At 44.9% G+C, this 71,862-nt stretch overlaps 1 protein-coding gene across 1 annotated transcript; it reads right to left on the reverse strand.

The window, feature by feature from the left end:
• Positions 1 to 679: 679 nt before the first annotated feature.
• On the reverse strand, positions 680 to 59,087 carry FAM20C (FAM20C golgi associated secretory pathway kinase). Its single transcript, XM_071444035.1, has 10 exons — positions 56,810 to 59,087; positions 54,934 to 55,109; positions 46,010 to 46,088; positions 13,817 to 13,909; positions 11,980 to 12,095; positions 4,907 to 5,087; positions 4,305 to 4,414; positions 2,759 to 2,840; positions 2,602 to 2,661; positions 680 to 1,859 (listed from the first exon to the last, which is right to left on the reverse strand). The coding sequence occupies exons 1-10, from the start codon at positions 57,331 to 57,333 to the stop codon at positions 1,607 to 1,609; spliced, it is 1,674 nt and encodes a 557-aa protein (XP_071300136.1). The 5' UTR covers positions 57,334 to 59,087; the 3' UTR covers positions 680 to 1,606.
• Between the last annotated feature and the right edge of the window lie 12,775 nt (positions 59,088 to 71,862).

Consider the following 71,862-nt stretch of genomic DNA (forward strand, 5'->3'; position numbering starts at 1 on the left):
GCTTTTAAAGTATATGGTTATGAATCCCTGGGAAAAAAGACATCAAATGAAATAAATGGCAGCTTTGAATTAAAGTTGTGATGAACACTGTCACAATAAATTCTCTCCTCACCCAGAGGAGTGATGAGGGATTCCTGCTGTACCACACCATGTTTTCACAAGTCAAATACAGCCACGTGTTCAATTTATAGCTTGCTTTTGGGCTGAGAGTCTCCACAAATCCTAAATGAATGCAGCTGAGCATGATTCAAGGCTATTTGGATAAGAATACCATGTTTCCAGTTAATTTAGGCTGGGATTTTCTATGTTGTGCAAAGGCTTTTGCAGCCCAAGTCAGAGGCACTGGTTTCTAAATCCTCTGGGCAGTGTGTCAAGGCATAATCTTTGAGAGGTGTTGCTCCATAACTTGTTTCCACAGCCATAATTGCAAGAGGAAGGGATGCTGAAATGACAGTCAAAACAATGTTTTCATAGGAAAGATTAACCCTTTTCAATACCCCAGCCCTTACTGGCATTGCAGTGTGCCTGAATCACCAATTAATCCCCAATTCTCTGCTCCAGCCCCATTTGCTATTCTACAACAGGGGATGACAATTTAAACAACCACTTCTGGGACACTTGGCTGGTGCACAGAGCTTTGCTCTGAACAAGATGAATGAATCCATTTAGACAAGATGGCTACACATTTTGCATATCTTTATTGCACTTTTACCACGTTGCAAACAATTCCACAAAAATGCTGCAAAAGTAAGCCTAGAGCTGCTGAAAGCAGCTTTTTACCCATATATGTATATATTTACACAAAACTATCAAAAGCAAAATTGAAAAGTAGCAGCTCAGCTATGATAGTCTAGAAAGATAAGAGCTGCCACCTCCTTATGGACAAATAGTACAACTTGTCATTTTACATCACTTTGTAAAACCAACATTCAAGTATTCCTGTCAAAGCACAATTAGTGAAATTCCCTTCTGGTAACCCCTGTATTTATTATCATTATTATCATTATTATTATTATTTTTTTGCCTTTAAAAGTTCATAATGCCTTAACCCTTTAAATGCTGAGTAGCTGGGGGGAAAATAAGCATTCAATTTAAATAAGATACAGTGGATTAGAGCACTTAAAGGGTTAACACAAAATACTAAGTGGACTGTCACCACAAATAAAGTGTGAGTCACAAAACTATGCTGTCCCTCTTAGTTAAATTTGGAAGGTAGGTCTGGGGTTTCATAGATATACCATATATAAATACAAAATATTAAGTAAAGGCCTCCTTTCTATACAAAAAGGACAGGAGGTGTTTTGCTATCAGATTGCTGTCTGTCCATGATCGAGTATTTTCTGAATCTTTTCATAATCTCTCTTCAGGAACTAATGAAAAGCATCACATTAGACTTATTTTTCTTAATGAACTAATCCTTTGCTGAGTCTACACTTTACCTACTTTGGGAACAATTATATCTCATTTCTGAATTCACTGAATTCACAGAGTAGCATACACAGTCTTTTGCAAGACTTTTATTTTTTTGTTGTTGTTGTTCTTTTGTTTCTTTTCCTTCTTTGAATCTTCTTGACTCGGCTGGTAAAAACGTAGTCTTGCCATTTCACTACCTCTCAGTGGGGACAGTGTTAAGATCAGTGTTAAAGTCATTTTCCACCACGTTGTCATAGCCATCCTTCTCTATGCAGTCACTGACAGCCTTGAGCACAATCCGCAGCCGCCTGTCCATCGCCTCCAAGTGAGGCTGGTAGAGGATTGGAGCTATTTTGTCTTTTAGCAAAGATTCTTTCATCAGGAGACTGAGCTTGTACTCCTCCTTGGCTAGCAGCTGTAATCGCAGATAGGTAGATTTCCTGATTCTAAGAAAAGGAGAGGAAAAAAATGCAAATCAGTTATTTCCATCACTGTTGATCTTGACAGCGCTAAAAGGCTCATGGCCAGAATTACAATTATAGTGTAAGAGCCTTATTCTGTGATCTGAAACGAGGAGAGCCAGGCACTGCCACAGTCCTAGCGAGCAGCTGGCATTGTCACCTGTCTGTCACTGATCCCTGGGGGCCCTCAGAGGTGCAGAGGCTTTGGAGCACAGATCCAAGGGGCAGAGCAGGCAGCCCTCGCATCCCTCACCTGGAAAGGCACCAAGGGGAGCTGGTGCAGCATTCCCAGGGCCATGTCCACCTTGGCAATGACACGTGTGGCACCTGTGGCACTGAGCAGGGATGTGGGACAGCAGCAGAGGCTCCTCAGGCTCACCCTGCAGGGCTGAAACTCTAAATGTCACCCTCTGAAAACCCTGGCCATGGGCACCAAGGAAAGCTGTTGAGAAGCACGTGAACAAGCTGGGATTTTGTGACTTGACTTCCACGGGATCTGTATTTGGTCCCAAAGCTACTCTCCCAATGTCTCACAGCTGTGTTCCTGCAAGGCCCTGATCCCACAGAGCATTGAATGTGGCAGTGCCAGTGCTCAGGGCTAGCTGGGCAGGATCACTCCATCTCCTCCTCTCCACAGTGTGCAATGAAAGATTCACGTGAACGTTTTCAGTCCTGCTAGTGGAAACAATGGCACAAACCAGGAAACACCTCCAGAGGGAAAACATACCTGCAGCACTGGTTTAAAGGCACCAAAATGGAAAGTTCATCATGGGAATATTTTCCAAACCTATTTAAAGATAAGAGCAAGAATGTAACAAAAGCTGTTTTAAAGACTGACTTTTTTTTTTCCCTTTAACCCCAGAAGGATTATTAAAGGTATTTACCCTCTTCCATTATCTAAGTGGATAATAAAAGTTTCATTTCCAAACTTCTCAAAGGTTTCATAGTGATGTCGATCCATGTTACCTATGGGACAAAGAGAAGAAAAAGACCATTTTCACTCTGGCTTGAGCCTGCAGGTCAGGGCAATGCAAAAGCCCAGTGCTCCCCAAAAACAGAGCATAGAAAGCATCAAACCTGCAGAGCTCATTTGCTCCTCCTGTAGACACCCAAAGTGTGTGATATTGGAAGGGTTGACAAACCCCTGGCAGCTTTTCAAGTTCTCTGTGGCTTTTACACTTAAACTCTAAAAGGCCCTTCAGGAGGCAAAGCCAACCTTCCCCCCTCCAGCAGCCCCTTCTGGGGTGCACCAAGGACCCCCCTCTCCAGCAAAGAGCATCTCAGCTGCCTGGGGAGCCTGGTGACCTGTAGGGCAGCCGTGTTTCCTGCTGGCAAGAAGCCCTGCTGCTGCAGCCTGGGCTCAGCAGGGTGAGTGAAGCTGGCATGGTACATTTCACATGTGCAAGGGTAGGAGAAAATGCCCTGCTTTGAGCAGGGGTGTTAATCCTGATCACTTTGTTAATACTGCATTCAGCTTCCTGGACCCCAACCAAACACCCTGGTTTTCCTCTGGTAAGAAGTTTGCCCCAGTTGCTGGCTGCCTGGGAAGCCAGAACAGCTTCATGTTTGTAAAATATGGATCAGGATGGTGCTGATCTGCACAGCTGCACAGCTCCCCCTGCGTGAGCTGCTTTCTAAGGCCAATGTGCAGAGCACTGCTGCCAAGCTATGAGTTTTATCTCCCTGGAAGGGGTCTTGAGCTACTTATAGATGCCACATATGGCTCCTGAGCAGTCACCTGGCCTCTCCTGCTGCAGCCTATTGCAGGAAGCTCAGTGGGGGCAATGGCACAGGATGTGCCCATGCTGGCATGTGCCCAAGGATCAAGGATGTAGGCTGGCAACTTAGAGGTGTATTTGCTGCAGCAGGAAAGTTTTCATATGAGAATGAGAATTAGGCTTGGAATGGATCACTAGTACCTGGCTGTAAATAATTATTTAATTGAGATCAGGTTACATAAACAGAAAAATTCCTGATACAATCCACAGCTGCCTTTGTGACAAAGCAATGCCTCTTCCCCCCCAGCCCTGACATTTTATAGAGAAGCAGCAGAGAACACTCCTGCAGGATGAAAACAAAGCACCATAATGAGCAGTCCTTGCATGTGCATTCAGGAGCCATATATTGCAGGGGCAAAGCACTCACTAAAGCAAACGGTGAAGCCCTTCACTGTTGTGAAGGAGACTGGCCTGACCTGCATTCATCACCACTCTGCATTTCTGAACATCTTTGTTCCTTTAATCTGCACTGATGGGAATACATAACCATGTAAATCTGCATTTTCCCATAATCATCTAGAAAAGCACATACAGTAAATGCAGCTTCAGCCATGCTTTAGCAAACTGCTGAGCTATGCAGAGCAGTGCAGAAAGAAATGGTTCTTATTCTAATTAAATGTTGCATTTAATTTTTGAAAGAGATGAAACATACCCATTAGGAAATCAAAAACTGTCATATCCATTATATCCAGAATTCTGGTCCCACTGTCATATGGGGGTGTTTGTTTAACCTCTTCACAATAATCCGGATCAACTTCCCATCTGAAAAAGGCAATATTTTGATATTTTATGAGACATACAAAGCTTACTGAAAATGACCAAAAAAAAGTTATTTTGCAAAGATCTACTTTTATCATGTTTGATTAAAGGCAGGGTCAGGTAGGGGCAGCAAATTCCAGCAATGCAGGCAAGCAAAGAAGATTGTAACTGATGAAAAAGGAAGAAAATCACAAGACTGAAAGCTATGCGCTTCAGGATTTAGGAGACTAGCTGCACCACCAGTGACATGGTGCAAACAGCTCAGGGCTGCTGAGAGCAGTGCATCTTTATTCCTCTGACAGGGCTTGGACAGGTCCCATTGCATCCTGCCCATGCCACTGGGGGTACCTGTCCCCTGAGGGAATTGTGCCACTGAATTTGGGCTCAGCACCACAAACTGCAGCTCCTGGCACGTGCAGTGCCCTGTCCCTTCCCAGGGGGCAGGGACTGGGTTATTTCCCTCCACCCTGTGCAGCCCTGCTCCCCACTACTCACTCTGCTTTCTTGCGCTTGTGGTAGGAACGCCTCCAAGGGTTTCTCCAGGTTTTCCTTTTTGCTAAGGACAAGTCAGGCAGGAAAGCAGCCAGGGACCCTTCGATCTGGTCTGGTTTCCCACACAGGGCATGCTCTGTTGAGCAGTAGTAGGAGCACTCCCCATAGAAGCAGATGTTGTTGGCTGGGAAAGAAAGGAAAAGAGCTTTAAAGCCTACCCTTAAATTAGTATTGAGAATTCATAAAAGCACTGGTGTATGTAGGAGCAAAAATAAATCCAAACTCCTGTTACCACACAGTTTTCCTCCACTGAAAACACTAGAAAGACATTATTTCAGTGGCTGGGATCATGCCCTGTGCAAAGCTCTGTATTTCCAGCCTATTTATATTCCCCAAACCTTTTTTTTTTTTTTTAGATCCTGTCCTTTCTCCTTTCATTTTCCCAGCCTGATACATTCCTTGGGAGCTATTTGCTACCCCAGGCTGGAACCCCAAATCCCACAGCTGAACAAGTGGCATGTGCCCAAGATTAAGTCACTTCTCAAAATCTTGGCTTGTTTCTTTAATACCAGAGAACATTTCATTCATTTCCTCGCTGGTATGAGAAGAACTGGCAGTTTTTGCAAGGAGAATTATTTACCATCCAGAGTCCTGTGGGGGTGTGCAAGGAAGGTGGAAATAGCACGGACGTAACGCTGTCAACACACATCTCAAACACTAATTCCTTCCTCCACACCTCACATTACTCCAACAACCACAGAAAAAGAATCTGCAGCAGGTTTTGGACAGTGTGTTACCTTAAAGCCTCCCCAAAACTGCCACCACATATTTCTGTACCAACAGGAACACCCACATCTTTACAAGAACATCCTGCCCACAGGAATTCACTGAAGGTGAGAGAGAGCAGCTCATCCCCAAAGCCCACCAACACCAGACTGTGAACAGGAATAGGAGCACACTGCTGCTCTTGCCAGTGTGCTACAACTCTTGTGACATTGCTTTATGCACATAAAATGTCATTAGAGGAAGACTGTGCCTTTTCCTCATGGTAATGCATGAAGCTGAGAAGTCACATTGCTTCCTAATTCCCCACAAGGCCTCTAAATTCAAATATTGTTTCTGAGCTCCTCTCCCTCTGGGCAGGCTCAGTGCAAACGAGGCAGGAAGGGCTGGGTGTAGCAGGAGGTGATTTTTCTGCCTGCCACAGGAAGGGAAGTGTGGGTTTGCATGGCAGTGATGCCCTGCAGCACACAGCCCTGCCCGTCACTGTGACATCCCAGCCCAAACCCACATCCAGCAGTGCCCACAGGAGAGGGGGCACTGCCAGGGGGAGATGGTCAGCCAGGAGGACAGGGACAGCTCTGGGGATGACAGGAGGGAGGGAGGGAGGAACACAGCAAGGAGCTGTGTTTGAGGAAGGAGAGGTAGGGGAACATGGAACAGCGAAAAGGTCTCGTGATGCTTTTGATTAATCAGCTGCATTATCTGGGGCTGGCTGTTAAACCATGGAATTATACCAAATAACCACACTACAAGGCTGATGTGTTGCTACTTGACAATCTGTCCCAGCTTCCCACTGATGTCCCAGCTTTCTCTGTTGATGGCCACCTGATTTGTCCATGAAATTGTGATTACTTTACTCTAAGACAGCCTTTTTGCATCAGCCTGCTGTGGCTGACTCACAAGGGCCACCTATCCATCCATGCTCAGTAACAACTTACCCAAACTGTGCATTTATATTTACAGGGCTGGATCATAGCAGTTAAATATATCCTGGCTAAGTCCACAAATATTTACTCTGTGCCCAAAAAGCTTGTTGACAATTACTCAAGGAAAAGTACTTCAGGGAAGAGAAAAGGAAGAACAGAAATTACAAAAGGAAGAGATCACTCAAACATGTCTGCATTTCTGAGTTTGCAATTTAAGTGTTTTACCAAGCAGAATCTCCTCTCTTAAAAATTGTGCTTCTGCTGATTTGAAGCTGCAGTGGGGCTGGGGCTTTAATTCAGCTGTGTCAGCATCACCCCCTCATCTGTGGAGGGAGGGAAACATGCAGATTTATCTTGACTGCCAGAGATAACTTATCTTCCAGCGTTTCTATGACCTGACTTCCACCTGGCAGCAGGAAGCCAGTGCTCATTTATCTCCTCCAGGATCAGTTTTGTAAAGAGCAAAAGTCCCAGCAAACACTCCCCATGCCATCACAGCCTCTGCTGCTCACTATGTAAATCTGACCTTTCAAGAAAAAGGAGTTGTATTAAACACAGCGTTTTGCTCAGTGGGAAGATAAATACTCTGTTTAACAGTTTGCTTCTGTATTCAGCTTGGGGAACAATGAAACCCTGCTCTGTATTGTCATGAAAGCCACTGGGGCTAATCAGTAATCACACTGGTGTGCAGGTAAGTCTTGAGGAGAGCTGGGGAAGTGCTGCTGTTGGCTGCTGCAGGGCTGTGCAGTGAGCACTTGTGCTGCCTGCCACTCATCCCACTCGTTCCTGCCAGCATCTTCCAGCTATTGATCCTCCATGGAGCCCCATTGCCTGCTCCAGCATCCAGTGCCCTGAGCAATGGCAAGATGTGTCCTGCCATTGAGACAGTGAGCTTGCAGGAAAACCACAAGTGTATTTCTCACCGACAAGTTACATTCAATGGCAAATCTTTTTCTGCCAGCAGTTATTGGGCTCAGACCTGTGGTACTTCTCCCTGCAGCTCCTGTTCACTTTCTGGGGATAGTGGAGGTGAAAGGATGCTGGATCTCAAGCTAAAGAAATTAACTGCCTTGATTGATACAGAAAAGACATTTCATTATGTCTGCCCTAGTCCTTACATACTAGCAGTAAGATAAAGCAGCCTGAATTATCTGGGGAAACATTCCTTTTTAAGGTTTCTTAAAAATGTAAGGAAAAAAAAAAAGAGGCACCAAATATAGAAAACCACAGATCTCATTTAAGACTTCAAGGTGCTGTAGCAAGACTCTTTGAAAGCTAAGTAGGTGACCCACATTCTGCACAGCAGGCTGAGGGTGAAATTCCAGCTAGAGACACAAGCCCAGCTCTTCATGGCAATCCCACGCTGAGAGCAGGGTTTGGCTTTCCGAAGCAAAAATCAGCGAGAAAGGGGAGATGAGCTCCCTACTGGGGCACAGCCCTTCTCCTCTCACTGAAATTGCCCAAACCATATGTTCCTCTCTCCAGATAAAGGTGTTTCTTGCACAAGTACACCTGCAAAAGGAGCAACAGCCAGGAATTTGTGCTCCTGCAGGGTGGGCAGGAATGGCAACAACAGCAGTGCTGGCAAACCAGACAGGGAGGGATGTTTATACATGCTGGAATGTCCAAGTGCTGAGCATTTCCAACATGCAAAACACTTCTTCACTACAAACCAAAATTGTTTCCCCAAAGCACCAGAAAGACAAGAGAACTCCATGTTGCAGTGTCTGATTTTCATTATCTGAGGAGGAATGGATGTGATTCGTAATGAAATGCAGGCAAAAATCATGGTCTGGTGATCGAAACTCCAACTAATTACAACAATTAAGAACTAGAGTGTCTGTGTACTCATCTGCAAATTCTCTGTGCATCCTCCTGATAGCTGAACAATAATTCTTCTCAGGAAGAAAAGGAACAAGGGGGGATACCTTGAAGCAAATTGCTTGGCAGAGCAATTCTTTTATTCAGCTTTGCACGACTGTTAATAGAGGACATTTAGCAAGCATGTGCAATTGGAGTACTGGAAAGAATCCTGAATATTTACTACAGCAATGCATGAAAAGATCTTTCATTTACCTGCTCAAAATAATAGGTAATTCAGAACTGCTATTGTATGCTGAGAGGGAAAAAAAATCCATAATCCCTAGGAATTGGTTAATATGAACAAAAACATAGTGCTTACTAGCTGTGTAACATTGATTTCTTTAAGCTGCTGCCTCAATTACTTCCAAAATGAAGGCTGACATCATTAATATGTCTCTTTTTTCCTAGCAAATTACCATTCATTTGTAAAAGTAGCAGGGCTACTGCAGTCTGCCTTGCTGCAAAGGATGTAAAATTAATTTAAATAATTACTGACCTAATTCCATTTCTCATGTTTAAGTCCAAACTGCCTGAAAGTGCACTTTTCTGCAATCTGCTTTCTCTCTGAGTGCAGCCTAATGCATCCCCCGACCTGCCTGCTCCCAGCCATTGTCACTTTTACATGGGGGCAGGGATGCTGCAGTGCTTTGAGGCTGCCTGTGGCTCCCTGGCCCTGATTTCCACACCTGATGGGACAAGGGAGGTGGCCCAGGAGTGGAAATGCAGTGGGGTTTCTTCCAACACATCCCCACAAGGGTCTGGGAGATAACAAGGGGCTCCTGGTGGGATCCTTGGGGTGCCCTGAGCAGGGCCAGGAGCTGGACTCGATGAGCCTGATGGGCCCCTCCAACTCTGTATTCCATGGTCCTGTGACTGATTAATATTATCAATAATCACCCTCTGAGGGTGCAAACCATGGGCTCCCAGCTCAAGGGGAACATCTTCCTATAAAATCAATTTCACTTAGTGCTTGTTTAATTTTGAGAGCCGTGTATGTGTGCACAGAGAGGGATATTCTGCCAGCAGGCACCAAGTGTCCCCATGGCCATTAATTGTCACTGAGCACGGCTGGGGATGGAGGTGCAGTGACAGAGCCCCCTGAAAGGGAGGCCCAGAGGTTCCTGTACAGGCCCTAGTGCTGGTGCACAGCCTGGTTTGTGCATGTACCCAGAGGTCTCACCTCAATTTCTCACCTTTGGAGGCAGCTCTCCCTCAAAACCAACAGCCTCAGCTGCCCTTCATCTGCCAGAGGGTGAGTCAGCCTCTGAGCCTTCCTCAGGCTCCCTGTTCCCTCTTCATCCTCACCCTCCAGACCATGAGTCTCACTCCAGTCTCACCTCTTCTCTTCCTTCCCTGCCCTCAATCTGCTGCCTGAGCTGCCTGCTGGGCTTGTGGAAGCTGTTTCTAAAAGCTTAATTTAGGATCTTTGTTATTTTTTCATTAAGAATTAATTAATGCCTTGCCTTTTAAGGTCAGTATGAAATACAAGACAGAGGTTGGGCATATGTTAATGAGAATCTGACTAATTAAGCTGGGGACTTGTAGGGAAGAACTCTGACAAGTAACCAACATGATTTAACCAAAGTATATTGATTCAGGAAATGTAAAATGGAAAGAAAAATTAATTGCTTGAGCATTTTATTCTCCAGAAAAGCCTGATTCATAGTTAATCAAATATTTTAATTGAATTTATCTGAGACCTCTAAATAAATTTGAATAAAGGATTATGCTTGGATGTCTGGAATTTCATAATGGCAAGATAAAGATCTTCATCAGAACTGGCAGCCTTAACTCTGTATTGCCCTGCTCTGGCTGCTGTAAGCTGCTCTGTACTTGAGAACAGTTTTGTAATTCTCAGAAATAATTCAAGTTCATCCCTAAGTCTTGAAATATAACCTAGGAACGCTAAAAATCAAGCAAACTTATTAATCCACATCTTACTTGCCAAAATAGGAATAAAATGGCTTATGTTTAAAGTGAGCTATAGCACCTTGTGCACAGTCAAAATATTTTTTTTTGCCATTTTTTGTATGTATTTACCTACAAAAATCAAGCCAAAACCAAAAAAGATATAGAGAAACAAAGAAGGAGAGAAAACAACTAAGGCAAATGCAGAAATGTTGTGTCCACCAGGTTTGGTGAACATGTATTGTCACTGTAACTGCATATAAAATTGGAATGCTCATAATACTGGGTAGAATGAAACCTTCTGCAATTATGTAATGTAATTTACAAGTGAAGTTCCTGGAATAAATAACTGTCTGCTCAACTGTGTCCTGCAGAGATGAACTTAAATATGAAGCTAAAAATAACAGCTGTAATAATGACTTTATTGGGGATCAGAAAAGTGTGATAAACATTTTAAGAGCAAAAGCTTGGCAATGACAGGGCCCTGGTTTCCAGCTAACAGCAATAAATTACAGTTACATTGGGAGAAACTGTAATTAAGTCTTTGGATCTCGACTTAAGGGATCTGGGATAAACAGCTTCTGGCCAATCACACACAGAGCAAGGGAGAGATCTCCAGAGGTTTCTGCTCCAGATTGCCTCTTACACAAGTCACAGCCTCAGATCAGCAAAGCACACTTGCACACAGCTGAAAAAATATGAATTAAACTACTGGAGCATGGCACTGTGCTTTAAAGTGAATATAAAACCTATAAATTCTATATGTAAGAACAAGCTTAAATATTTCTGTGCCTTAACTCAGAGTCCTAATTTCTCCATCTCAGCATCTCAGATGTTAAATAAGAGATGTTACCACTTTTTCCCACCTTTTCCCATTTTTCCCTATTCCAGCTGTATATTCTGGTGAGCAGGATAGGGCTTTATCCTGTGCTTGTAAAATTCCCATCCTGTGGAGGTCCATCCTTGACCAGGTCCACAAAATGTTGTGAAAGGCTGAGGAGTGAGTGGTATCAGCTTCTGGGTCAGGCCTCAAAGCAAGAGCCAGGACTGGGAACAATTCAGGTCACTTCTAGCCCAACAGAGAATTTGAGCTGGAAGCAGGATATATTACAGATCTATTTACTGATTTTTTTGTCCAAACTCCTGTTGTAATAAAACCTGAATGGCTCTGAGAAATTAGGCTTGGTACTGTAGTCAAACCCACAAATAAATGCATCTGACCAACAGAAGTGACAGATCACATTGCAGTGGGAAAAAAAACTTTCTGAATAACTAATGGGCTGGGAAATAAGGGTTTGGATAAACTGAGAACACCAGAAAGAATTGCATTAGAAACTGTTCTACATAAAACATTTTTTGAATACACTTTGGTGAACATAAAAGCCCCTCTCTGCAGATAATTTGTCAAGGGGAAAAGGCACTCAACTCAAAACAATAAAGTCTTCTTTGTAAGCTATGTCTCCACATTTATTTTTATTCAAAGCTCTAGAAGACAGTTTTATTAGAAATATCTGAGCAATTAAGCAATCTACACATCGTTTCCTTAAGTATGTGTTCAGCGGGATAGAGAGAAGAGAGAGTTATTTCCAGGACTACCTGGTGAGATGAAAAATGTTCTCCACAGCTTCTTGTCACGAGTAACATCTCGTATTTCCCTCGTCATGTTCACCAGCCTGCCTGCCACCGGGGGCACGCGCCGGAAATCCAGGATCCTGCAAGAGCCGGAGCAGACGTGGGTTATGGAAAGGATTAAAGTGTAATGAGAGTTACAGGTTTTAGGAAGCTTCATTACACTCTGAAGGCACATTTATCTGCGGGCTTTAAGGAGTATAAAGCCCGTCACTTTAAACTGGATAATTCCTCATGTAATGTATTATAAAATATGTCCTGAATATGATGAGCTCTGCATTGCCAACGTAGTATGGAGTAAAATACAAGAAAATATGGAGGGCATTGTTCCATGATAAAAATGAAGATACATACCATTCCAAAAACAAGAGACAGCAAAAATTTATTTTTTCACTTTGTGCTACTTCATGATTGTATGACATGCATTTTGCTCACCAGTTTTTAAGTGAGCTGGGAAATGGGATTTCAGCCTCTTTCCTCCATAAACACCATGTAATTCTTTTTCTGACAGCCTTAGCATGTGTTTGATTTATTTCCTTCTGCTCCTCTCTGTTTTAATACCCTTATACCAACCTAAACAATCTCCCTGAGACCAAAAATCTTCCCACAGGCAAAGGCTGGGAGAAGAGCCTCTCCCTACCCCAAACTCCCCTGCCTTCATAGATCATAAAACCTCCCTGTGAAGCACTGCTATTACATACAGTAAAAGAGCAAAGACCCCATACAAAGTCTCCCCATAGGCAGGATTTTTATATCCACTGTCTGCTGTTCAGATTTTCTTCATTGGGTAGCAACTGCTTTTCCTGCTTAGTGTGTGGATATTTAACACACCCCCTGTAGGAACTCCACTGATGGTTTTTTTCTACAGCACCATCTGCTTAAAATGGCAATATAAAATCTAAAGCAGAAGGGATCAACACCAAGGTCAACAACAATGAAATAGAGAAGATCCTTGAAGGATTGGATCAGGATTGTTTCTTACTGGAAAATCTACCCTGTGCCACCCAGTGACATGTTCCCATACCCCAGCCATCATTCCAGAAGGCAGCAATGCTATGCAAACCCCCAAATAATTTGTGGCCCCAAAGCTTTGCACTTTCAGAAAGATGTTTCTTGGCCTTTCACAGTGTGAAAGATGCTTCAGTGAAATGCCATAGTTTCCAGACATACTGTTAATCACTAATTAGCAATTCCCACCCCTCATCTGGGAAGGCAGGGAGGGCTGCAGTCTTGGGGTATCCACCATGCCCTGCACTGGGTCTGGAGGGGGGACATTTTCAGCAACAGGAGCATGAGATGACCACCACTGCCCTCTCCTTCCCACTAACTCGTGGCATAAATATGCTCCTGATGTGGGACAGTCCCAGCTTTTTGCTGTGAATCCCCTTCCATCTCAAGGACTCCTCTGAATACACGGTTCCCCTTGGCTCCTTTGCATCTCTGTGCCCTGGAGCTAATTGGGGTGAGCCAGGCTCCTGTCACACTAACGTGACACATCCCTGGGAGATGGGTCCTCTCCATATGTGCTGCAAGATCACAAGGGAAATTAATTTCTCAGCTTCTCTTCAATATAACTTCTCTTTCTTTTTGACAATTACTTCTTGCCAGGTTTCTCATTCCCAGGGTAAGCTGCATTTCCTAATTATTAACTTACTCTTTCATCATCTGCCATTTCATTTATTCACGGCATTTGCCCACCTTTGTTCCACTTTCCCCTTTTAAAAAGTAATTCAGTTCCAGGAATGGCCAAGTGCAGCAACTTATCACAATATTTCCCCTTTTAAAGTAAATCTGTTCCACTTGCCTGTCGAGATGAAATGCTGCTATTTCTGCATTATGTCTCTCATAGTCTGAGAAGTAAAAAAAGTCAGGCGGGGTTTCTTGTTCTCTGGTTTGCCTGCAAAGGAAAACAAGGGAAGTGTTTTAATGAAGGGTTAGCATTCCTAAGGAGCAGTGCTCAGTCATCAACATGCTGTTCAGGAGTTCAGTATTGTTTGCTTAATGGAAGACCTTTAAATACCTCATTTGTGCATTATTTGCCATGCAGCCTTCATTTAATCTTCCTTTTTTTGAGCTACTCTAACAAAAAATAGGAATTCAAGACTTGTGCAGGCAGCGTGCTGTCACAAAGCTGTTCCACTCAAAACTCTCGCTCTATTTAACAAGATCTGTTTTATCACTCTCAAACATTTCATTAGCGATAGCGGTGAAGACAATGTCATTTCATTAAATTATCATTAACTGTAATTATGAAATTTCCAAAAGTAATAACATTTTTCTTTCATCTTTGGCAGCCCTGCAGCTCCCATCTAGAATATGCCTCTCCCTTTGTATTACTTAAAGCCAAAAGTGACATGTTTTTCTTATTTTATAAGGAACAGGATCATTGCAGTTTGATGGCCACAACACTTGTCATGTTTCAAAGAATATTAGCAAGAGTGTTCTTGAGAGAAGATGCAGAATTTGTTGTTTCTTCAGTTTAAGAACCAATAAAAAATGTCATTCTGATAGGAAGGCTAAAGCTTCCACACCACAGAACATGAAAAATGCAAAGCTCTGTCTGTCTCACTTTAAGCACCTTCCAGTCCTTTTGGATGGAGCGCAGCTCAAGCAGCTGACCAATGCAACATCTGGGTCCCACCTCTACCTGTTTTGAAGTCCTCAGAGGGAGATAAGCACAGCAAAGCTGCCTGCAGAGCATCTGCAAGGGAGGACAGCTCTCCAGAAGAGGAAAACAAAGCTCTTTCTCATTCTCTGCTGCCACAGGTGGCCCAGCTGACAGCTCATGAGTCACTCGTGCTGCCTGCTGGCAATTAAAATACAGCTCCTGCATGGGGACCTAGGTGCATGGGAGGCTTTGGGATCACGCTGGTGCAGAGCCCAAACCTCCCCTGAAGTCCTAATTTTGGGGTTGTTTGGGTCCTGAAGCTGTGTCTACCCACCACTGTGACTGCCAGAGCTGCTGTCTGTCCACAAACCCACCTGGGACTCTCCAAGCTGCTGGAGAAACCAGATAAGTCCTGTGGTTTTTGGCTGTATGAAGATTTTGCTGTGCACCCAGCAGGGTCTGAAAGCCTGGTATCCTTTCTCAGACATTCCTTTTTATTATATTAACATCTTGGCAAGGAACTCTATCTTGCCCTAAATGACGAACAACATCAAGGTACTTATGTCCAACAGAACTCAAGGTCAGAGTGACCTTAAACACCCCAGTGATGCTCTGGAAAAATGGCACTGACCATTGTCACAGCAGTGGTCATGGAGGTGGCCAACACTTGGCAGAAGTCCTGCCAGGGAGCTGCTGAGGCCACAAAGAGTTCACAAAGACACAAGCTAAAAGCGAGCCTGGCATAAAATAAAAAATAGTATTTTGCTTTGTCTCCATAAGAAATGCAAAAGTGGAAGGAGCACACCCACAAAGAGGAAGAGGGGAGAGCAGAGCCTCTTGCTAAGCAGCCAAGGCAAGAGTTAGGAGAGCTGCCAGCTTATTGTGCATATTCCCTTAAAAAATGAAGGAATGAGCCCTGAATATTAATTCAAAGAAAAAAGATTAACCTATTTCCGCTGGCCATAAAATCACATATTTGTATGTAACCTTCCCTCCTCTACAGATTTTAAGATTTGATTTCTTCAACAAATCCTCACCCCAAGATTTTGCAAACTTTACGCACATCAAGCACAGCAGATAAGGTGCAGAAAATATTACTATTAGCTAATCAATGCCATCTGCTTTTTATCTCCTGGACACTTCAGAAGAAACCATGGCCATTCCTTTATGAGAAAATCTTGCTGCAGAAAATCAGACTGAGCTGGGGGCTGGATCTCAGCCTTGCAAGCACAGCCCTGCCCCAGCCCAGCCCCTGTGCTCCCTTTCACCCCCAACAAGGGCTGAGGATATTTTTCATTTGAGAATAAGCACAGCTGTCCTGCAGGCTCAGGCTTGTGTGTACAAATTTTCCTGCTGTCATAAAGTATTATTAAGTGGTTGCACACCCTCCTAAGGAAATAATGAAAATGATTGCCCTAAAACCTTCAAAAACGGACACCGAATCCACAGTGCAATCTAGACAATGGAAATACCAGTATTTTTTGAACCTGATGACACATCATGAAACAAACTCCCAAGTTTCTTCAGTGCTTAAGGTGCTTCCCTCTACAAAAAGCCACTTTTCACATGGTCCATGCCCATGTCCAACACATGGTACCCACTTCTCTGCCTCTTGAAAATACCATGTTATTCAGAAAGTAGACTTGAAGGAGGATTTACCAACCCCCCAAGATGCTTTACATTCCTTATATTCCTCTGCAGAGCTCTCCAGACCTAAGATGTAGCAGATCCAAACATGAAACCCTCTCCTGAAACAACCTTGAAATATCCTTTGTGCTGACTTACTCCTATCTTCCACGGATATAACAGAAACCTGCTTTCTTGGATCGAACATTAACTAGGCAGGTTGTTACTCAAGCAGACATTTATTTTTAATTTGATGTCTGCAGCAGTACCTGAAGAGGTTCCTTGGGAATTCCCCAGCCAGAGCAAGCTGCCACACCACCAGCAAACACTAACATGTGTGTGGGTTGTAGCCCAAGAAACACAACTGAACTCACAAAGCCACATGAGCTCTGAACCAATGCCATTAACAGACTGATATGAGAATGGCTTCAAGTGTCAAAGGGCACGTCCACCTTAATCTAGAATGTTTACTTCATCCAATTGCATTGATATATAATTTTATTTTATCCATGTTAATAATTGCCTTTTTTTTTAATTGTGCACAATCGAATCAAGTCTGGTTTTTGCTAATTCTAATGATTTATTCTGATGTAAAAATATAGAGAGGTGGAAGATTAAACTTCTCTCAGCAAGTCCAATCAGTTACTCCAGCTTTAGATCATGGTAACTAGTCTTCAGCCCCCAAGTGACAGGCTGGGAAAGGGGAATGAACTCCCAGACCCTCCCAGGTCAAGTAAAACATCATTTAAAACAACACTGGAACTGATCCACACCAATGCATGTTTTAAATCAGAATTGCATTTTAAAAGGGAAAAAACCCACCCCTACATACAAGTTAGTTTGATTTTGTTATCTGATGGGTATTGAAGGTTATTGTCTAATAAAATGACACATATAATGAGATACTTGAGCACAGAGACCACCACAACTTCTGAGGGACAGTGAATTCCATTCTGAGCCCCTCAGTGCCAGCAGTGCCATCCCACCCCGAGCAGGGACAGGTTCTGCACAGGTTGCAGACAGTGGGAGAGGATTTCTGGCAGCAGCTCTTATTTTGCAAACAGTTGGAATCTGGTGATCCTCTCTTTGGAGAAGGATTTGGCAGATATTTATAACGGCAGGCTGGAAAGCTCTGGAGGAGAGACAGATGGAAGTCTGTTGATACTGCACACAGTTAAAAATTACATGGTGGCACCAGCCCAATTACAGCATGAGGAAAAGACAAATCAGCACAGGAACACGTGTAGGGAAGAAGGAAGAACGAAGGGGAATCAAAGCCCATGAAGATTTTCCCACCATGGCACAACTCAGAAAACACATAGGAAGCAAAGAATGATTTTAAACAGGACAGGGACACGTTTGTGTTGACACAAGACAAGATGCAACTGTGATCTGATCTGGTGGCTATAGAAGTGAGTCATGCTTACAAACAGAAGAGAGAAAGCTGCTCTGATAAAAGAACAGTCATGAATAGATCTGGTGAGTCAGCTCCTTTCTAGATATGGTTGGGACCTGGTTTGGTGTTCAGTAGTATTTGGATAAATCAAATGGTGATTTGTGTTCAAAAATAATTGGAAATTATTTCTGAAGCTTGAGAAATAATTATTCATATTTATATTTCAAGATTCTCTTCAATGTTTCTGTAAGCATTTTTTTTTCTTTTTTTGCCAATTACTTGGTCCCCCAGTCTCAGCATTAATAACTTCTCGTGAGTTTTCTTTTTGCTGTTCATGAACCAAGTCACCACAGGGCAACTGCAGGTTCTGTAGACATTCTGGTATTTTAGAAAACAGTATTATAAAAACTAAACCTTTACCATGGAAATCTGTATTTAGTTTCCAGGATAACTAGCATACACCTGCCTAAACTACCAGGATTAATACCCACCAGGGCTGTGCATTACTCGAAAGAATCCTGCTCAGTGCCAGACTTCCTCTGCTCTGGAGGGGTTCTATTATCTGTGCAGCAGCCAGAAAGCTAGAAAATAGGGCAAAGAGCCCAAAGTGAGCTAAGTGTTATCCTGACAGACACATGCTGTCTCCCCATGCTGCAGTCCAGAGACATCTCTGAGCCACCTCTTGTGTCAGAGCCACATCCCTGAGCTAAGGAGAGGAAGTGCTGCTGCTTGGAAAACAGCTCCTTTTAAACAGGCTACCCTCGTGTTCTGACACATAATCAGGGGAATCAGCTGCTGGGATTAGGGATGATTAGGGAGCACGACAAGGAGCTTTGCAGCAGCAGGGAGCAGGTTTGCTTGGGTCAGGCCATTTTGCAGACAGAGCCCCTGCCTGACCCACCCAGGGGAATTGGGCAGCAGCAAACACACTAAGAGATATAAACCAGTGAGGCTTTGTAATTGCATTGGCAGGGACAGGACTAACACTGATAGAAGCATAATTTGGTATGGGAACAGATAACAGGAGATTAACTGGGTCCACCCACAGCTATAGTTGCTATTCTTCTCCTTTGGAAAGCAGCTTTCCTCTCTTCCTGTGGAGCACTTAAATACCTGTCCTGAAGCCCAGTTGTGGGCTTAACAGTTCATACACAATGTTACCTAAATGATAAAAATATAGCTAATACCAGACTCAAAGGAGAGTTACTGCAAGACTAAAAGGTGGCTGCTCAGCAGTTTGCTGCAGTTTCAATGATTTTATCGCCTGGAATGGACTTGGGAAGTCACAAGCAGCCCCTTGATCCAGCACACCACTGAAGCACAGATGCTCCATCAATTCCAGAGAGCCTTTCTTCCAGCACAGACAGGCATGAAATCTCCCAAGCCCCCACTGATGAACTTCTTCTTTGTACTAATGGGAAACTCAGACTGAAAGTCCGGTGTCTGCTTGCGAGATTTTCTCCCTCCCTCCCCTCCATGCAACACTTGTGTCAAATTGGATTGTGCAGCAGGGGGATCTAGAGTGCCCTGGGATCATCTAAAGCTTATTATTCTAAGTAAAGGAGGCAGCCCATGGGAAAAAAAAAAAAAAAAAAAGGTGTCTCTGAGGCAGCTGCAGTCCTTAGGAGGGTACTGAGATTTTGCATGCAGAGTTGTATCTTCTGGGAGGGTTTTCAATGCACTTGGCACCAGTTAGAACAGGTGGGAAAAACACCATTTAATTTTATAATACATTTTAATGGCTTAGTAAGTCCTTAGGACGAGAAATGATACGGCTAATGCAGCTACATCTACAGCAGCAGAGATATCTGGTGCCTATTTCTGCCTCCTTATGGAGCCTTGGCAGCTGATGGCTCTGGCTTTATCAAAGCATTGTGCTGCAAAGAGCACTCCCAGGGACGATAGGAGCTGTTTACAAGAGCAGAATATGGGCCAGAAAATGAGTGGCCAACGCAGGAATGCAAAGACATGCAATTTGAGTGGTACAGAAAGGATGTTTGGCCCCTTTCACTGCTATCAACCAAATGACAATATGGGCCCCTGCAGGATATTCAGGCTTCTCCAGTTTAAGTAGCAGCTCTGCAGCTTGGAAAAATGAGAGAATATTTACTGTGGCAGAGAGAGAGAAATTCGAGCAGGGATGTGATAGCAATAGGAATAATTAGCAAACTGCCAAAAGGATAAATACCCAGATCATGCTCTTGTGTGCCAGCCCCAGAGCACTTTTCTCCTGAGCAGACGGAGAGAGCTTGACAACAGCACATGCTCAAGGACCAGTTAGCTTAATATAAACCATAAACTTATGCAGAGAATAACAATAAGCTTCTGAAAGCACATTTGTATGTATAAATATCTTGTAACCTGGCACAGAAGGACAGTGGGGAGAAGAGGGCACAAAAATCCACAGGGACACAGAGTATTGAGGTGGGTTTTCTTTCTGTTTCCAGTGGAAAAGCAAAAGGAGGCTGAGGAGGTCACCTAGCCCATCCCCTGGCCCCAGGATGAGATCAGCTAGAGCTAAACCATTCTTGACAGACATTGCTTTAACATGATCTTCAAAATGTACTTTGTGATCACACAGCTACAGCCCTCCTGCGTGCTGGCCTTCCTCCCCTGCTTCCTTCCAGCCTTGCTCTTTCCCCTCATTCCATGATCAAGGCAAAACCACCCCAGAGACACCTGCTGCAGCTGATGTGAGTGCCTTTCTGAGGGGGGATGCATGTGACAAACACACCAGAGCAACTGGCTCCCATTCCTGAAAAGAGCAACCCCAGTCCAAGACCTGGGAATGAACACCCTGCAGATTCCCAAACTCAGAAGCTCCTTCTTTACCAAGCACAATTAATTCATTTTTAATTCACTAAAAATCCAACCAACCCAGAGACCTGGAAGCCTATTTTAGGCTTTGCCTTTAAAACCAGCACTCTTGCTAGAAGACAAAAAAGCAACCTCAAATTCCTCTGCACAGGTCAGGGCATTTGTAAAAAGGTTGTGAAAAGTCAGTTCCTTGCTAGGGGCAGCACCAGTGGAAGGTTCCTGCCATCCCATGCACTAGATGTCTACATGTAAATATACAAAAATAAATAAATTAAAAAAATATATATATGGATGTATAAAAGCAGGTTTTCACCTGAGCAAAACATTGAGTTACTACTCCTGCCTATGCAAGCAGACACGATATGAAGGGATGAATAATCAGGGCAAATAATATGATCCAAGAATATGAAAAATTCATTTTATTCTCCACTAAAGTATAAAAATAATAACACACCCAGACATTTTCCTCTTTTTGGGGGCTTTTCTGTTTCTTTTAGTGGTATTAATATCTCAAAATGCACCTTCTCTATACTGCTGCCTTTACTGACATTGTGCTGACAGTAAAGTCAAGGCATAATCTCACCAATCATCATTTCATTGTCTACCAGCTCAGAAGAATAGCTCTTTTCTCATTCATTCTTTTGTGCTTTCAAATGCATAAGACATGAAGAGAATCTTTGATCAGCACAAAACACGTAAGAGTTTGATCAACTGGGAAAATTTCCTTCAGCAACTCAGAACATCACTTCCAGCTCTGCCCAGTAAGTAGGTGACTGTCACCACAGGAAAAGCAAATGGAAAAAAAAGTATTAGTGTAAGCACATTTGTCAGGATGTGCTCCCCACCTGTGCTTTTTGGTGTCACTGGTCCCCTTCCTGTCCCCTGGGAAGGTGGCTGAGAAGATGGGGTGAGATGGGTGCAGAGCTCAGCCTGGTCAGAGCTCAGATTCACTGATTCTGAGCTGTTGTGATTCTTATTCTTTCTTATTTCTTATTCTTTCTTATTCTTATTCTTGTTGTTGTTATTGTCTAGGAGGTGGCTGCAAAGAAAGCCACATTAATGAGATGCTGTTACAGAGCAGGTAAGCCATACAAAACCAGAAAGATGAGCTCCAGTGCTAGCCAGCTCCAGATGGATGCACAGAGAGGCATTCAATGTACAATCCAGCACATACAGCAATATCTAACACTGCCTGCTGTGGTTTGGACATGATGTGACCAGACAAGTAGGATCATGCTTGGTAACATTTGCCTCTATTTCCCCTGCACCCTGCAAACACTAGTGAGGTGGTTTTTTGCCTTTCTTTAAGGAATCTTTAAATGTAAAATGCAGGCATAGTGTTGGAAAGAACACAAGTTTTAAAAAAATTTGAGGTAAGATGAGTTTTTCTAACAATTATGGGGCTGGTCTCAGTTATTATGGAAAAGCAGCCCCCCTGGATGCTGGGGTAAGGGAAATAAAGCTGCTTTTCACAACCACTGCAGGGCTGCTCCTGCTGCAGGCATTGGCACACACAGCTGCTTTATGGCCAGCAGTGGGGACTGAAGTGTGTATTTCCAAAATCAGAAGCTCAGGTCTTCCCACCCTGGTTTAGAGAAGCCTTCCCCTGCTCAGGGAGCTCAGCAGGAGGGTTACAATCCATACTAGAGTGAATTGCACAGGAGGCAGCACACACCCCCAGGAATTACAGGGGTGCAAAGGTGGGACTTGCTGAAATTCATCTTTGTCTCCCTCTCTGAGATGCTGGTGGGGAGGGGGATGCAGAGAGCAGATGAACACTGATGCAGAGTGGCTAAGTGGCAGTGCTTGTTGGGTAGAAATGTTTTTCCATCATCCAGAACAAGCCGGGCTTGCACAGAAAAAATAATGAGTCACGGTGTGAAAAGAAAGGCAAGCTCTGGGAAGCTCCTGTCACTAATTTATGCTGCAGATAAAACAAAATTCTTGACCCAGAAATAAGGTTTGGTTCATCCTTGAGGTAGAAACCTGACTTGACATACAAGAATTGAAAGATTAAAAGGTACTTGACAGCACAACGAAAGAGTTCCCAGTGCCAATGTTAACATGGTCGATGCTGTTGTCACAGCAGGGAGAAAAAATCCTCACAGCAATTAAAAAAGCAGGAGATGTCATTAATGAGGTGTTGCAGTGATATTTTGTGTCTTTTTAAAGACATCTTCATTAAGAAATTATACCACCATGAATGTTTTCTGTCCCTGCATGGCCTAGATTCCTTTGTGCTCTTAAGCAAGTGGTGTGAGCATTTTTGCCCTGCCAAGCCCATGCTATCTGTCATCTTTCCCCTTGTTTCATCCCTTTGAGGCTCCACTGTACATTGTCTGCTCACCACAAATTGCAAGCATGAAAAACGATACAGCTGCAAAAACTATTTCTGAAGAACTGTCAAGAGCAAGCAGAGCTCCATGTGAGCCCAGTTACCTGCAGCCTCCCTTCAGGAAAAGGACTGCAGAATATTTTCTACAGAGGTTTTTCAATATATAACACTTCTAGAGGTCTGAGAGCACAGGAGGAAAAAAATTATGTGTAAAATTAGAAGTCTGAAGCATTTCTTCAGCCCTGAGAATGTTATTTAATATGTCTGGGGTCATTAAGGGTAGGGATTTAATGGAACAATAACATTAAACATATTAGAAGCATAGCACAGCTCAAGTTTCTTCCAGCTTTTTGGATTTTTTCTTCTCACTGTACGTGATGTATGTGCCCATTGAAATTCCTGGGTTCACAATAGGTTTATAGGTTAGAAAAAGTAATTACTGCGAGTCTGATGTATTGATACATAATTTCTTCCTTTTTTATTCATGAGTTTCCTTGCTATCATTACGAGAACCATGAATACTAGTAAGTTTGTCCTCAAAATCTCCCAGATAGCAGGAAGATCTTAGCCCCGTTTTTCAGCAAAAGCTGCAAAACCAAGGAGCTATTAAGGATTCAGCCCTGCCCTGAGCGAAGCACTCGAGCCTCATTAAGCACATGCTTAACTTTGGGCATACATCTAGCCAGTGAACTGTGTGTGTCCTTGACAGCCAAGCACAGAATTAATCCTTCCTTGGAGCTGTTTGTGCTCAGCACTTTGCAGGAACGAGCCAGAGATCAGCACAAGATCCCTGCAGCAGCCCTGGCCACTCAGCCTGGCTCAGAGCTGCTTCTCCTTCTCCTTCTCCTTCTCCTTCTCCTTCTCCTTCTCCTTCTCCTTCTCCTTCTCCTTCTCCTTCCCATGACAACAACTTCTTTGGGAAAAAAATCATTTCCCAAAAAGCATTCTGCCAAAAGCACAGGTCAGTTTGGCCACGGGCTTTGGTAGGCCCCAAAGTCACCTTTGAGGCTGGCCCTGAGGCCTGCAGTTCTCTGGGGGGATCAAGACTCCTTAAAAGCGAAAAATGAGGCTCAAATCCTGCCTTTCAGTGTGTCTCTGTTATATTAACTTCCTCCAGCCAGGTCTCATAAGCTCTCAGAGGTTTATAACACACCCAAGATAGCTCAGCTACCTTTGGAGGCATAAAAATCAGCAGGATGGCTTCTGTTGCAGTGTTGGAAACAAAAAGGTTTAATAAAAGGCAAAGTAACAAACAGAGAAAAACTGAGCCAAGATGCAAGAGGTTCTTGTTCCCGGTAAAACAACTCACAAAAGCAATTAGTTTCTTTGTTCACTTCTTTTTCTAGTAAATTGCCCAGACGGGACCTTTTGGCTTCTGGCCAATTTGCTATCCTTAAGTCTGAGGTGAAATCCCCCAGGCCTATGAGGCGTCTTTTTCACCTAATGGAGGAGAGAAACTTCTGGGCTTCTTTCCTTTTTGAGGGGACCTCCACCAACAGGGAGCACACTCCTATATGTCTCCTGCCCCACACAGGCAAAACCAAAGAGATCTAGACAGGCTCAGACAACTTTTGTGAGCTCCTGTGCTCCTGAAATGCCTTTGAGCTGTGCCTGGTAGAGGAATGTGCTGAGGGGCCACAGGGCAGTACAAGCAACTTGCATGAGCACAATGTACAGAACCAACATTCTCCTCTCCAGGACAAAATTTGCCTGAACTTTGTATTGACACCTCTGGAAGCACCACAGCTTTTGCACTCCCTATTCAGCACATTTGGCTCAGGCTCCCTCTTCCAATTGGTAGTGGAGAGTTTGGATTTCTGCACCCCGTGTCTCCCTCTCACTCATGAAGTTGCAGTTCTTAAGATCATGTAATAGGAATAAAACCTATGGCTCAGAAGAATAAATAAAAGTGAAAAATCTTTTGTTTTGTGTCATGGCTGACCTGTATATCTGCATTTGTGTAGGAGAGCTGTGCTGTCCCAAGGACCCTAAAACAGTAACCAGAACCAGTAACTAAGATCATGCTCCCTTCTCCCTTCCCACCTGCCCATGCAGAAGTTCAAACACTTTTGGCTTCAGATTTCCAGTTTACCATTCAAGAGCTGCTGGATATGAAACTGCACTGAGAGCCCCAAGACTTCAGACAAATAAGCAACATCAAAACCATTAATGGGACAGAGCCTACATAGTGTGTGCACCAAAATTTTAAGAGCATTGAATTCTATTTGTGGAGCTGCTTTACCAGCTATGTATATCAAAGTTTCAGTACAAAATGAGAAATAGGGGATCAGAGCATCCTGTGCAACCTCCTGCTGCAAATCAGCACTCACCTTGTGAGTGCCAGCAGACAGCTCAGCCCCAGCTCCCACACATCATTTCCCCTGAGAATGCCCCAGAGAGGGGCCAGAGGATGCACTGGTGCCCCATCCTTCTGCCCATCAGAGAGGACTTTCACCCAGTTTTGCTTTTCAAGCTTGCTTCAATCCCAGGTCCTGAGACTCTTCCATAATTGTGCCACTGAGGACAGCAGGCATATGCTTCCTGTGAGATAATTGCTCCCCAGGACTGAGTGTTTCCAATTCCTCAGAGGTGTGAGTTCCCAGTAAAGCACACACACCCCTGAACTCACCTTCCTGCTGCTGTTAACATTCCTTAACCTGTGGCAAAGGGTGATGTGCCTCTCTGAGCTGGAAAGGAGGTGTAATTGCCTGCCTCAGACTGCTTCATGGTTACAAAAGAAAAGGGAGCTGCTTTAATATGGTGTGGTTATTTCATTGCTCTAATAAAGCAAACCATGCAACCTCTCTGTTTCCTCATTTGTTTTATTTTAACTCCTGCCTCATTACCACTCCTGCCAGCAAACACAATCTCTGTGAAGAGTGCCCAACTTATTCTCTGCCCTCAGCTGCTTCTGCAGTTCATGGGTAACCCCTCATTTTCTCATGTGTTTTCTTCCCAACCAGAATTTTGCCTAAACAAGGAATATGGAGCAGCATTTTGCTGCTGGCCATGCCCCAGCTGAGCTCTGGCACTGGCCCCATCCCACTGCAAAGCCCTGCAGGTGATTCAGTACACCTCTGAGGCTGATTTCCCCTCACCCACACATCTCCCACCTGGATTATTTCCATCTGCAGAGGGTTACATGTTTGGCAATGTGCTGATATCACCACTTTGAGCATTTCTCAGGGAGTTACTTACTGCCTGCAGGCTGCCAAGGTGACTTACAAGTGCAAATATTCCTGGGTGCTCCTAAACCTCTCAACAACTTGGGAACAGCATTCCTCAGCCTCACTCAGAGGATGCCTTAGCTTCTCAAGTAGAACAGAGTAGAAGTAGTGGATTATCTTGGTATTAACCCAAATGTTTCACTTCCTGGCTAAATTTGATGCAGTTAACTCCATCTTCCTCATCCTTGGTTGTTCATTTATTGCATGAGAAAGTGCATACTGGGTTGGAAGCTTTTTTAGTAGCCTTTTCACAGAATAATCACACTGTTTTACAGACCTATAAAAAAACCCCTTTTCTTTCTCTCTAAACTTCTCCTTTTCCAGGCTGGAAACCTTCCCTGCTAATCCACACTTTATATTAAGGGCACCACATGAGTCACAAATTACACTGGAAATTACACATCAGGGTCCTTTAAGCTTACAACTGTCTGCATGAAGTGTGGGTTCATGCTCTGCAGCCCACAGGGAGTCATTGGGTTATTCCCAGGGGAAAATCAAACCATATTAGCATCTCTTCCCTCTTCTCCACCTCCACTGAGAAGGAGGATTTTAACCTTCTGGCCTCCATGTGGGCCCTGATGCTGGGGAGCTGCAAATATAGTCCCTGCTTGCCACAGAGCATCATCCTTCTCCTCCTTTTTATCCCAGTTATAAACACAGCATTTTAGGGAAAAAATGGATGTGCAGCTTTGGAGGAGAATCATTTAAAATGACAGTGGATGCAGGATTTCAAAAGGGCTCAGTATTGGCCTAAACTCCTCTTAAAAATAATTTTTAAAAAAAAGACCTATTGAAACCTCTGAAAAATATTCCATATGAAAAGATAAAGAGCAAAAGGATGTTAGGGGAAGATCTCTGTGGCACTGCTAGGGAAGGAAGGCTGTGGCTGGCTTGGCTGCTCAGGGCAATCACTGTTTTATATAAACATCTCCCATCAAGTGCAATCACTCGGTGAACTCCCACGCTCGAGGTGCAGACCAATATTCACGCTTGGTGGGTTGCAAAAATGCACCCACTCAGAGCTGGGAGATAAAGAGAGGGATCTGTGTGTGTGTGTGTGTGCAGGCAGACACAGGGAACATTTCCCTCTGCTGTGCTGGGCCAGTGGTCAATGTGAAACAGGTGTGCCCCACTCTTAGACATTCATTTCAGCTGATTTAAACTTTACAGTCTATCTGCGTTGAGGATGTTTGGTAAGATAAGGGGAGATTTTAATAAAGTGTGAGAGGGTTGATAAAAAAAAGCAGAGCTCAGAAAAAACAACACGTGAAAAAAACAGGCAAGAGTAGGGGACAAGAGAGGGGAGGAAAATTATGCAAAAGATGAGGAGTAAAAGCTTTAGTGGAATGATATTGTTGCCAGATTTTTTTCTTTTTTTATGGAGCTGATTTATGACATGCAGCTGCTTTTCTCTAACAGTGAATGTCTGGTTACCTCTCCTTGAATTTTAAACTGTGTTTAAATGTCTACAAAATGTGAAGCTTATCTACTGTATGTACAGTGTGATAGCTGTGTGTGTGCACAGCCCACAGCAGTTTGGTTTCAAAGACAGAATGATATTTTTCCCAAAGCCAAGGACACTTGTATTTCAGTTTTCCTCCTGTGTGGATAAGCAAATGGCAGAGCAAAGCAATTGTGTGTTTTAACCATTGGACTTCATTGTCCCATTCCTGCAGCACTTACTGCTTTTCCTCTGGGTTTGATCCAACTTTCCTTCTACTCAGTGAAAGGTTTCCCATGAGTTCCAGGTGAATTAGATCAGGAAAGACAGAGCCAGTTCATAAACTGGGACCTGACCTGCTTGTACTCAAATGTAAAGGGCGGTGAATTCATGGGAAAAGCTCCCTGTTGACTCCAGAGGATTGTGGAGCAGATGCAGACTCAACCAAATAACTGAATGAGCCACCTGTGACAGCAAACACCCTGTTCTCATCCATGCCTGGATGAGGGGGACAGAAGACATAACCTCTGGTTTTAGCATTTAGTTTGAATACACCCATGATATCCTCCATAGCTCTTGCCAATATCAAGGAGGATAATGCAGGATTAAGCAAGAGCAGGAGCTGAAGAATATTAAATTAATATTGGAATTTCCACTCAGTCTAGAGCACAGTGAGTGTCTGACACTTTCAGGACCTGAGATCTCAGACAGCAAAGAATACACAAACCATCTTTTTGTGGTTTATTACAGGTCCCTCGAGTTCCCTCCTTAAGCAACCTCCAATAGGCTGCTATTACCAAATGCCTGAGTAAATTCCAATAAAGTTGAGTGAAGATCTTCATTTTATCACAAATATTGGCAAGAATTAAACCTGGTTTTTTTTTTTCTTTTTTTTTCCCCCTGTGTGCTGTTTTCCATGCTCACAGGCAGTGATTGTATTGACAGGACTGCTCCACATCAATATGAATGTCAGGGAAGTATTACAGGATTAGTTACAGACTGCCAGAGCACCTCTGGACTAAATCAGCTTATTGGTTCAAACAGGTGGAAGAAGAAACCAAAAGAAGCAAAACAAAGTGGGCTCCTTGCTCACCTCCAGGAAAACAAGGAAAATGACCCAAAGGTGCAAAGATTAAATTTGACATTTCATTTTTTATACATATACAGATCTTTTTAGTCACCTCTTTAAAAATATTAGCTCTAGCCTTTGATTTCCAGCATCACATATGCTGGTGCTACGATGTCACAACGTTTTCAATGTCCCCACTGCTCTGGCAGGGGCAGAGGCCAGAGCAGTGGGGACAGTGAAAACACAAAAAAACCAAAAACCCACTGTTTGTATAAAATACTATAAGAATTAAACACTCGGTTGTTCTTAATCCTTTTCACCCAGAGGAGAAAATAAGAGGACAAATCAAGTGAAGTCAAGTCTTTTAGGGCATATTTCCAGCTACACCTTTTCTTCCCAGAACATGCAATAAGTCTTTAAATGACATCCTAAATCTGATTGCCTTTGTAGCTGACCAGTAAGCCCCGTGGACAAATAGCAGATCTATTTTTGATATGACCTTAATAGTTTAAATCCTGCCATTAGGTACATGCACACAGCTCCCAGGGACATAGCCAGAGTTCTCCTCCATCTTGCAGTGCTGGTTTTGCTACTGATTAATTTTCAGTTCTGTAAGCTTAATGAAGACATTGTTTCCACTTATCTACAGGTCAGATGGCAACTGCAAAGCAACTTAGTTGTTAGATGGCTGTGGATTCCCTGCTGATATGTCTGATTATTTATGCACAGTGTGCATTTTTAATAGATGACCATATTAAATTATATGCTTCTCCCTTATTATTTCATGATTTTCAATGGTTTTTAATTCCTTTTCTTTGTAAGAAGGAAGGAACAATGACTCAGTCCTGCTAATGAAGTACCTATGTACCATATCTGCATCTTTAAAATTATTGGAATTTCTTCCTTGAGGAATATCAAAGATCATTATCTTGAAATTGTTGATTTTTATCATGAAAATAAAGATGAGAAAATAAAGATGAGAAAGATGAGAAAGAAAGATTTTTATCATGAAAATAAAAATGAGCCCTTTTTCTTTTTCTGAAAAGTGAGATTTTTCTTCTTTCTGAACTATTCTGAGAGATCCAGTCAAAACTTTTCACAGCAAGCCTCGTGCCCAGCTGAATTCCCTCCTGCACAAATCTCCTTTGTGCCAGTTCCACCCAACTCCAGCTCTGAAAACTGATCTTCTCCAACACCACCGGGCAAACACCTGCACTCCATGCAGGTATCACCTCAGAGGGATAGGAAAACCTGTCCTGGGGTGCCAAAGAGCAGCCCTGGTCCACCTCCAGAGCAGGGCATGTGGTTCAAGCAGGCTGGGAGGGAAGGAGGAAAGGCACAAAGAGCCACAAAGCTGCTTTGTTGGGTTTAAATCTGTGTCTGAGCTGCCACTCCTTGACCTGCAATCACACAGGCACGTGGCAGCCAGCTTCTCCTTGGGACACAGAGTGTGGGGACACTGAGCTTGGAAATGAGATCCAGAGAGAAAGGTCTGTCAATTGCAGGAGAATGTTCTCACTTCTTTATAAATGTGACTACTACTGAAACGTTATTGGACTAAAAATAACCGAGCCAGTTCTAGCTCCAAATGTGATCAGCCCATAAATAGTGGGATAAACTCCTTCCAGGCACATCATGTACTTGATTTCCATTTGCAACACGTACTAAAGCTCTGCTTGTGCATAAGTAATGCCCACGGATGGGAGATGGCAAATTTTCCTTTTTCCACCACACAAACCACTCTCACCTCAGCGAGCACAGACACGATGCTGCTTTCACACACAGAGTGATCTCTGCTCTCTGAGCACTGCAAGAGCCACGGCTGCTTCTGTACAGGGGAGGTTTTAACACCAGAATTGCAGATTTCAAAAAGCAGCATATGCTCACAGACAAAGGCAAGGCTGTGAGGAGTTTATGGGGACCTTACATTTCCAGAACTGCTTAAAAGAAGCTCCATTTTCACCATGCTCATCGACTGTGTGTGTTTGGGCTCTTCATTTCCCTTCACCTTATTTTGCACTTCCAAGTCCTAACCCTGGCTTACAAATTTGATGGATCACAGTTTGTCTGCCATGATGTTAAGTTAAACAACAGTCTCATTCCACACAATAATTACTGCAAACAATTTCATTGTCTAAGGGGTGCTTTGCAAGGTTATGCATTAGCTAATGCTGCCTCTGTCACTGTTCATCACATGAATATTCCCTTTACCTGCTGTGTCTGTGTGTGCCTGAAAGAACTGTGGCATTTTTAATGGCATAATTTCCTGGGATGAACTGAAAATCAGCACAGCACGGCCTGCATTATTTATATGCTGAGTCCTACAAATGGCAAGGAAAATACTCCAGTTTTCCTGGAAATAAATAAATTCATTATCCTGAAGCCTTGTGCACAGTAGACTTTATGTCACTGAAGGAATTTAATTACTACCTGAAAAGCATCTTCATTTTGCTAGATTTGTAACAAAAATAGAATGTCTAGACACATTATAATTTAAAGACAAAAGACTCCTTACCCGCCCAAAAATACCCCATGTTGATAAATGTAGAAACATGCCCTACTGTTGCTGCTAATCAGTAGAAAATTCTTAGCATTTTTTACAGCATGAGATAAATTGTAGATTGAGCCAATTGGGAATACTAATGACAGAAGCCATAAAATATTTTGTAACATCAATTATGACTAAAGGAAAAGGACTTGCACCATAGATCAGCAGAATATTTTGCAGCCGTGCTTCATTTAAGACTATGATTTCTGAACATGATTTGGGAGTTGATTTGCCAAGAAGAATGTTCAGGAATATAAAATTGGCAGCTCTGCAACTGTGGTGCTTCTTCAATTCAGCTGTAGCTGCAGAATTGCCTTCGATGGGAGGCTGCAGGTCTGTGGAACCTGACAGATCACCAGACTCCAGCTGAGTTGCTCAAATCATACAGGACTCAATAATAAATGATCTGATTGCAGTTAGAGCCTTAAAATGGTTATGTTACGTTCAGTCCTCAACTAAAAAGCGATCTGAGAACTACAAAAGGACTTTTCCTTAAACTCAGATTTGTTTTTACATGTTCCTTATTGTTATGCCCAGACTACATCCCTGACCACGCTCTACAGGCAGATTCCAAGGAAATGCCAATTTCTGCCTTTTGACATGCAGGTCTTATCAGAGGAGGCCATTATTTTCTGCTTTACACTCTGTCACATATTTCCAAACATCATTGTAACTTCACCAGCTTGTTTTTAAAAAATGTACTTATAGGGATCCTTCCATCCTGATGGAATTGCCATTTTAAAACCAGAGATGATAACCAGAGAAATAAATTGAAACGGGGACTGTGACAAGGAGAAAAGTTACATAGCAAAAAGGAAAAGCCAGGCTCTTATTTTCTTCCCTTCTTCCTCTCCTTGACACAAAAATTATTTCCTTGCCCCAAAATAAACCAACCAGTAGATTCTGAACCAACACATTTAAAAGCAGCTGTCCTCCTCCTGCTGCAGAATGAATTCCCAATAGTTTTACACCACAGGAAAATAACTTCCCACCCAGATACCTCTTGTACTCCTCACACCAGCCTTGCTGCAGCTCCCCATTAAAGACAGACAATATTTGGTCACAAGGTGGTTAAATTAAATCTTTCCTCAATACAGAGGAGTTATCCACGTTCAGCCTGCAGTGCTCCAGCCAGATAATGCTTTGCTAATGATGTCTGCAGTTAGATGACAAATCAGGCTATTTAAATTGCCTCAGCACATACATCCTTTACAGGCAGGGTATCCAGGTAACCATGCTAGCACGGCTTCGAGGTGGGAGGGAGAAAGCAAGAGCTAATTTCTTCAGCTAGGTGGAAAATTAATCCTGAAGAGATCTGTCTGGTTTGTTATGGTCAATTTAAAGGCAAAACGATTTAAAAGTAATTGTTTAAAAAGTGTTTTTAAGATAGGTGGTTAGGCAAGAAAGGACAAAATTACTGTGTTTCAAAAATACAATAATGGCTGGTTTTGCTCCTGAAAATAATTAAAAGTATTTAAAGGCCCTCAATAGGAAGCTTCAAATGCCAGGAAAATATCAGGGAGGAATGTCAGATGCTGCAACCAATCACCTGTTTGTAAATGTAATGCTAAATAAAATATAAAATGCTGGATTGCCTTGTTTTGTTTTGTTTTCCCTGAAACAAGTTCAGCAACATTTTCCATCCCTGGTCAAGGAAATGTTATTTCTGTATTAGATGCTGCTGTGGCCCCACTTGAGCCATGTTTGTTGATGTCCTTGAACACCTTTGAGAAGGTTTAGCTCATCCGTGATTTGCTTTGGGGGCACATGGGGGATATGGAAACTTTTCTGTGCCCTGGCCTGGCTGAGGCTTGTTCAGGGTCTCAGCCTCCACTGTGGTCTCCAGTCTGGGTGCTCTGGATATCTTTGGACATCCTAAATGTTTTAGGGAGGGGAAGGGGATTCCTCCAGCTGATTCACACACAGAAATGCTGGGATGAGACAAGAGAGCAGATTTTATTTCCTCTGCAGGCCAGGAGGGCCACAGCATTTGACCCCACACACAAGAAAGGGGTGGGACAGGGAAAGGACCCTCAGGCTGCCCCATCCCTGGGGGGCTCAGCTGTGGATTCTGCCCTGGCACTGCCACCTGGGCAGGCTTTTGCCACCTGCCAAGGCAAAGGAGCCACTCACACCCTGGTGTTGCTCCTCTCCTGATGCAGACCAGATTTTAAGTGTTCACTAAGTCTATTAAACAGGAAAATACAAACAATTTCTGACATCCCTTTCCTTGAAAACTATTTTGGAAAATATGACTCATTTACTGCTCTTCTAAACAGGAGAAGTAATATTTTCCAGCACTCCCTGAGGATGCATGTAACTAGAAGCTAAGCCAGATGTAGAAATGTCTGCAAAGGTTTTCATTCCTTTCATTAAAAAAAAAAGAGAGGGAAAAAAAATAAATGAAAACTGTAAAAGAAGAGTCAAGGTATTATTGGATTTTAAAGCACTGTTGGTCTTTTGATTACCCTTAAAATCAGATCAGATCACAAAGAAAACACAGGATATGACCAGCTAGAGAAGGTCACATTGCAAAAGCATGCAGGTGGTTTTTAACAGTGAATGCAATAGAAACACAAATCTTCCAGCCACCAAACAGCCTCTCCTGGCTTGGCAATTGCCATGTAGAATATCTGATGAACTCTGATGTCTCACTGCTCAAGGATAAAATCCCAGCAGGCAGGGGCTGTAGGAACAGCTACACAGTCAGAGAGGAAATATCTTGTATTATTCCAGCAACCACTTATTTTATTCTCCAGAATTAAAACCTCTTCAAGGACAAAAATTGGGAGTTTTTTTCATCCCATAAAGGAATTTTAGATTTCTATAGAATCATTCAAAAGCAATTAAAATCCTGCTCCTGTTGATGGATTTGTATTCCTTGCTCACAGTGATGTCAGGCTTTGAAATTCAGGGCTGTTGAGTGCAATTCTTTGGGGCTTTGGAGTCACTGCTGAGTGCCAGAAAATACATTCCTTAAGTTCACAGATATTAAATAGCTTTGGTAACACCAAAATAGTTTCAATACATGTAGCTTTTAAATCTAGAAGACATTGCAATAAAGAATTTGTGCAATATCAGGCAATTCAATACATTTTTAGGAGAAGGGAAAGATGAGAAAATCCAATAACATAATAAGAGTACAATTAGCTAAGAGGGATCAGGGAGCTTTTCCAAACTGTCCTACTGCAAGAGTGACAGGCTTACATTGCCAGGGAAATTATTAACAAAAAAAATCCTTCAAACACAAGCAAGTAAACAACACAAACCCAGGATCTACATTAAAATTATTCATAGTCCTCATCCATTTAAAGGTCTGTGTTATTTAAACCAGACAGTGAGCCTCCAACACCACTGTTTGCTTTGGCATCATTTTGTATAACAAAGGAAATTGTTGTTAAAAATGTGATTCAGATGTCAGCAACAGGAGGCTGTTCCCAATTGCAGAGACACAAAATGGCAGGATTCATGCTGCTGGGCCTGGAACTGAGGGATGAACTCTGATTTACAACCCTGAGCAAAAGGAGCCAGCCATGCCAAGAGTAACAGGGGTCTGGGCAGCTCCTGCAGCCCAGGTACCATTCTGATCACTGACAAGGTTTTTCTCCTGCCAAAGGATGCAGCACAGAACAGCAAAAGTGTAGGGTGAACAATATTGGACCCAGAACAGAACATCAGCAAAGCACTGCTCAGTGGTTATGATTATTGGCTTATCAGCACCACTGATGTCTTACTGAGACTGGCATCACCCCAGGAATCTGGTGTTTGTGGGCAAACAGGGCAATTTCTGCCCTTAGGCCACATTTAGACTTCAGAATCGCTGCGATGTTGCTCCTTGAAAGGCAAATGCAGACAAAATGAGTGAAATAAAGCTATAATCATGCTGCTGCCTGACAGGGACATTGTTAGTAGCCACTAGGCAGAACTGGCACAAGATAGGGGCTGGCTCAAGATGATGAGAGCAAAATAAAGTCTTAATAAAGTCTTCAAGGACACCAGCAAAGCCCAGCTGAAGTCAGCAGGAGGAGACCTGTCCCTTGTGCTGCTGTTGTGGGTGCAGCTGGGCCCTTCAGCACAGTTTGGGGTTGGAGAGCTGCAGGGAGGGAGGGAATCATCATGGAGTAAACAAGGAGAGGCTGACTGGTTTCCTGTTCTAGTTTTGGGGTTATGTCACAGCCATTCCAATAGGAGGGATGGGACATGTGGAACCTGTGTTATATCAGGGACAGATCCTTTATCCCTCCCAGCATCACACCCTACACAGCAGGGAACAAGGGGAGGCAGAAAGGCAACAAGCAGTTCTTCAATTTGTTTTTTTTTCCATTTTCCTCCTCCTCTAAACTCTGAGTAATAGATACAAATAGCTGCTCTCCTGCAAAGCTTGTTTGAACTGTGGCTGCCAGGAAATGAAGGCAGTTGATGGGGGCCTGTAAAAGGCTGTTCATTAGTCCTGCCTTCTTTATGAGCTTCTTCAGTCCCAAAGCCAGATGGGTGTGGGAATGCAGCAGAGCAGGGGACTGCAGTGTTCAAAGAAATGACAGGATCCAGCCCTGCGAGGAATTCCTTCCCCATCCCTTCAGATGATGGGGTTAATTAATAACTGTTAATTAGTGATGTGTCAATCATCATGCAGTGCATGCCTGTGTGAGGAGAGCTGCCCCTCAGGGTGATGAGCATTAAGGCCTTCCCTGGAGAAAGTGCTTGTGACAATTTCTGAAGCCTCAAAGAGAATGTTTTAATCCCTTTATCTCAGGATTCACTTCTCACAGGAAACCACCTAGCAGAAGTAGTTAAAGAAATAATTGCTATGCTGTTGCCTTCAAGGTGAGTCTCTGGAGGACACAGGATGGTGGCAGGTGCCAGCTGTCCCCAGAGGGGAGCTCAGGCTGAAAGCACCTCAGAAACTGCCTCATCCTCAGTGATGGAGCACAGGAGCCCAGGGCAGAATGTGGGGGTATCAGCTCTGCTGTGAAACACCCTGTGCCCATGCCAGACACCCCTGGGCCTGCTCTTCCCAGGGTAACTTCAGCAGGGACAGGCATTTGGACAGGAGCAGCGAGGAGCTCAGCTCCCATTCCCCTCTGCCAGCTGAGCATCCCAGGCTCTTGGCTGCCAGGACAGCCAGCCCATCTGCTCACATGGCACCCTGCCCGCTCACAAGTTGTCAGACAATTTCACGGGTGCCAAAAGAACCTGGACTTGAATAGGTGGCCTGGATCTGCTGCAGAATCCATCTCTCAGTGACTGCAAACAGAGCAGGGCCTGTCTGTGCTCACAGCCCTGGGCTCACTCTGGACTGGCACTGCCCTCCACGCTGCAGCATGAGAGCTTTGCATTGCTCCAGGCAAAGCAGCAGTGCCCTGAGTGCTGCTGAAGCACAGAAAAACCAGCTTCTGTACCAAAATACCCAGAGTATGCCAAGATAACTTCAAGGCACCATGATAGCACTGGGCACAAAAGCCTGACTCTTGGAAGAGAAGCACAAGCGGAGCAGAAACCCCCGCGGCTCCCCATGGGCTGTGACAAGTAGGTCAGGCAGAGCATAAAAGGGCAAGGTTTGGGCTAAAATCCCAGTTACCCAGCTCCTGTACCTGAGAGGCTGTAAAAAAAATTGGAGCTGGCTCTGGAAATAGGAAAATTAGGTAATGGGTAAAGCAGACTCTGCCCTTGTGGTGGCACTGGGTCAAGCTGAAGGGACAGCTGCCGTCCCCACTTTTTCCAGGGCTGGCACAAATGCTTCTTGCTGCTCCCCATCCTTCTACTGCCAACAGCCCCTAGCCCCACATCTCAATCCTATGGAGAAAACCAGGATTTTGCTATAATTGTCTGCCATTGCCAGCCCACAAGGCAGAGCTGGCTCAGAGCTACAGCACTGCTCTCCCTCCTCTTGGCTGGGGCCCACTCAGGGCCCTGACACAAAACCTGGGTTTGCAACATGAAAGGCTGAAAAATCGCTGGGTTTTATGCCCTGGGAATCAGATTTTCTGCCTAATAAACCCCCTAAAGAATCAGATGCAAAAGAGGTTTGTCTGAAAATCTTGGCTGGGTTGTCTTAGAGTGGTGATTCAAACAGGCACAGAATATAGAAAACACAAATATACTGGGTCAAAATTCCCTTTTTGTGTCATGAGATAGACTCAAACTAAATACAAGTCAATCATACTGGAAACCAAAGAAAATTATACCAATTATTGCCAGATTTCCCATTAAACCTACAGATTTATTTAAAAATCTCCATTTCTTTTGCTGCTGGTGCCAGCTAATCAAAGCAGTTTAAAATCCATACACAGCCTGTGTGTAGCTGAGGTCTGTGTGCAATATTTCTGCTATTACAGGTCTCCATGGCCAGCCTCATGTGTCCTCTGGCCAGGTGAACACCCTGGCAGGAAGAATTTGGACTACCAATTAGCAAGGTTTACAAAAAGGGCCTTGAAGTGCAAACAGGATCACTTGGATGATGCTGCTGAGAACAGTATCTGGCTTATGTGCTGGCTTGGGGTGTTTTATTATCCATAGCACATAATCCTGCACTTTAAGCTGCTTCTATTTACAACAGTTTTGCTGTCCCCCTGCTACTCTCCAGCTCCCACACGTTTGCAGATGCTACTTACTCTGTGTTTCTGCTACTTCTTCACATGCAAATGAGTCCTTCAGGCTTTCTCACTTTTATTTACCCATATGCAGAATACTACAGCAGGGTGAAAAATTATAAATTAAGAAGAAAAGTACTAAGACTATTGAAAAGGAAAAAAATAAAAACTCAGGAACTTTCAATGTGTGCCCTAAATCTGTGTTACTAACAGTTATTATGGCTATTTGAAACACACTTTTTTTGTTGCTTTACAGCAGTGAGTCACCCCCAGCACCATGCCAAGGGCATCATTTGGATTTGTGCTGTGCCCTCTCTCCTGAGCTTTGCCAAACCTTCCTGTCCCAACCTGCAGGACAGGCTGTGGGTCTGTCCTAAATGCCACAGCATTTTTGCACTGTCCCAGGCCACAGAGCTGTGCTGCCTGAACTGGTGACCTCTGAGAAGCTGGGCACAGGTCCTCAGTCCAACACTTGCTGTTTCATCAGATCCATTTCACTGCTGCTTATCTCCTGCCCCTTTGGAAGGCCAGCAGCCCTAACTCAAAAACCTGTAGAAATGTTGAGGCTTAAATGAGCTGACAAACTTCAAACAAATCTTGGAGCAAGTGGCCAAATCCCCAGTTGCCTCCTCCAAAGCGCTGGTGATCCCCAGAGCTATCTCTGTGTGAGATAAAGACCAGGGGCAGAGAAAGAGCAATTTAGCTCCATAAAACATCCAAAAATAACTCCTCCCAAAGGGCAACATGAGGATGGTGCAACTCATCCTCAGGACAAAGCCGTGTGTGCTGCTCCAGAGAGAAAACAGCCTGTGGTTTATGCCACAAGTCTTGCACAAATCATTTTCCCCTCCCTGAATTTCAGCCTCTGGAGACTACTTTAAGGATTATAAATTGTAGAGAAACAGAGACAAGTTCCCATGGAATGTTTCAGGGTAGCAGAATCTGCATATCCCACTGAAAACATTGTGGACACATTTTTTTTTTTGCTTAGATTTACTGGGACATCTTACCTCAGTGCTCTACCAGTCCCCTGTGTGCCAAGCCCTGCTACTCAGCAGTAAATTACAGACTGTGCATTTCATGCCAGCTCTCTGCTTTTCTGCACCATTGATACATGGTAAACTGTGTGAAGTAAGGAACTGAGGAGCTAAAGTGCCTCTCTGATTAAAAGACAAAGCCACAGGACTGCACTTCTTGGTATGCAGAAAATTAAAGTGAAGAAGTGGCTTGATTAAAATCAGACACTGAAGATGGTTCTTTCCTAATATACTGTGATAATGTAAAAAAAAAAAAAAGAAAAGAAAAGTTAGCTGCTGCAATAACTGGCTTTTAAAGAAAAAATAAACACCAGCATATCTTTGTTCCCAAAGACTAATTAGCAAGATTCTGTGAGTACCTAGAAGGCAGCTAATCAAGCAGAGACAATTCTGTACTGTAAAATGTGACTGCAGACTCAGGTCTCCCTTCAAACTGTGTTAAGGGGCAGGTACAGACAGCACCTGTGCCCATTTGTGTCAGTGTAAGAGCAAAAAGAGACATTGAGCATCCTGTTATCATCTGGAAAAAACAGCGCAGCAAACGAGCTGAGGAGAAATGGAAGGCTGTGCAAAAAGCCCCAGACAGAGATTGTGGTGTTGGCATTTCTGTGAGCTGCAGAGCAAAGCCTTCTCTGTCAGGAGCTGAAGGTGCCATGGGGAAGTCAGGAGGGAAGGATTTTGGGCATAATTCACCAGGAGTGGTGGGAAGGAGCTGAACCCCGTGGAGATGGTGATATCCAGCAAACAGCCCTGCTTTGATTGAAGAAGGTCTGGTCCCTCCCAGCACTGGGACTCCCATTGCCCAGTCCTGGCTTAGAGCAGATCCTGCCCTGCTCCAGGAGGGGATAATGCAGGCCCAGCACAGCAGAGCTGCTGCCCAGAGAGGGAAGGAGGTTTATCTTCCCCTCCTGGTGCTGGCACAGTGAAATCTGCTGTCACAGGTCCCTGCAGACCCTAATCTGAACTGACAACCTTTGAACTACCTGGGCTTGCAGACATTGACTCTGGGGTCATTCCATGAACTTGTTTGCAGAATGTGAGAACAAATTGCTCCTGAGCTGGATGGGATTGATCAATATTCCAACCAGCAGTTGCTGAGCTGTGGCAAGGGGAAATGCAGAGCACACTGGTGGACAGAGATTGGATTTCACTGCTGTCCAGGGCCATCAGTCAGCCTCAATCCTGATCCAGCTCCCCTTGAAGTCACCACAAATTTTCCAATCTGCATAAATGAGATTTGGACCAGAGGCACTGCTGAGTCCTGAAACACAATTGGCACTGAAATACTGAAGAAGTCTGATCTCATGAACAGGATTAGTTATAAAAGAGAAAAACAGTTCATGCATAATATACCAAAAGTTAAAGAGCTAAAATACTACACAGCATCCTCCACTGTCCTTATTTAGGACCACATTCAGATCTCATGCACTTTAAATATCAAAGGATATAATTCATCCAGTTAACTCCAGATTTATTCCTGATATAAGTACAATCAAATGTGCCTATCAGTCTCATTCAGGTAAACATTTCAGCAGGGATTTGGCTGGCAAGGATTTGAATGCCCTTAAAAAGCCCCAAATCTCATGGATGAGGTCCATAGAATATCTGATTACTGATTATTCCTTGCAGCAGCAATGAAAGCACTTCCTCTTCATGATATAACAAGAGCATTCCTGGCAATTTTAAAATACTCCTACATGAACTGAGAGCTGGGATTGCCACTTTCAGCCTTTCCAAGCAGTTCATTGAAGCTCAGCTCTCCAGTAACCCTGCACCTTGCACAGAGGCAGTGAGTGGCACAGTAACACTGCTTAGCCCAGGGACAAACCTCAGAGGCTGGGCTGTGCTTTGAGACCAGTGGCCATCAGCTGGGTGTCACACAGCACATTCCAGAGTGCCAAAGTGCTAATCCTGCAAGGCTCCTAGCAAGGCAGCTACTGGATGCACATCTCACTCCTCTAGCTGCTCAGAGAAAACACTGCAATTTGATTTAATTGCTATGTTGACTTATAACAGTGTGTTTATACTGGATGCCTGCCAGCTCACATGTAACAGGTTGGCAAAACGTATTTCCTCAAAACAGCATGAGATGCGCTGTAATAAGGAAAGCAATCTTTCAGCAGCCTCCATCCTGGAGTTCATTTCAACTCCTCTGGCTTGGAAGCAGTGCCACCAGTGCAGAAGGATTGCACCACCCTAATTGATATGATAATCAAGCCTGGAGGCTGCACTTCCCAGGTACAACAGCCACAACTTCAGACACGGGATAGAACTGTGGGAAATGAAAGTGATTAACAGTTGTTTGTATTACAGGGATTGTTTGGACTATTTAATATCCCTATCAAAGGATGCATTATTTGTTGAACAGTCCTAAAAGCAAATCAAAGAGAACCTTGAAGAATGTTGCTAATCCTTTGTCACTCTAAGGATGACACCTAAAAACCAGTGAAAAGCTGTGCCTTGCCAATTGAAACAAAAATCACTGAATCATATCCTCATTTACAATGGGAAAGACCCCAAAGATCATTGAGTCCAACCACTAACACAGCACTGCCAAGCCCAGCTCCCAGCTCAACACCCAGCACACGGCGTTGAGCACTAAACCACATCTCCAGGTGTCACATCCACACCTCTGAGGGACAGTATTAGCTTTTCCATGACCTTGGCTGCTTGATGCCGGCCCAGCTGTGCCTTTGAGCCATGAGATAGCTCCAGGAACATTGCAGCACTGAAAGGTGGGTGTGCTTGTTTCAGCAGAGAAGCAGTTTGCCCCAGACGGTGGCTACCAGCCAGGTCTGTGGCTGGCACTGGGATGGGTCAGGGCCCTGAAGGCTGCAGGAACATGGAGATGCTCCCATGGGCAGCATTATTTCCACAGCAGCAAGTTTCAGGAGGGAGAGTGAAAGTTACAAATAACACAGTCAGCAGTGTTTGATCAGTTAATGAATGCTCATGATTCAAGGGGACTGGATTTCAAAACCCCAAAATCCTCTTCTGGCCTGCTATCCCCCTGAGACTAATTGGCTCTACTTTATTAAAGACTTGAACTGCAAATTTCACCTACTGGAAGAAAAGTCATGTGGCTCTTTCTAATCCTGTACTTGTAAAATGTGTGACTTGTAAAATCAGAAGAAAAGAAAGAAGATGTTAAAAATATCAAGTAAAATCTAAAGCTGGAGCAGAACTGGCTTTTATGTGTTCAGTCAAAACTGAGTTCACTAGATACAGTAGTATTTCTTTGAATGGAACAAATAAGCCTCAAAGATTTTATAATGAATACCCCTTGCACACATTTGTAGAATGCAGTCTATAAAAATGGGAATGAGAGATGTCGTTCCTAAACACAGACCACAGGACGCTTTTCTCACAACTCCAATAACAAGGTATAATTTCCTATCTGATCCTATTTGGCTTTTCCATAAGGAACTGTAAAAACCTCTCTCAAAATCCTGGCACCAGTGTGTGCAATAGGAATCCTAATGCTGGCTCTGCTGGAGCAGAATTTCCCTCTTCAAGAATAAAGCCTTGGGAGGAAAAAAATTGTGTGTTGGTTTTGTGGCTGAGCCAGCTATTTAACTCCACGAGCCAGCAGAAACAAAGGGAAACCAAATAAAACTACAAAGCTACAAATGCTCCTTTTGGACAAGTGAGCCAAAAATCTTTTGACATTTATGGCTCTACCCATCCCTACCTGATAAGTCATACAGAAAGCTGCAACTGCAGATATCAGCAGTCATGGAAATAAATTTTATTATGTTGTATGTACAGTACTAGTACAGTTAGATACACTAATCATGGGAGGAGGGAGGTTGCTATTTTTTTCCTGTCCCATATGGTAATAATTTTGTATGATTGAACTGTTATGAGCTAAATAAAAGTACACATTAACTGTAAGATACATTGCAAATACATTAAATCTTCCCTGGAGTTTTAGCAAATACTTGCTTTTTCTATCATGCATTTGGAATTATTATTACTGGGCCATAGGATTTATAAATAGATTTGGCTTCTTCTGCAATACTTTATGGGCAATTATTTCAGAAATGAAGATGCAGAGCCATGGATAAATAAAATAATTGCAGCTGATCAGGCTTTATTTACTGCTATCACATTTCCCTGACTGCTACACTTCCCTCATTTGCTCCACTAGCCTGAATCAATGACCAGATGAAGAGCTGTCAGTTAATGTCAGACACAGAGCAAAAGATGCCAAAGGCTGATTCTCATTTCCCCATTTCCAAATTCTGCCTGGGCTTTTCCGGAGCTGGCTTTCTCCCTGGATAAATTCAGCGTGGGATTGGGAGGCTGGGAAAGGGCAGAGCCAGTCAGAGGAGCTCTGCAGTGTGCTCAGCAGTTTTCCAGGGAGCACATTTTGCTGTGGCTGCCCTGTGGAAGGCGCTGCCAAAGGTCTGGAGAGCTCCCCTCCCATGAGCAGATGCCCAGCTGTGTCAGGGAAGGGCTGGCATGGTCTCTGCTATCTGCTGCAGTCCCACTCCAACAGGTATTAATTCACTTTGGAAGACACTGAGTACAGCTTTGTGTGGCAAAAACAGCTTTCCAGGCAATTCCAGCAGATCAAATCCAAGCAGAGCCTGGGACTGGCCTCATGTCTACAGAATACCCTCCATGTACCTCACAGCATGCAGCTTTCAGTATTTGAGATCTCAGACAGGATGGAAAACTCTGGATTATCAATATTCCTTGGGATCAGGCTTGAAATCCTACACTCAGCCCTATCTAATAGTTGTGTTACCTGGGGTTCAGGAAGGAGGCTGCTTGTCTGAAGAGGCTTATCAAGTCATGAGGGAAAAAAAATGTAATTTCTGCTGCTTTGAAAAGCCACAGAGCTGATAACACAGAAACAAGTGAAATGTATGATGCACCAGGTGGAGACAACCTGAGTACCCAACAAGAGCTTCCTTCAATGAGCTCATCTCAGAAGTAGCCATCAGGATGACATTTTATGGCTCTCAAATAAACTACTTAGAAAAACATTGTCTGCCAGCCCTGATGAGCAGAAATGTCTCTGGGCTACCTACAGCCTCCTGTCCTGGGAAGGAACATCCAGCTTTGTGAGGCTGGATAAAAAGGATACCCTATAGAAAAGGGAAGCACAAAAAACATCATGGAAACTGTCCAGGGCCTTAAGAAGATCCTACAAGCATAAGTCTCATAGATTTAAAGCCTGTTTTTTAGTTTTTATATTTTCTTTATTTCATTCTAGGCTGCTTATTTCTGTATAAAGAAATGATGCTGCAAACCCTTCCAAGAACTTCATCAACCACAGTCCATAAGGTGGAGAAAGAGGCCAGTGGGACCAGATGCCAAAGGAGCTGGGAAGATTTATGCTAGCTGAGCATCTGGCTCCCTGTTCCCTGTTATCAGAGTGAAGACAAATGCTTGCAAACACCCTCATTCCAAATCACTAATGTGTTCAGCCACACTCAGCACAATTGCAGCAGCCCTGCTCCTGGAAGGTGTGCTGCCTGGAAAAGCAGCTGCTGAATGCTCCTTCCAGGGGTTTATGCAGTGCAAAGAGCAGTGAGAAAAGAGGGGGCTGCTGCCCCTCAAATCAAGCCAAGGGAATGGTTAAGACATGATCATTTTCTGTTATTGTTCTAGTGGGTGGTAGTAATTGCTTCTACACAGGAACCTGGCTACACCTCTGTTGTCATCCATCACCTTGCTGGGGCTGTGCATTGTGCAGTATTTTGATTTGACCTCATTAGCACTCCCAGGATCACAATGTCATAGCAATGACAAAGGCTGAGATTATCTGCATCTGAGGAGATGCAGAAGGAGGATGTCACACACTATGTGAAAATCCAACAGCGCAGCCACGACTCTGACAAATACTCAAAGGCAGCCTGAATCCCCCAGCTCTTGTGGGACAAGAAATGATTAGGAATTGTGCCTATATGCATCAAACCTGCAGATAAAGGGGATGGGCTCATGCCCTGGTAATCTAAACCCTCAGGGAGAGCACAGGGAGAGGAAGGGCAGGTGCTGGAGCAGATGCTCTCTGCTACCACCTTCCCTCTGAGCTCCAGTATCATCTGTGCTGCCTCCAGCCTCACCCAGGCAGCCAGCAGTCCCCTAGAAACGTGGAGAGATTTGTGTGCCATTTGGGAAATGACACAGAGGCATTTGGCCTTTGCAGAAATGCCTTGTGCTCTCTGGAAGTTCACAGGATTTTCTTGTGATTCCCAGGATAGAGGCACATAGGGAGGGCTCCTGCTCAAACTTGGGTCAAAGGAAGGTCAGACCAATTTTTTGACCCTTCTGGCAGTCAAATAAAATCAAGTCAAATCTGTACCTGTCTGAAGTCAATCTACAGCAAAATCTGTTGTGGAACAGGGAATTTCTCAGTCTTTAACCAGCAGCTCCCCCCTGAGCTGTGCTCCCCACTACAGCTCTAACACATATTCCAAACCTCCCATTCTCAGCTACTTTAGTCCTCTATGGATCATCTTAGAGGAAATTAACTGAACTTCCCTACCGTGGGAACAGAAAAAGGAAATGAATTTATGATTCCAGTGGCACCCTTGACACAGATCCTGAATAGCTCCATTAAACACTTTGCAGCCCGGGGTGTCTTTGCTGAACCCTCTACAACAAGCACAGAGTCATTTTCCTTCTTACAACACAAACATACAGGTCAGGATTCAGGAGTCTGTTTTGTATCTGAGTAACTTCTCTCATCTCAATGGGATCCAGGCAGGCACAAATCAAGGCTGCATAATCCTAGTCCTTCCCTTTCTCTCCAGAGTCATTACCTTGCAGTATCACTCTTGGATAAACTCATTTTCACAGACTCAGCATAGACTCAATGAAATGACTAATACAACTCTTTAATGCAAACAACAATAAATCAACTGATTAAATTCTAATTTATCAGACAAATACTCTTCAGCTCTTCCCAAAGCTGTTCTGAATCATCTCTCTTGTCTGGCCATGCTCCAGAGGAGCACTGACACTAGATAAAGCTCAGACCTGTGGAATAAGTTTACACAAGATAGAAATGCTGAGAACATCCTGTATTTATGACAGGAGATTTCACAGAGATCAGAGTGAAGAACATTCCTGAGAAGACTGTAATGTCTCTGAAGCCTCCTCAGCATCTCTTCCCAAGACCAGCCTAGCAGGACTAGGGATCAACAGACCCTGAAGCTCCAGGCTCAGCAGCAAGGCTCAGGAACCTGACACATTAACCTTGGGAGATCCTACAGCAAAATTTAACAGCTGAGAAAATGGCTGCTCCACCACAATTCCACACTTTAAATCACAGACTTTTTAAACTTACTTCATTGGTTTAAACAATGCTTGTCCATAGTTCTGGAATGTCATGATCAGCTTCAGCTGGGTGCCTCCTGATTTCATTGCTGTGGGGGAAAACACAAAAGAGCTTTAAAATGAGACATGTGGATCTACTGACACTCATTTTCCTGGAAACCAAATCATATCTGCTTTTCTCTGTATCAGTTCAGCCCTGTGGCATCACAGTGATCAGGGCCATCCCAGCTGGGCAGCAGATTATTCAGCAGAGTACAGGGAAGAGCTTTCAGTGCTGACCAGGGCTAAACATGGATTGTATTTCCTGACCATTTTTTGCCTTTTTCTGGCCATCATGGGCTCCATAAGCATCCCAGGTGAACAGTACCCATAGGAGCAGAGAATTGGAGTCTTGTTTTCTCCATCTCTTGCTTTTGGAGTCCCTTTTAACGAGGGAGTCACACTGGGAAAGGAGATGGGGTGCTCTCAGAGACAGCTGCAGCTGGGATGTACAGCCCAGTGCACAGCAGACAGCTCCTTAATTAAAACTATGAGCAGATACTGTAGCAATCTCTGATCTCTGCTGTGATTTTAATAAGTGTTCCTGAGCAGCAGAGATATGTAAATTCCCCTCCCCTGTGCACAATGGAAATGTAGCCAAGCCCAGCCATCACCTTCCAGGGATCCCAAGGTGGTTCATACATGAGAGCAGAGCTGTGCAGAGCAGCCTGGCCTGGCTGGGAGGGCACAGGAAGGTGACAAGGACAAGGTGACTTTGCTCATCTCCCAGCTGGGAGCTAATGGGAATTTGATGCTCATTCATACCATTCTGAAACACTTGGACAATGTCACAGTAACAGCTGGATTATAGGGTTTTTAAAATTGGGATTTTTAAAATAATATATATAAGAATTCATAAAAATGCACTTTACTTGATGATAAGGCTGCTTAAAAATGATAAACATATACTTCAGAAAACAACTGCTTTTCTGCTGCCTCAATCACAAGCTCCCTAATGAATGAAATGACCTATAGCCTGACTCCTAAATGCATCTCTGTGCTGGGAAGGCCAGCAGGGCTGTGTGGATGAGTCAGTCTTCTAAAGATGCTGTCTAGGAATCATCAGATAATCAATCCCTTTCTTTGCAGTTCTGACAAAAGCCACGTCAACTGGAGAACTACATAAATGTCAAGTTATCTTGCTCTGTAAATTCTGGCTGAGGGTTGCCCTTGTTCCACCTATGCAGCTTGTACATGTTTTTTCTCTAACCAATGCCATTAGCTGCACATCTTTTTAATTACTCATCTCTGTGCCTTATCACCGATAGGTCATCAGCTCTCTTTCAGCACTTGTAACCTCTATTTTTGCAACAAAATGCTATGCAAATCTGGTCAGTGTAATTACACTTCTCCTAGAATAAAATCCCTCCTCTCCTGCTGTTTTGCTGATCCCAGCCTTCTCTTGCCTTTCCACTTTATCCCAAAGGAACCAATAAATAATTAGAAATTAAAGGGCATTGAGCAATTTGCACTGACCAGGTATAGCAGAGGCAGAGGGATTTCCTGGATTAAACTCCCCCCTCTGTGCAGGACAGCTCAGTTGAGCTGCACCTGAGGGCAGGAGGAGCACAAGGCTTTTTCATGCCCAGCTCAGAGCCTGAGGACAATGAGAAGCAGAAACTTTCCAGCCCAAACCCTGCCTGTGGTGCCCTGGAACCATCTGTGCAGTCTGGAAGCAGCCCTGGTTAGTGTGGGCAGCTGGAGCTACAAACATGGAATCACAGAATGGTCTGGGTTGGAAAGGACCTCAAAATCCACTAATCTGACTCCCCTGCCATCACAGCAATGCAAAGAAGGGAAAAAATGGAGTTCCAGCACACCCTTCTCTAGGCACAGAGCTTCAGATACTGAAAGGACTGGTTTCTCAGCTAATTAAAGCCACTCAACAGATAATGACTTTGTTAGCAGCCAAACTCAACAGTGAAGATGTCATCACCAAGCAGGGAAATGCATGAGGAAGATTAACAATTCAGAAGAATTCTTCCATGAGACACAAAAGCCTGGTTTTCTGTCAGAAGGAACTGAGCTGAAGTAAGACAAAAGCATCTCCCTCATCTTTTTAGATCCTTCTTATTGTACTGCCTTAATTGCTTGCACCAGTAGCCTCACCTCAACACAAGTTTTGCTGGCTCCTCCACTGATGCTTTGGAACTCTGAAACCAGAGGGGGACACTGGTGGGGATTGTGTCCCATTGTGCTTTAGGGCAGGACAGGGTGGAACACACATGGAGCATGGAAAATGACCCAATGCCAGATCTCCACCTTGGCTTCCCCCCAGAGTTCCACCTTGGCTTCCCCCATTGCCAGATCTGCACCTTGGCTTCCCCCATTGCCAGAGCTGCCCCTTGGCTTCCCCCAATGCCAGAGTTCCACCTTGGCTTCCCCCCATTGCCAGAGCTGCACCTTGGCTTCCCCCATTGCCAGAGCTGCACCTTGGCTTCCCCCAATTCCAGAGTTCCACCTTGGCTTCCCCCCAGAGTTCCACCTTGGCTTCCCCCCAATGCCAGAGCTCCACCTTGGCTTCCCCCATTGCCAGAGTTCCACCTTGGCTTCCCCCATTGCCAGACCTGCACCTTGGCTTCCCCCATTGCCAGAGTTCCACCTTGGCTTCCCCCAATGCCAGAGCTGCACCTTGGCTTCCCCCCAGAGCTGCACCTTGGCTTCCCCCATTGCCCCAGACTCACTGCAGCTCTTCCCACCTTGTGTGCTCTTCCAGAGACACATTTGTGCTGAGGCTGGGGCTGAGGCAAGGCCCCCCTCCACATCCAGGCTGGATTTTGACATTGTAATCCCTGCAGAGAGGGGAACACCTAAGCCTGGACCGTTCCTTTGAGCTCGACAAGACCTTTGCTGTACCTGCAAACCTTGCTGTACCTTGCTGTACCTGCAAACTCTGCCTTGGAGCAGCCCAGGGTGCCCAAATTTTGGGGATGGCAATGCCAGAGAAGAACAGATGCCACTGGAGATGATCCACTCTGGGTCAGATCACTTCCCCTGTCCTAACTTAGCATCACATCTGCACACTGGCTCTCCTCTGCTTTTCGGAGCCGTGCTCCTCCCTTTCCTGCCCAACCTCAGTTAAACAGGTCCCTCTGGCCTCTGTGGCCTGTCATCTTCCAGAGGTTTGTCCCAGTCATCCTGGTGCCTTTATCTGCTGCCCACAGGCCCATTCCTGAAGAATGTGCAGCACCCAGGAGCAGCACATCCCATTCTCCAAGGAGTGCAGGGTGCTGCACCACTGCCATCTGTCACATCTGTGATCAGCAGCTCCAGGGATTTTTACAAAAGCCTTGCAACACAAGGCTGTGCTGACTCCAAAGGAACCACTAGTCACACTCTAAATTCACCTTTTATTTTTTTGAAGTATTTTAATATACTGTAACACCATAGGTCACAAACAGCTCTGTAAAGGGTTTATAAACCTGCTAGCTCACAGCAGGTACTTCAAATCAAGTCTTACACAGCTCCTGGATGTACTGGCACACTGCTAAAAACAAATCCCAATGCCATCATTACTTTTCATCTTCAGGCAATTCAAAGCCTCTCTTTTCCCTCCAAAGTAGAAGGAAATGGAAAGCAGCATTAACCTTTCCTGTTAACCCAGTGTAAGGGCTCTAGGGTGTGATCAGAAATCTTCCTGACTTCAGGAGGCTTTGGAAAAAATTCCCTGAGATATCTTTTTGCTTGAGTGTTTGGGATTAGAGTCTTGTCCAAAGATTAGTGAAACTGGGGGGATTCCTTCTGTTTTCTCTGACAGACTTTGGATCAAGCCTGCAAAAATCCCCCCTCCATTTCCATCCCTGAGCCTGCTGCCATGGCCACCTGCCATGAGTGACTTCCCCACCTTGTCACCTCACCAGCACAAGTCCTGGGTTCCCTCCCTGAGACCCCATCCAACACAAAAGGAGTCTCAGCTATCATCTCTCATCTTCTCAAGCTGTATGCTGCAGGGTTCCTGGCTACTGCCTGGCACTGACAATGCTGCAGGATCAGTTCTCTGCAGCAGAGGGATTTGTCCCAAAGGGATTTGGGATTCCAACTGCTCTGGCTTTCCAGCTCCTCTGCTTTGCTCCATGACAGCCCTGATGCTACCAGCCTGTCCAAACCATGTGGTTTTCTGATGGAGAGACAGAGTCCCAACAGGATCTCTGAACTTTTCCTGATTCTTTTGGTCAGCATCCAAAAAACATTTTAAAATGTATTTAATTATGCAGAGCTAATGCCTGAGAAGTGAGATACAGTCACAGCCTGGGATGCAGTTCACATCTGAAACAGAGGATGCTCAGATCCATTTTGGATTCCTATTTATAGACCAAGCTTAAATCTAACATAAACATGTTGATTGGCTTTAACAAGTAATGCTCTGCCCCAGGCTGGAGACATGGCCCTGTACAAGCTGTAAAGAACTCAAGCCCTCATCATCTCTTAGTTTGTCCTTGCTCGGCCAATTCTGCCAACTTGTTTTGAAAGGACTTTTTGGACTTTTAGTCAGGAAAGTGAAAGATTTCTGCAGGGGAAGAGATCTGTGAAATTATTCTGAGGCTTTGCTGTACATTTTAAGTCTCCTCCTTTCATCTGGAATTGTACATTAAATCAATCTGTTGACTTTGGCAGATTCATTGTTTCCTCACTCAGTAAATCAAAGATGCTACATTTCATTGTTTTTCACAAGTTCTCAAAAGCACTTCTTCCTTTCCTTTGGATGAGATGTTCACGATTTTCTTTTGAGCCAGAATTTATGTTCAATATTTAGAGTCTTATCATTCCCTTTTCTCTTTTCTTTCCCTGCCTTGAAGCAGAGTCCACCTCAGGTAATTGCAGCTTTTATTCCCAGTGTGAGTAATCTCACACACTTGCTTTCTAATTACTGCCTGCACAAACTGAAGGCATCACAGATTCACAAATTACCTCAGACAGGTAGTCAGCTCTCTTTACAACCACAGAATTAAAGAATCAAAAAATAAGCCCCAGCTCCTCAGAGGAATTACAAAGCCTATTCTGCTCCCAGGGAATCTCCTCTGGACAGCCAGACCAAGCCCACAGTGTCCCTCCAATGGCCCATGCCAGAGCTGGTGCTAAACTGCTGATAGTGCTGCCACAATTATGCACAGACATCTTGTAAATATGCAAGAAAATAGCTAACTATGGTTATTTATGCATGCAATAAGCAGCTATGAAAGGCAAAGGAAATGTGCAATTGCCTGTGCATGTGCTTCTGAAAGCCAGGCTTCAGTGCTCAGTGGAAAAACAATTCTCTGTAGGCTCCTATTTATGGCAAGAGGAAATTTTCGGTGAATTAAATCAAATTAAGAGCTATCCCTTTATGCTGAACAAAATGAATAGGAAATATGTGTATATATAGATGCAGGGCACAGAAAGATGCCCAGCCCAGGCCCGGGTAACCCTGTCCTTTCCCAGGCCAGCTCTAGGTGTCACTGTGGGAGCTGGATGGGATGGGAGATGCTCCCTCCCATCCAGGGATTTGTTCCATTTAAACTTTAACATCAAGAAAATGTCACCTTGGTGCTCCCTGCTCCTGGGAACTGCTTCTGTCACCGTTTTCATTTCAAAATACCACTGCACATGGCAGAGAGGTGTGAGTGGTCCTGGCAGATGTGGGGGATCAGTCTGCTCCCCACTCTCACCCAGAAAGAATGCAGGGTGAGCAGAGAAATCACAGCGTGGCCAGGAATGCTGCTCTGCTGCAGCTTGGATCTAATTACTGCAGGTATCAGGCAAATCATCTAATTCTATTAGAGCCAGAGTAAATCTGAACACTGGGAAGAAACTGGATAAAGCCATATCCCATTTCACCTAATGCATGTAACCCTGTATATTTAATTGTCCTGCTTGCTAAAAGGAGCCTGAAGACCAGGCATTATCAAGGTTTCAATTTATTTTATACTCCTAACTTGACATCTTTCCAGCTGCCTTGAAAAGAAATAAAACAAACCAGCAAAAATTGACCATAAGGAAAAAAAAACCAAGGCTAATTAGAAGATAAGCAGGAATATGCAAAGAATGTAACAGCCCTATAAATGTCCTTTGGTCAAATATATTACTCTTTATTAATCAGCTTACATGTTTTTGAATCCCTCTGCTGCTCTGCAGTAAAGCTGAAAACTGGCAGGAATTACTTTAAAACATGTATTTTTAAACATCCAAAGAATTTGCAACATAAGAGAAGTTGCATTGTGCAAAAGAATAATTTTAAAATGTGTATTAGCAATATGCTCTTTCTTTCTTTGCAAGCTGACAAAGCTCCTGGATCCCCACAGGGTCAGGCAGTGTATGCTAACACCAAAACTCAGATCCTGGCATCTCTATATTGGCAAAAGTCCCCTTCCATTTCCATATACTTGATTTTAGACTGGGATTTATGTGTAGGAATCATTCCCTGTCAGTTCCCATAGCGGCCAACAACAATACCAAATACACCTCGTGGTTTAATTTATGGAAATTATCCTGATTCATTGCTAGAAACCATGGCTCTGTGTTTTTGTTAGAGGCATAAGAGGCCCTACCATGCTCTTAAGAGCCTTGTTCAAACATTAACAGAGACAATCCCAAAGGGGCTTGCTAATAGCAACCATAAATCTTCCTCTGTGCTCCCATGGCCCTTTCCCCCCATTGATCAGAAAGCTCCATCAGAATCAGAATTAATGGAAACCCCATGATACATCTGTATGACACATTAGGTGAAATCATGGCCCCAGGGAAGTCAATGGCAAAAACTTCCACTGACATCACCAGGGTCAGGATCTCACTCCCATTTTTTATGATAATAATTCTTTGCTGCTAGGCCAGCTGAAGCAGAGAGAGGTGAAGCCACGTGCCCAGAAACACAAGTGAACACCAAGCCCAGAAGATCAAGTGAAGAGTGAACACTAAACTACTGTTTTTGCTTGTACCTCTCTTTTTTTCCCACCAGCTTCTATGTCCCTAATGCACCTCAGCCACCCCCTGCTCTGCAGGATGGACAGACTCCATGGCTCAAGCACTGCTGGGTTTGCTGCAGACCTCTCCTCCTGCACAGACACTGCAGCTGAGCTCTGGACTGCTGGGGAGGTGAGCAAAGATCAATACTCAGCAGCCATGTGGTACAAACTGCTACAGGCACTGCTCTTTGTGCAGACCTCAAGGGATGAGACTGCTGGGCATCACCTCTGCCCCTCTGGGGACAGCCTGGGCACTGCTCTCTGTGGGGACAGGGATGGGCACAGACTGCACCTGTCCCTCCCCAGGGGATGTGCCCAAGGAGCAATGTTCACACACTTGTTACCAAGGGCTGGCTCAATCCCCATTTGCATGTGCCATGAATATTCCAAAACCTGGTGGGTATTGAGTGGCAAGGTCAGGAAAAGGGAGGGCTGTCCTGGAGAAAATCACCCAGGCTGTGTCCATACAGTGCCCTCATCACCCTCCAGTGCAGGCCAGAGGAGCATGGACAGCCTGCTGCTACCTGCAGTGCCACCTCTGAGCTGGGGAGGGAAAACACATGCTTTAATGGACAAACATAACCCCCTTAGTGAATCTGATCCAGACTTTTGGGGACAGAAAACCCATCACAGGTTAATAAACAAGCCCGTGTTTGTTCTCTTTCCTGAGCTACAAGTCCACTGGACCCTTGAATGCCACATGTGGGATGGCACCTGGGTACCACAAACTGCTTTATTCAAAGTGCTGCTCCAGCAGAGCCAAGATTCACTGGGCTGAAGGTCTCCTGTGGCATCCAGCATTTTACACCTACTCCATCCCAACCAGCTAAATCAGCCCACTCCTGATGACCAAGGATCTCCTTTATTCCTGCTCAGCAGCTGCTGTGATTCACACAATGGAAACTGTAAACCTTAGGGCTGCTTGAGCTATTCTTGCCCAGACCATTTCCTGCTGAAGCCAGGGGAATTTTTGCCTTGCAGGGTTAAAGACCTGCTGACCTCATCCCACGGTGCCAACACACCATCAGCACTTTCACAGAGCTCCTGCTATTTCATCCCTCTGAAAGGGACTTTGCAACTTTGTGGTCAGCACAAGTAACTCCATTTTCTGCCTGGTGGATGGAAACCACTGCCTGTGCTGCAACTCCCTGCCTCTGGAAACCACGGGGTGTGCACTTGTTTAGTATCCCAGGGCTTTCATCTGAGGTTGTGACATTTCTTTCCCTGTGCAGCTACCCAGCCAAATTCAAGACGACACACGTTGCCATTAAACAACCCTGCAGAAAAGCCCCGAACGGTGTCACCTTGTTTAACCAGAGCCACAGGCTGACATGGGCACATCCCTGTTGAGGACTTAGAGGCAGAGCAAACAGATCTGAGCCCTGCTCAGCAGGAGGCTGCCCTGCCTGGGGCTCCCTGCCCTGCCTGGGGCTCCCTGCCCTGCCTGGGGCTCCCTGCCATGCCTGGGGAAGCTGCAGCTCCTGCAGCCGCAGAGCCCGCGGTGCCACCGCAGCGGGGCTGCAGGGCAGCCTCTCCTCCCTTGGCAAGGCAGGGCTGCCAGGCACAGCCTTTTAAATAATAATCAGCCAGCAATGCAAATCTAGCTCGTGCAAGATGCTGTCTGCTTTCTGCCATCCTCCCTTTTTTTTTTTTTTTTTTGTCAGCGTATTTATTTTAAATAACTGAAGAGGGCACTTTCAGCCTGGTCGTGACTAAAGGATCTCTGACACCAATGAGGTTTGCCTTGCTGGCAGACTTGGCAATTATTCAGGTAATACAGTAATACAGAGCTGGAATTATCTCTTTATGTTTAGCAGGGAAAATGAGCAGGGAAGTCGGAAAGCAAAGTTGCAGGGATGCTGGAGAGAAGCCATGCAAAATATTAATACTCAAACAGCAGTGACATCCTGAACAAAGAGCAAATAATGATAAAAAAATAGCATATATCCAAACATACCAACACTGGTTATCTTTTGGGAGACAAGGTCTTGTAGTAAAGCCTCAATTGCAGGATTATGTCTGGAATACAGCTCGTACCGATTAATGCCAATGTGGAATTTTAACCAGTTTGGGTAGGAGTCTATGGAGGTCTCTCCAGTTGGCAAAAATTCTTCATGATGATCTTCATTTTGCCTACCACCAAAAAAAAAAAAAAAAAGAAAAAAAAAAAGAAAAAAAAGAAAAACCCAAAGTTGAGGAGAAAGAAATAATGTTACAGTTTGTAGCACTCATCAAGAAACAGGGTTTCAAAATGTGACAACTTGGAAAGGCAAAGCGCTGCAGAAGGGAGAGAGATCCCGGGTTCCTCCCTGCCCCAAGAGCCTTTTCTCACCTGGGGCCAGTGGGGAGATGGATTCCCACTTCCCCCCATCCTGCCTGACTTAACACCCATGAAAGTCAGGAGCAAAACTCAGAGAAGCATCACTGAGCATTGGCAGAGGCCCTTCTGTAGCAGAAACACGGAGCTCAAGTTTTACCTTGTGTTTAGGTTGCATTATGCTGCACACAGCTTTTACAGGTCTGACTCAAATATTAGCGTCATCCTGAACCTTTTTTTACAGGGACATGGGGCAGAAAACCAAGATTTCAGCAGAACCTGAGTTGTGGTGCCCAATGCACCCACTCCTCCTCCTTCTTAAAGAGGGAGAATGAGAGAAACTACATCACTCTGAACTGGCTGCTAAAGAAGAATTGACTGATCTTGCCCCTTCCCGAGCAGTAGGAACCTACTACAGCAAAGAATTAACTAAAATGATCTCTACCTTCTGAAATTCACTTTAGTTCTGTGAATCTTGGCTGCAGCCACTAAGGAAAATATGTACAACAGGCAGCTGCATTGTGGATATCATGTTGATTTCACTCTTCGCCTACTGAACAGACTAACCCATATTTTGATCCAGAGTTCTCTGTGTTTACAGTCATCTCCAGATGTTCAGGCATTTGTGACTTTTTTTTTTTTCCTTTTTCTTTCAGAGAGCACAAAACTTTCCAGGTTATTTCCCTTCACAGTCAGTTAGGATTATTAGATGGAATGGGCCTGGACAATTCACATGCTCATAGGGCGGAAATCAGAATTATTTATCCTCTCTTTCTAAAGGTTTAGATCATGCTGGCTGCTCTGCAGCTTGACAGAGCTTTTGCACGGTACAATGCAGCTGTTTAAACATTACAATGTCAGTGTGTTTGGAAGAGGGTGCTGTTGTATTAGACAACCCTTTTGATTTTTCAGTCATTGAATTTCTCAGCATTTCTTAGGAGCCAGCAGGGCATACGATTCACAGAGGCAACTGACTGCTTTGAAGGCTGGAGAGCAGCGGAGGTGCAGGGCACTGGGAATTAATTGAGGATGAAAAATGTAGCACAGATCAGATCCTGAAAGCGGAAATACCTGCCAGGATGAATGCCTTTGTGGCACTAGAGCCTGCTTTGGAGAAAAGTTAATGTATTACTGTCTGACCTCACTGCTCAGCCCCTACACCTCTGGGTGGGAAATTGGGAAGGTGCTGGAGAGGAAGGCTCGCTGTGAGCTCACCCTCTTCCTCACACCGTTCTTCTGGCAGCATCTTCCTCGGCTGCGGCTGCAGATGGGGCAGACCGACCCCTTGGCCTCAGCGCTCCAGCCTTCCCGTGCTCCCGTGTTTATTCTGTATTTCAGGGCATTTATTTTCCGAATGAGCACGACCGGGCGAGCCTATGAACGGTTGCTCTTTTTCCCGGTGCCCCCGAAACCCCTCTGCCCGCTTCCACCCTAGAACCACGACACCCTAAAGCCCGCATTCCCACGGAAGGGGGACACGCCACGTCCCCACCCCGCCCGTCCCGCTCCCACTCACCACTCGGGCTGCTCGGCCGCCCGCGGGTTGAACCTGATGTCGCTGTTGACATTGAAGAGGAGGTCGCCGTCGGCCAGCGGGGGCAGGGCGGCGCGGTACAGCGGGTGCTCGAAGAGCGCGGCCAGCGGGGCGGCGTTGCCGGCGGGGGGCGGCGGGCGCGGCGCCCCGGGGCCGATCAAGCGCCGCGCCCTCCCCGCCGCCGCCGCCGCGCCCCCGCCGCCCGCGCCGCCCGCGCCGCCGCCCGCCGCCCGCTCCGCCGCCGCCTCCCGCGACTGCGACGAGAGGTTGGAGGCCGGCTCGGCGCTGAAGTCCTGCAGGATCCGCAGCGTGTGCTTGCTGGGCCAGCGCGGAGCGGCGGCGCGGGGCGGCGCGGCCGCGGGCGGCGGGCAGGAGCAGCCCGGGCGGCCCTCGGGGCCGCGGCGCTCCAGGCGCGGCAGCAGGTCGATCATGATGTGCATGGTGCAGGCGACGAGGAAAACCATCAGGATCAGCACCCGGAACTTGCGGACCAGGAGCATTTTCATGGCCGGGGCGGCTGATGAATTACCGGGGCACGGGGAGGGAGGAGAGGCGGCGGACAGAGCCCCCCCGGGGCTCCGGCGTGCTCCTCTCGGGTCGGGAAGCGAGCGATCAAGTCAATAAAGTTACCTCCATAGGCGCCGGGAAATAAGCAGGCTAAACCCGATAGGTCCTCATGTCTCAGTATCATCAAGAACTTGGGAGGGGGAGGGAAAAAAAAATATAAAAGGGAAAAAAAAATTTAAAAAAAAAAAAAAAAAAGGAGCTCCGGACCGAGCCTTTAAAATCAACAGGAAAACAATGCCAGCGGCATGGTAATATAGAAAGCCATCTGTTCACGATTTCTCCCTCTTTTTATTACAGGGATCACAACAAACAGGGAAAACTGGCTCTCGGAGAGAAACCGGCATCAGACACAGGCGCTGATTAAATAAAATTAAACAAAAATGGGGAGCTGGAGGGGGGAAAGAAAAATATTAAGAAAACCTGTGCAGAAAGGCGACAGAAGAAAAAAAATCATCCATAATATTTGGCTGTGCTGGAAACGCTGACTCCTTTCCCTTGGATTTGAGCAGTGATGCAGCAGAAGCGCTCCCCGCTCGCTCTCGCTCCCTCTCTTCTCTCAGACTCTTTAAGAACATTGGCTGGAAAATCATTTTCTTAGAGCGGTTCCAGTTTCTTCATCCATCGCATCCAGTGCTTGGGAGAGATTAGTAAGTTCAACTGAGATCGAGTCTGGGTGGCTGCTGTATCCGAGCTGGGCTTGTGCTTTGGCTTGGGTTGTTTTTTTTTGGCTGCAAAACTGTCTGATGGCACAACTGCAACATAAAGGTTAAATATGGCACAGGAGAAAAAAAAAAAAAAAAGAGGGGGGAGAAGGAAGGATTAGAGGAAAGAAACTAATATAAATCAGTAGAGGTTCTTTTTAGCGAAGAGGTCTTTGATCTCTGCTGGGTCTTACAGATCTTTCTTTTAAAGAGAGAGAGAATGGAAGAGAGAAGGGGGGAGAGAAGGAAAAGGGGGAGAGATCTTTGGCAGGTGCAGAGTGAAAACCTCTTTCAGCCACACTGAATTCTGGAGACTGGTTGGACTAGTAGCTCTGCAGCTCCAGCTTTCAGTGGGTGTGTTAAATATTATGAGCGAGCCATGATTCCTGCCTTCCTCACGTCATAGTTAGGAGATTGGCTAAATAAACGCTACAGTGATAGTAACAGGAAAACCTCAACCAAAAGAGGGTTTTTTTCCCTCCTCTCCTCCCTCCTTCCCACCCCCCCTTTTCATTCTACTGCAGCTCCAACTGGGGCAAGGAGAGGGCGTCTGTTCCACAAAGGTTTGGGGGAAAAAAAAATAAAAATATAAAGGGGAAAAGAAGAGAAGCGGTAGAGGAGAGAGGAATCGGCAGGAACAGCAGAGCGGAGCGGCAGCAGCGCGGGGTGTGTGTCTGTGTGTCTGTGTGTCTGTGTGTCTGTGTCTGTGTGTGTGCCCGGGCTGGCACCGCCAGTGGCGCATTGCCCGCTGCGCTCCCCCCCGCCCGGCAAGGGCAGCCCGGGCTCCGCTGCCCCTCTCTGTCCAAGCCGAGATCCCGCGGGGGTGATAACCCGATAACCCGGCAGAGATAACCCTGCCCTCCCTCCTGCTGCTTCCGTGCCCCGTGGCCCAGCGGGCCGATGGAAGGGGTGGCCGTGGGGCCAGCGCAGCCCGGAGGTGCTGCTGGCAGCCGTCCGACAGCGAGGGCACTCTGGAGGAGGGAACGAACTGTTCCTGGCTCTTCAGGTGAGCAGGCAGGGATGGCCAGAAGTGGCAGAATCAGGCAGGAACTCAGATTTCTGTCTTTGGCCAGCGTTGCCCTGGATTCTGTGGTCCGTAGCAGGGCTCCAACAGCTGCTGAGTTGGGCTGTAGGAGGGTTGAGAAAGATGAAGTGCTTACCCCGACCCACCACCACCTTTCCACAGAATCATCTCAATGCTGAATGTGGCAGTCCATTTTCCCCTGCATTAAACCACATCGAAGTATTTGCTTTCCTCAAAAAGTCTTTCCTCCATCCAGCACTGTTCCCTTACTGGCACTTCTGCAGAGCCCCGTGTTTTGCACTCCTCTGGGGCAGTGCCACAGTGTCACCCTGTTTTGCACAAGGGAAATCACTGACTTTCCAGCAGGAAAAAACAGATTGATGAACCAAAAAAAAAAAAACCAAAAAACCCCAAAAAACAAAACCTAACAGGATCATGATCCCATGGACTGCTCTGCACTTTTGTGTAGAGACAAAAGTTGCTGTCCTAGAGAGACCTTGTGGTCCCAGGGTTCAGAGGTACAACTGGATCCTTCAAGTACAGGTGCACTCAGTCACAGAAAAACATTTTGCTACAGAGCCAGAAGCAAGGCTTTCTGTCTTTTCTCACTTTTTTGCACCAAGATCAGCTTGACAAAGGCTGTCTGGACATTGACTACGTGGCTGATGGAGGAGGGCAGCAGAAGGCAGCGAGGGGTGAGTGCAGGGTAAGTGGTTCCCTGTGTATCACTTAAGTTACACTCTACTGTGGTTTTTTAAGGAGTTCTGGGGGAGCTGTTTGCAGCACTTCAAGTGAGGAGAGATAAAATAACACATTATCTCCTTTAACAAGGCACAGTAGAATTTGTAAGTTGCAAATTTTGGCTACATTTTCTTAGTGTTGGACCTACTAAAATTAAGGCCTGTGGTGTTAGATGAGGGTGAAACTAAACAGGTCTGAGGAGAAAGTTGCAAATTACTTAAATGAGTTTTTTAAGTTAAAGTTGTTTGAATTTACTTCACAGTAAAAGAACATTGTGTCAAGCGTGTCGTAACTCCTTGTGTAAGAGCTATGTAATGAAAAGGAGACTGGCTTTGAAATACAATGCAAGCAACTAGATGTAGTTAATTACATGACTTTCAAGAGGTGAAAATGACAACACTGTGAAAAAGTAACTAATTCCTCTAAACAGCATGTTTTTGTTTTCATCAGTGTGACCTTTAGTGCATATTGGCTATTGAGTTGAGTATGTTTTCATCTAAATTGTGTTTGCCTGTAAACTGAATCTCCCAGTCTTCCACAAGCTGTTTATTCCTTGAGCCTTTTCAACACTTGGGTTTTATCTCAGGATGTGAGATTGGTAGATGTACTGTATTCTCTTCTGTAACTGGCCTTTGTGTACAAGTTTTGCCTGCACCAAAGTGCCCCAGAGATGTGAATAAAAGAGTAAAAGAGTAAAAGAGCTGTCTTGTGTCTCTGCATTTGTTTCTCAACTTCAGTATCTACAAACGCCTTCAGCCACTGATTGGTCATCTGTGAAATGAGGTGCTCTGGCCAGCTGGTGAACTCTGGCAGAGAGTGAGCCTGCAGCTTTGCTTTGGATGGTGGGAAATGCACAGTTCCTTGTTCTCTGAGCCTTTCTTCCCCTGTCCTGAAGGCTGGTAAGGATCAGCACCAGCAGTGTGTTCCAGCCCCTCTGTGCCTCCCAGCTGTGCTCATTGGTGAAGCCCAGGGAATGAAGGCAGAGCTCAGCTGGCCCTTCCCAAACCCCTGTGGGTTCCCCGTGTCCCATCACACAGGGAGGATGCCAGCCCACCTGTTTTTTACAGCCCTTTCCCATGTGCAAGAGCACAGCCCTGCTCCTGTCCTGGAGTCACTGTGCCCTCTAACCTCTGTAAATCATCTCTTTGGGGACACAGAATTACTGCCAGCCTCACATTTGCATTCCACGGGGCTGGCAGAGAGCCTGGGGTTCTGGCCAGGGAGATGGGAATGGAAGGACCTGCTGGGCTGGGAGGGCTGAGGTGGCTGTGGTCAGGAAACCACAGATTGTTGGTGTGTGAAACCACTGGGAGGAGTCAGGAGTGGGCTGCAGGTCAGGACAGCCTGGAAATTGGGTGCCAGGTGACAGGCAGGCTCAGGGACCAGGTCTGAGGTATTCCAAGGCTGGTGCAGCCTCCCAGGACAACCTCATTGCTGGCCCTGGGCAAGTGTGGGCTTGGTGCAGGAGTTTGCTCTTGTGCTGGCATCTGGGGGTTCAGTGATCCACCCCTGCTAGGGAAGTGTTCCCTTTTTCTGCTGCAAGGCAAGAAATGGGGATTTGTGTCCCTACATCCCTGCCCATGTACTGTGAGGCCCTGGCCCCTTCCCTTCCAATGCAAGTGCATGCAAGTTACCTCCTCTGGCTTCAAATATTTGCCTTCAAGACTTGATAAAACCCCCAAAATGTTTGGTAACTGCTGATTATTGTTCAAACAGGCTTTTAAGTACCAAACTTGTGTGCATAGAGCCACAGGGTCTTTGTAATCATGCCTGATTTGGACAGCTGTTAGAAGATAGTTGTTTATCATTTAGTTTTCCAAGTTAACTTGGTCTTAGTAAGGAATATTTAAATATTTCTCCTTCACTAAACTCTACACCTTCATATGGAATTCCAGTACATGGCAAAGAGCTTTCTATTTCTGCTGTGCTGTGTGTTGGACCAGCATTACCTCTGTAATTGCTGGCATTATGTAAACAAGAAAATAATAAGTTCCTAATGGAATATTATGACATCAATAAGTCATTGCATACAGCTCATTTCAATAATATAAATGAAATCAAGTCATTCACATCAACTCTTTATTTTATTTTTGGTCATTGAATTAAAATCTTTCCTCTCTTTTATTGAAGTACTTGAATGTTATTGGGAATTTCACATTGAATTGCTACAATCACAAGCCAGGATTGCTTTGGGTCTAACAGGCTCCTAATTTGGTATTACAAATTGGCATTCAGCACTTCTTTGCATGTTCTACCTTTGCTTTTATTTGACAATACAATCAAGAATTCAGGAGGGGTTACTGTCGTATGTCCTGGCATTTCTTCATTGTTCTGTGCATGAATTAATACCTTATCTGCTGCTGAAATCTGGGTAGATGTTTATTTTCCCCATTTTTGCCTGCCTGCCTCGCTGAGCAGTGACAATGGTCAGTGTTTGTGGCAGTGTGTTCAGGTGAATAAATGAAGCATGGTTTGGGGTGAGCAAACATACCCAGCTATTATTTTCTGCTATAACGGTTTACAGCCTTCTGATGTAAAGCCTGAATGCAGCAGGGCAAGCTGTAAGTCAGGCCTGATTGCACATTTTGAATCAGTGTAATATTTTTATTGTTACTTCTAATGGCAAAATGGATTTTCCTTCCTGAGAGCCTCTGTCTGTGATGCTGGAAGTCCTGAGGGCATCACAAGCCCTGCCTGGCCCCTGTGGCCTTGCTGCCCAGGGTGCTCTTCCTGCTCTCCCTCTCCTTCCTCCCTCTGAAGATTGATGTGCTGACCTAATTTATTGGTGCTTTGCCTTATAAACACAGATTACACTGGCATTCTGATGGGTACTGCATATTAACCTCCCACACTGCCAAAATCGCTTTTATTGCTGAGGAATACGCTTGGTACTGAACAGGAGGTGGTTCCATAAGCTTGATTTCACTGTCAGCTTTTTCTGTGTATGAAGAATCAGCAGCACACGTTTCAAGTGGTGTGCTGGTATTTTTTCAATAATGCATACTAATGTTCTTTTGGCTGCCTTCTGGCCCAGGGTTTTGTTAGGTATTTGGTATTTTCTTGGAATGAATCTCGAGCAAATCTCCACTCCCAAACCATAGAGGCGGTGTGGTCACCTGCTCCTTCCCAAGGTGGCTTTGCTAAGGGTGCCTGAAGGGCACTGAGCTGCAAGCTGGAGCTCAACAGAGCTGAAAGGAGGGACTGGTCCTGTCAGATCCTCAGGGCAAAGGGGGGCTCTGTGTGGAAATGCATCACCAGCCTCAACTGATTTCAGAAAGCCAAAGCTTCCAGCTCCAGCCTTTTCCTTTTGAGTGTTCCCATTCTTTAATTTGGGATACAATATTCTGGATGATCTAAACCCCCGGGGATTTCTTGATCAAGCTGCTGGAAGCACTGAGCTGGTTATTCTATCAAGGCAGTGGAACAGGAGGTTGTTTTTTCCCTGCCTGTTTGTTACTCCTCAGCTGTTGCTGCTGCAGATCAAGGGCTGGCTCCTCAGCTGGTATCAGCTGGCCCTGGTTTCAATGAAATGCCATCTAATTATATCAGCTGAGGATCTGGGCCACAATGCTTAATTCTTTCACTGTTTGGAACAAAGAGCTTCCTGGCCATGCAAGAACAAAATTCTTGTTGTTGCTGGAGTGATGGGGTTGGGCCTGTGGAGGGATCACATTTGCTGCAGGCATTCAAGTGGAGCAGTGATCCTGCACATAGCTACATTATAGAGAGGCTGAGAAATTACCTTCCTGAGTGGCAGGATGGTATAAAGAAAATTAGATATTAGGAGGTTGTGTTCTTATCTAAAAATTATCCTTAAGACCAAGTCAAAACAAATTATCTTGATGTGCATGACAAAAGAGCATGCAGTGCTTGAGTTATCATAATTTCATCTTCTTACAGCAACTAATTCCTCTAAAAATAATTGTGATCAAATAGCCTCTGTTCCTTGTGGACTTTCTGAGTTAGTGCATGAATCTTTGTAAAGCATAGAAAACATGGCTTGCTAAACTACACATAAAATAATTCTGCAGTTTCAGTGAAATTGAGGAAGCTACCTGATTTATGCCAGGAAAAAATGCATGCTGCTGCTAAAACAAGCTACCCATGCACACAGAAAACTTCTGCCTAGTGCAGTGTGTACTCACACACAGACCCATTTGAGTGCATACCGAAATATGAACAGCTTAATTGTATATTGAAGAATCTCTTCTGGGAATTCTTTTTTTTTTTTTGGTCTAATTTTGTTTTGGATGGATGCTTTGCCACCTCAACTTGAGCTTTATTTCCCTTGGATGGCTAATTTTTCAATCAGATCATTTTAAAAAAAAGCCACCTGAGAAATTGAGAGCAAACCACAAGACATTTTAAGCATGTGACAGCCTGAAATAGAAATTAAAACACTAATAGAAACCCTCGTGGGAAAGTCTTACAACCAGGCAGTGTATCCTAATAGGCTGTGAATTACTCTGGGAGACACCAGGATTCTCCCCAGCTTGGATGCTCCTTCCCAATGTGATCCTGAGAAGTTGCTTCAGTTCTGCCTCCTTCTCTGATGGGAAGGATACCCTGGAGCATTTTGGGACCTATTAATAAAAGCCACTACAGGAGGGAAATGGTTGTGTTTTAGGTCTTGCTTCTTTGGAGAATAATTCATACTCCTAACTTTAACCCCATGAGAAATTCAGAACCCTAAAAATATCCTTTATAGGAAGATCTGACACACTGGGCTTTGGGGTGAATCCTTGAGTCATGAAGCCCCTTAAACCTGGCAATGTCCTTTTCTCTTGGCTTGCTGGGAGCATCCTTTCTGATGAATTGCTCCTTGCCCCCTTGTGCCAGGGCACTCCCCTGCTGCTGCAGCCCTGCTGAGGCAGCTGCTCCAGTGCCAGGTGTGCAGCTCCTGCTGCACAGCCCTGAGCTCAGCATTAACCCATTCTAGCCCCAATTAGGGTAGGGCCAGGGCTGGCTCAGCCTCGATGGAGATGTGGGGAGTCTGCTGTTATTTTGCCAAGGGAGGTGGTGTTTCTTGAGGGTCTTTCTCCCTCCCTTGCCATCAGCAGGATGGGTTTCCTTGGAACTGTTTTGCTGTCAGTGATTTCTGCTCTTCTAGTGCTAATCTGTTTTTGTTTCCCTAAGGGCTTTTTTTAATACTGTCTTACTTTCTGGATTGTTCTTTTTGATATGTTGCAATAGTAAATTTTAGCAATTAGTGTGGCTATTTTGCATTTGCTGTTGAAGGTTGGAGGTGTGTAGCCCTTGTTGTGCTGTTAGGGGGGAGGGATGATCTATGAGTTTGGGAATGTGGCAGGGTGCTGGGGGCAAGTTTGTTTTTCTGCATCCCTTTTTTCTTGTCAGGCCTTGGGCTTCTCCAAGGCGTGGGTCCAAAACCAGAGACAATTGAGACAATTTAGGTGCCTGAGCTGGAGGCATAATTGCCATAGACTCCCTTGTAAATCAGACCTAATTGCCTTTGGGTTTGTCATTTAGTTGAGAGACCAACATGGTTTTCCACATATGAGTCAGAGTAATAAGATTTGATTTATCTGCTCTGTCTCTTCAGAGAGGGGTGCTTTGGGACAGGGTGTCTTCTGTCTTCTGGGTTTGTACAGAGCCTACAGCAAGCAAGCTGTGTCCTCAGGTGAAATCCAGGCTGGAAGGAGGGTGGGGATAATCTCCATACACAGCACCTGTAATGCAGGGGCAGAAGGAGTTGCTCACTTACCTTCACTGCTGGAAGATAAAACTCCAGGCAGTTGCCAAGAAATGTGTCAAGGTTATGACTCTCAGGTGGGCTGGAAACACGAATGTCAGACATGCAAAGTGAAAGTGGCTTCCAGTGCAGGCTTTGTCCTTGTTGGGTTCTTTGAAGATTGAGGTAACTTAAAAAGAAAGGGGGGATAAAAAAGGTTTCCATGGAAATTTTTTGAAGCCAGAGGAGTGAATATTGGTGTTCCCTTTGTTCTGTGTTCTTCACAGCTGATAGAAGTCACAGTGTAAATGGACTTAACTGCTGAGTGACCTTTGACAAAGCCAGATAGGAAGTCTTTGTTGTTGTTGTCAGTGATTGCAATTTCCTTTTTTTTCCAAGGTAAGAAGTCTTTTTCAGTGTGGCGATTCACTAGTTTTAACTGAAACTTTGAGACAGAGACATAGTGACAAGATAGTGATTGCAGTGAGTAACAAGGCTCAGTCAATTTTTGACCAGCCCATCTCAGCACCTTTGTTTTCCTTGCTGACAAAATATCACAACCTTTATACAAAGAGCTGAGCCTGCAGGAACCCAGCATTGCTCATTCTGGATGTCACTGTGAGAAATGAACATTTGCTCGTTATAAAGTGAATTGAATTCTCTCCTTGCAAAGTTTCTTCCCATTATCTTTTGGATTAGTGCTCTGTACATGGCTGTCTGCTCTGATTTCTGTCCTTTCTCATAGGAAAACAAGCAGAAGAGGTAAAAGCCAATGCAGTGGCTGTTTTCTGAAATATTTTACAAGACTCCCTAGCACAGTCAGCTAGAGCAGGGCTAGGATAGCCCAGATCTCATCTGAACCCTTCAGACATGACTGCCATACATACAAATGCTGATTTGTTGACTCATTTTTGTGAATCCTCCTTCAGGAGCCATACCTGCTGATGGTACTGGAGCTGATCATTCCAAGGGCTTTGTAGTGACAGTGGCTGCAAAGCTCTGTTATGCTCATATTTTGTGGTGCAAACATCTGCAGCTCCCTTGCTCTTTTCAAATACAGGTAGTGCCCATCTCTGGCAGGCTAGCCAGGGCACAGGGATGGGACTTTGTGCATTTTGCATAGGTGTTATTCCATTCAGCCCTGGTGTGGCTCTGAGAAAAGGTTCATGCTTGAGATCCCTGAGGGGGTAGTGCCATGGCTCAAAGCTTTTTGCCTTGGTGGGATAGGAAGGGCCTTGCTCAGTTGGATCTGATTCCCTCAGCTTGAGGTGAGCCAGCAAAACCTGCTTGTCCTCCTTGCTAGCTCACTGAAATCAACAGAAATTTGATATTCAAGGTCTGAACAGATTGAAGTGAGAGGCTGGTGAATCCCTTGCACACAATTCCATCACCAGGAGCAGAGATCCTGCTCAGCTCACAGTGAATAACACCATAAATGTGAGGAGACTTCATTCCCAACTCACTAACGATCACCACTTTGCTGGACTAAGTTCTGCAAGACTCAAATCAATGATATTGGAGACCTCCATGTAAGGCCACAGATGTGTTTTGCTTGTTATCCAAAGGGCCCACTTTAGAATTCCAGACTACAAATGTAGTTGAGGTGGGCAAGTCAAGTTCTAGGGGCAAAAAAGTGAAAATTAAATTTAGTAGTTACAGTGTGCAGGGATGCAATAAGGTTCCTGGCATCTGATTGCTTCTGTCCCACAGATAACAAATAAACCAGCAAGAAAAATAAAAGTTGCATGAAGAGCAAAGGAGCAGCAAATTCAAAAATGCATCAAAGACAACACATTGAAACTGGCAGAGTTTACAAAAACGCTTTTGAAAAAAACCAAAAGTTAAAAGGATAAAGATCAAAGGAAGAACGAAAGGAAATAGGGACAAATAAATTAAAGAACAAAATTATGAAGCAAGAGAGCAAAATGTCTTATACAGGAGGACTGAAAATGAAGGACAAAGAAAAATAATGAAACAAGGGAATAACAAACGGTGAGAGCAGCTTTGAGAATCATTTGCGTAGGTGTTGGTAGTGCAATACGAGCACTTCCTTTATAATTTTCATTTTCTTTTCTTTTATTGTTTCTCAACCCAGAAAAGATAATTACAAGTTCCTTCTAATAATAATTACAGGTGGGCTGTGCCTCCTGCCTCTAGGATCTCTCAGAAACAGCGCTGTGGGTAGTCCAGACCTGCTTGGAGGCTTTGCTGTGTGCCCCTGGCAGGAGTGGGTGGGGGTTGCAGATGGCAAAGGGCAGAGCACTGGAAAGTGCTGGAGTCTGGGCAGGACTTGGGGGTGTTCCTGACAGTTGGGTGAAGGATGGGGAGGAGTCTTTGATGGAGGTCTGACAATGTGTGACTGGTCCCATCTGCTGCCTATGGAGTGGTGCAGAGGAACATGAAGCGCTCCTGCAGTCCACAGGGTCCTTTCTGCACCAAGGAAAATGCCATTTTCCAGAGTCTTGTCATGTAGCTGTTAGCTGGAAGCTCGATGTGGAGGTCAGCACATGAATTGGGGTCAGAAGGTCCCCATGTGCCCCTCTGCACTGGTGCTCAGGGCACAGCAGCCCCAGTGAGGGCTGAGGCTGCTCTGGGGGTGTAGCAGATGCCCAAGCACACTCCAGGGTGATCCCATTACAGAACTCACAGAGCTTTATCAGTCTGTTTTCAGTCTGTTTTCCTTGTTTTCAGTCTGTTTTCCACCTGTTTGGTATCACAAACCTGTGGCAAAATGAGGGTGAAGTGGCCGTTGTATCTCATGGGTCCAGCAGGAACCCAAATCATTTCCCTTGCAAAGAACCTTCCCCTCCACACTTGGTCTGGCATTTTGGCTTATCCACAGAAGGGAGAGGTTGACATTGCTGCAAAACAGTTCAGAGTTCAGTTTTATTTACACTAAAATACAAATAGTCTGTGGTGAATTGACCCTAGATGGACACCAGGTACTCACTGGACAGGGGAGGCAAAATATAACAAAAAGCTTCAGGGTTGAGATGAGGGCAGGGATAGATTAATCAACAATTACTGTTACAGTCAAAGGAGTCTCAACTTAGCTAAACAAGTTTAATTTTTTGCCAGTCAAATCAGAAGAAGATAATGAGAAATGAAATGAAATAAAATCCTAAAAATGCCTTCTTTTGGTTCCTTTCTTCCCAGGCTCAACTTCACTTGTGGTTTCTCTACCTGCTGCCCCCAAAGTGGCACAGGGGGACAGGGAATGGTCCTTCCCCACAGGCTGCAGGCAAGGCTCTGCTCTGACATTTGGAGCAGCCCTTTCCCCTCCCTCCCTGACCTGGGTGTCTGCAGGGCTGTTGCTCTTGTGTGGCCTCTTCTCTCCTGGCTGCAGTTCTGAGGTTTTGTGGGGTTATTCCTGTTCTTAAGCAGGGATCCCAGAGATGCTGATGAGCTCCATGGCAGGTCAGTGTTGCAGCTGGCATTGGCTCCACTGGGCACAGGGGAAGCTTCTGGCAGCTTCCCACCAAAGCCACCCCTGTCTACCCAAACCTCGCCATGCAAAATGAATATATAACCCTACCCCAGAGGGAAATATTGGCAGTTTCTATGCCCTGGAGCCTCTTTTTCCACCATTAAATTTATTGAGGCCGTGCTCTGGTGCAGCTGCTTGTCTGCTCCTGCCATGGCAGCAGGAAATGGGGGGAGACAGCAAATGTGCTCCTGGCTGTACCCCACAGGAGGTGCCATCTGAAGGAATTTTGTTCTTCACTTGCAGGCACCTGACAGCCAAGAAGGGCTGAGGAACAAATTGCAGTAAAGGAGGCTGAGGAGAGAAAAAAGGACTGAGCCTTAAAGAGGTGAGAGACACAGGAGTGGCAGTCCCTGCTGAAGTCCTTTAATAGAAAATCATTTTCCCCTTTTCTTTGCTCTCCAGACCCCAGTGCTCAGAGGGCAGGGGCATCTCTGGCTGCTGCCAGCTGGATCCTCCAGAGGTGCCATTCTTTCAGCTTGGGCAGGCTAATGCCAATAGTGGGAAAATACCCTGGATGCTGAATATTCACATTTGCATTCTTGAAACCCAAGCTGAACTTTTATTTAGTCTGAGTCATGATTCAAGAAATAAAATATGCACGGATCACAGTTGTGAAGAAAAGCAGCAGAAGTGGCTTTTTGGCACAAACATATGCAAGCCATATTTCTCTAGAAGTAATTTCCCATGGAAATTTAACCTCTGAAGGACACTGAAGTTAAATTAAACTGTAGGTTTTGTAACATAAGATGCTATTGTCAGTCTGGCAAGTCTGGCAGCCATGGAGGAGTAACACAATATGAAAGAAATGGTACACCCGTATTTAGAGCTAAAAAACAAGGAGCTTTTCCCAGAGTCTGCATTTATGTTGCCATCTCTTTGTTATTATGGCCATGTCATTTAATCTCATTGCATCATCTGAAAATGGCTGTGAAATTATTACCATATGTAGCCAGCACATAAGGGCCAGGGGAATAAATCACAGTGAGAGAAGGTCCTAAGCTTTGTCTTTAAAGAGGAGAGATTTGGGAATGTGCATTTCTGAAGTGACCGTACTTTGTCATTTGCCTGATGGGCGCGTGGGCTTGCCCTGCTTGAGGTGAGGGGCTCTGTGGTGATGATCACAGGGGGTAGATGAGCCCTGTAGCTGCCCCAGTTGCTGCCAGTTCCGTGGTGGTGATGGTCTGGGACCTGTGAGTGCTGGGGGCTGGCTGTGCTGGGCTGGCCTGGCCAGCCAGATGTGCCTCTGCTAATAATAACAGGAATTGCCCTACGAGCAAAGCTCCATCTGGGTCACTTGTGTAAGCTCGGGGTATCAGCTCCTCTCCTCCAGGACAGGTTATGTAATCACATCAGAAATCAAAGACACAATTTGGATTTCACCTTTTTCTGAACATCTGGCTGTTCACGTTTTGGGCCTGCTGATTTCATAGGGATCCTGGTTAGAAAAAGGTTTTCTGTGCATGCAAGAATGGAAAACAAATGCTGAAAGGTTGCCCAGACAGTGACCTTGGAATTAATTTTCAAATTTGAGTGATTTTTTTTATATTTTCTCCTCTGAAAGTTTCAATAAGAGCAATGCTGTGGTGTGTGACCTCTCTAGCCCTCACTTGGTGCTTCTTTGAAAGTCTCTCTTTTCTCTAATGCTGCATTGCTGCCTTTGAAATCAGCAGAGAGAAGGACAGTGGAGCCCTGCAATGAGATGTGACCTAAAGCTGGTGGCATGTACAAAGAGAGTCCAGTTGACTCCAGCAGCCTTTGGAGTGAGCTCCTAAAAGGCTGCTGCCAGGGCACTCAGTGATGCCCTCACAGTGTTTTAATTCCCTCCCTTTGCTGGTCTCAGACAGTGTGAGCCCACTGACCTCTGGTGCACGCTGATCATCCTCTGTTTTTCACCAAAGCTTGGGACAAGTTTTGCTGGAGAATTGTCAGAGAAGTGATTGCAGCTTTTAATTTGCTTGACTTACTGGCTGAGGTCCACGTTGGCAGAGCCTTCAGCAGCTCGTTATTGTTGGAGGCTTTTCTTGATGGGTGTTCTCTGCAGCTGTGCTGAGGGTATCTGCTGCACCCCGAGCTGTGTGCCCAGCCCCAGGATCCTCTTCTCCAGTGAGCAAAGCCAGTGGGATTTTTTTTGTCCCAGCAGCAGCATGTAAACATAAAGAAAGGTTTCACAGCCTTGTTCTTGATGGTTTTGAGTCCAGAGACTTTGAGGAAATAAGATAAGTGCGATATCTGTTCCTTCAAAGTCCCCACAGCATTTTTAACTGTACTTCTGATCACTCTAGTAGATAATAAATACAATACATGCACCCAGGCACATAAAACAGTGTTGTTTTGTGCTTAGTCCATGTGTTTCATGTAGAAATCTGGATGATGGCCAGATCAGTAAATGACTCTCATTTTTAATGGAAATCAGAAACACAACAGATGTACTGTACGCTGAAAAGAGTTAAAAATAGCTGTTTGCAATCTCTGTGCTTGCCTTTAAACAAAGTACATGGCATAGAGCAGTGGTGGTTTAGCATATGGAGGCTCTAACATCCGATATTTCTGAGAGTTTGCCAGGTTTGTGCAGGGAGGTCTTGAAGTTAATGGCAAGTTTCACAGACAGGATTTCTGCTAACATCTTAACTCCCTCCATGGTCAAACCCTCTGGCTCCTGTGAAACTATGATCACTTGCACGTTGCAGTAAACTTGTGAAAAGATAGGGAAAGCCCAGTAGAAGTTGGTTCCCATCCCTGCCCTAGTGGGGAGCTGGGTATTTTTATTTGGTTTTTAGCTGGATAAATTGAGATGTTAATTCTGGGTCACGCAGCAAAATATTTTTA

This window comes from Agelaius tricolor, unplaced genomic scaffold, assembly GCF_023055355.1.
Source record: "Agelaius tricolor isolate 1412-34295 unplaced genomic scaffold, bAgeTri1.0.p SCAF_19, whole genome shotgun sequence".
Taxonomy (NCBI): Eukaryota; Metazoa; Chordata; class Aves; order Passeriformes; family Icteridae; genus Agelaius; species Agelaius tricolor.

What these genes read in the sequence shown, in the direction of transcription:
- FAM20C (XM_071444035.1), bottom strand. Translation starts at nt 57,333, where the DNA reads ATGAAAATGCTCCTGGTCCGCAAGTTCCGGGTGCTGATCCTGATGGTT. An exon ending in CACAAGCGCAAGAAAGCAGA is followed by an intron (nt 4,415 to 4,906) that starts GTGAGTAGTGGG and finishes TGCCTTTTTCAG; the next exon opens with ATGGGAAGTTGATCCGGATT. An exon ending in AGTTTTTGATTTCCTAATGG is followed by an intron (nt 2,841 to 4,304) that starts GTATGTTTCATC and finishes TTTGTCCCATAG; the next exon opens with GTAACATGGATCGACATCAC.